Below are 72,089 nucleotides of genomic sequence, written 5' to 3'. Positions count from 1 at the left end.
ACCTAACCAAATGGACTTGTAAAATTAACCATCAGAAGCCAGGCAAGGTGGTACTCACCTGTGGTCCCAGCCCTTGGAAGCTGGTACAGGAGAATCGCCCAAGTCCAGAAGCTCAAGGCATTCTAACCCTCATAGTGAGACTTAGTCTCCAAAAGAAGGAAAGAAAAAAAAAAAAAAGAGAAGTCAAAAGAGGGGGAGGACAGGGAGAGGACAAAGAAGAGGAAGAGGAAGGAGAGGAAAACGGTTGAAAGACTAAACATAGACAAATTTAAAAGCTACTGCCTGTGGAAAAAAACAAAAGGAAACAAAATACCCTGCTTATTTTATGAATAATTGCTTTCTGAATATGACTAGTAGATGCTGTCCACTCAGTTATTAGACATGTTTTATATATGTTGTTATATGTAAATTTCAAATGTATCTCATTTTAGTCAATTGAGGACATAGTAGTGTAAATTTTTTTCAAGGTACACTAGGAGTTTAAGAAAGATACTCAAATAAAAATCGAATATGGATGTATAGCATGGAATAAGGTCGGCTAACTCCAGATTTTCACCTCTTCTTCTGCTCCTTCAACCAAACACACCATGAAATCCCCAGCCCTGCAACAGAATACCTCCAGCAGCCTAGCCTCTCTCCCTGCCCCCATCTCCAAAAATTCCAAGAGCTTCTTCTAAACTCCCTCTCAACTACTTGCTTTATGCCAACCCCATATCCACCAGGCACTCCCTGAAAACCCACAGGCCATTCCTGCCAGGAAGCAGTTAGACTAACTACAGATCTTCAACTCTTTCTCTAAATTCAATATCCAGGTCTCATCCCCAGGTCTTTAGTAAACCTGCTGTGGCCTCTCACCTTTTTCTGTCTCAATACTCAGGAGACTAACTAAGCAGACCCTGGAGGAACACCTTGTTTTTCTCCTTCTTCTTAAGTACCTAAACTGCCCCAAGCCTCTTTCCCATTCCTAAGTCTCAGGTCTCAATGCCCATACACACATTTGACCTGAAACGTCCAGTGTCCACACCCATGAAGATTCCATAAGATTGTTCTACAGGCTGCACACAGCCAGAAAATCTCCCAAGAATCAGAAAAAAAAATTCCAGGCACAAAATACCCACATAGCCAAGACAAAATCATATATAAACACTCAGATTTACAACCTTCCCAATCCCAGATGCTGAGAGGCAATTTGTGCATAAACACAAAATCAGTAACACAAGGACAATATTTATCCACTAGAGCCAGGCATCCTTACTTCTTCAGGAACTGAATATTTAATAGCTCAATTGAAAATAAAAGGCCTTTTCAAAACCTATAAAAAGGAGAGACCGGTCAATAAAAAGGAAATGAATAGATTTCATAAAGTAATATATGAAAACACACAGAGTGGAAAGAAATGAATAAAACTCAAGACTGCAGTGTGGATATAGAATCAATAAAGAATTTCAAACTGAATGAAATATAAAAAAGAAAAATTTAGAAACTGAAACAGGAACCACAGAGGCAAGCTTCTTCAACAAAATAGTAGATATGGAAGACAGAATTTCAGTCAATGAAGATACAATAGAAAAAAAATGGATACATTGGCCAAAGAAAATGTAAGTCTAAGAAACTTAATCCTTAAAAACGTCTATCGCCTCCACAAAGGTATTTTTTTATTAATTACACTTTATTCATTTTGTATCCCCCCATAAGCCCCACCCTCCTCCCCTGCCGATCCCACCCTCCCTCCCCTTTCTGCATGCATGCCACTCCCCAAGTCCACTGATAGGGGAGGTTCTCCTCTTCTTTCTGATATTAGTCTATCAGTTCTCATCAAAAGTGGCTGCATTGTCCTCTACTGTGGCCTGGTAAGGCTGCTCCCCCCTCAGGGGGAAGTGATCAACGAGCAGGCCAATCAGATTATGTCAGAGGCAGTCCCTCTTCCCATTACTATGGAACCCACTTGGACACTGAACTGCCATGGGCTACACCTGTGCAGGGGTTCCAGGTCATCTCCACAAATAGTCCTTGGTTGGAGTATGAGTCTCTGGGAAGTTCCCTGTGTTCAAATTATCTTGTTCTGTTGCTCTGCTTGTGGAGTTCCCGTCCCTTCCAGCTCTTACTATTTCCCACTTCTTACATAAAATTCCATTCACTCTGCCCATCAGTTGGCCATCAGGCTCAGCATCTGCTTTGACAGTCTATACTGCAGAAGCTTTCAGAGGCCCTCTGTGGCAGATTCCAAGGTTGTTTCCTGTTTTCTTCTGGCTTTCAGAGGCCCTCTGTAGCAGGTTCCGTGGTTGTTTCCTATTTTCATTTTCTTCTGATGTCCATCCTCTTTGCCTTTCAGGATGGGGATTGAACATTTTAGTTAGGGTCCTCTCTTTTGCTTAGTTTGTTTAGATGTACAGATTTTAGTAGGTTTATTCTATATTGTATGTTTATATGAGTGAGTATATACCGTGAGTGTCTTTTTGCATCTGGGACAACTCACTCAGGATGATCCTTTCCAGGTCCCACCATTTACCTGCAAATTTCATGATTTCCTTATTTTTCATTGCTGAGTAATACTCCATTGTATAGATGTACCACAGTTTCTACATCCATTCTTCCGTTGAGGGGCATCTGGGTTGTTTCCAGCTTCTGGCTATTACAAATAAAGCTGCTACAAACATGGTTGAGCAAATGTCCTTTTTGTGTACTTGCGCCTCTTTTAGGTATATGCCTAGGAGTGGTATGGCTGGATCTTGAGGAAGCGCTATTCCTAGTTGTCTGAGAAAGCGCCAGATTGATTCCCAGAGTGGTTGTACCAGTTTACATTCCCACCAGCAGTGGAGAAGGGTTCCCCTTTCTCCACAACCTCTCCAGCATGTGTTGTCCCTTGAGATTTTCATCTTGGCCATTCTGATGGGTGTAAGGTGAAATCTCAGGGTTGTTTTGATTTGCATTTCCCTAATGGCTAATGAGGTTGAGCATTTCTTTAAGTGCTTCTCTGCCATTCGATATTCCTCTACAGAGAATTCTCTCTTTAGCTCTGTTCCCCATTTTTTAAGTGGATTACTTGGTTTGTTGCTTTTCAGCTTGTTTAGTTTTTATATATATTGGATATGAGTCCTCTGTCAGATAAAGGGTTGGTGATGATTCTTTCCCAATCTGTAGGCAGTCGCTTTGTTTTGATGACGGTGTCCTTTGCTTTACAGAAGCTTTTCAATTTCATGAGGTCCCATTTATTGATTGTTGCTCTTAGAGCCTGTGCTGTTGGTGTTCTGTTCAGGAAGTTTTCTCCTGTACCAATGAGTTCTAGGGTATTCCCCACTTTTTTTTCTAGACGATTTAATGTGTCTGGTTTTATGTTGAGGTCTTTGATCCACTTGGACTTCACTTTTGTGCAGGGTGATAAGTATGGATCTATTTTCATTTTTCTACATGTAGACATCCAGTTGGACCAGCACCATTTGTTAAAGATGCTATCTTTGTTCCATTGTATGCTTTTGGCATCTTTGTCAAAAATCAGGTGTCCGTAACTGTGTGGGTTTATTTCTGGATCTTCTGTTCGATTCCATTGATCCACCATTCTGTATCTATGCCAGTACCATGCAGTTTTTATAACTGTTGCTCCATAGTACAGCTTGAGATCAGGGATGGTGATACCTCCAGAAGATATTTTATTGTAGAGGATTGTTTTAGCAATTCTCGGTTTCTTGTTATTCCATACGAAGTTGAGAATTTTTCTTTCCAGGTCTGTAAAGAATCGTGTTGGCAATTTGATGGGAATTGCATTAAATCTGTAGATTGCTTTTGGTAAGATGGCCATTTTTACTATGTTAATCCTGCCAAGCCATGAGCATGGGAGATCTTTCCATCTTCTCATATCTTCCTCTACTTCTTTCTTCAGAGACTTGAAATTTTTTTCATACAAGTCTTTGACTTGCTTGGTTAGGGTTACACCAAAGTACTTTATGTCATTTGTGGCTATTGTGAATGGTGTTGTTTCTCTAATTTCTGTCTCAGCCCTTTTGTCTTTTGTATACAGGAGTGCTACTGATTTTTTTGAGTTAATTTTGTATCCGGCCACTTTGCTGAAGGTGTTTATCAGCTGTAGGAGTTCCCTGGTAGAGTTTTTGGGGTCACTCATATATACTATCATATCATCTGCAAATAGTGATAATTTGACTTCTTCCTTTCCCATCTTTATCCCCTTGATCTCTTTCGACTGTCTTATTGCTCTAGCAAGGACTTCCAGCACTATGTTGAAGAGATATGGAGACAGTGGGCAGCCTTGTCTTGCCCCTGATTTCAGTGGGATTGCTTTAAGTTTCTCTCCGTTCAGTTTGATGTTGGCTATAGGCTTGCTGTATATCGCCTTTACTATGTTTAGATATGTGCCTTGTATCCCTGATCTCTCCAGTACTTTAAACATGAATGGATGTTGGATTTTGTCAAATGCTTTTTCAGCATCTAGGGAGATTATCATGTGGTTTTTTTCTTTCAGTTTGTTAATATGGTGGATCACATTGATGGATTTCCGTATATTGAACCACCCCTGCATACCTGGGATGAAGCCTACTTGGTCATAGTGGATAATATCTTTGATGTGTTCTTGGATTCGGTTTGCAAGTATTTTGTTAAGTATTTTTGCATCAATGTTCATAAGGGAGATTGGCCTGAAATTCTCTTTCTTTGTTGAGTCTTTGTGAGGTTTAGGTACCAAGGTGATTGTGGCTTCATAGAATGAGTTTGGTAATGTTCCTTCTGTTTCTATTTTGTGGAATAGTTTGAAGAGAATTGGAGTTAGCTCTTCTTTGAAGGTCTGGTAGAATTCTGCGCTGAAGCCATCTGGTCCTGGGCTTTTTTTGGATGGGAGACTTTTGATGACTGCTTCTATTTCTTTGGGGGATATAGGACTATTTAGTTGATTTACCTGGTCCTGATTCAGCTTTGGTGAGTCAAATCGATCAAGAAAATTGTCCATTTCATTTAGATTTTCAAATTTTGTGGCATATAGACTTTTGAAGTAAGTCCTAATGATTGTTTGGATTTCCTCAGTGTCTGTAGTTATGTCCCCCCTTTCATTTCTGATTTTGTTGATTTGGGTGGTGTCTCTCTGCCTTTTAGTTAGCTTGGCTAAGGGTTTGTCTATCTTGTTGATTTTCTCAAAGAACCAGCTCTTGGTTTCATTGATTCTTTGAATTGTTTTATTTGTTTCTAATTGATTGATTTCAGCCCTGAGTTTGATTATTTCGAGCCGTCTCCTCCTTTTTGGTGTGTCTGCTTCTTCTTTTTCTAGGGTTTTTAAGTGGGCCATTAAGTTGCTTGAATGAGCTGTCTCGAATTTCTTCTTGAAGGCACTTAGTGCTATGAACTTTCCTCTTAGCACTGCTTTCATTGTGTCCCACAAGTTTGGGTATGTTGTGTCTTCATTTTCATTGAGTTCTAGAAAGGCTTTAATTTCTTTCTTTATTTCTTCCCTGACCCAGCTGTCATTTAGTAACAAGTTGTTCAGTTTCCATGAGTGTGTAGGCTTTTTGCTATTTCTGTTGTTGTTGAAGTCCAGCTTTATTCCATGGTGATAAGACAGGATACAAGGGATTATTTCAGTCTTCTTGTATCTGTTGAGGCTTGCTTTGTGACCAACTATATGATCTATTTTGGAGAAGGTTCCATGTGGTTCTGAGAAGAAGCTAAATTCTTTGTGTTTGGGTGTAAAGTTCTGTAGATGTCTGTGAGGTCCATTTGATTCATGACCTCTGTCAGAGATATTGTTTCTTTGTTTAATTTCTGTTTTGTTGACCTGTCCTTTGTTGAGAGTGGGGTGTTGAAGTCTCCCACTATTAATGTGTGGGGATCTATATGTGGTTTAAATTTTATCAATGTTTCTTTTACAAATGTGGGTGCTCTTGTATTTGGGGCATAGATGTTCAGGATTGTGATGTCTTCCTGGTGGAATTTTCCCTTGATGAGTATGAAGTGTCCTTCCTCATCTCTTTTTATTAATTTTGGTTGAAAGTCTATTTTATCAGATATTAGAATGGCTACTCCTGCTTGTTTCTTGGGTCCATTTGCTTGGAAAGTCGTCTTCCAACCTTTTACCCTCAGGTAATGTCTATCTTTGTGTCTTAGGTGTGTTTCTTTTATGCAACAGATTGCTGGGTTTTGTTTACGTATCCATTCTGTTAATCTGTGTCTTTTTACTAGAGAGTTGAGTCCATTGATGTTGAGAGAGATTAATGACCAGTGGCTGTTAGAGCCTTTGATTTTAATGTTGGCTGTGTTCATAAGGTTGTGTGCTTGGTTGCTTTTTGTTTTGCTGTAGTAAGGTTAATTGTTTCCTGTGTTTTCTTGACAGAAGCTAATTTTCTTGGGTTGTATTTTCCCTTCCAGTATCTTCTGTAATGCTGGATTTGTGTGTAGGTATTGTTGAAATTTGTTTTTGTCATTGAATATCTTGTTTTCTCCGTCTATGAGGACTGAGAGTTTTGCAGGGTATAGTAGCCTGGGTTGACATCTGTGTTCTCTTAGGGTCTGCATGATATCTGTCCAGGCCCTTCTGGCTTTCATAGTTTCTGTTGAAAAGTCAGGTGTGATTCTAATGGGTTTGCTGTTATATGTTACTGGGCCTTTTTCCCTTGCAGCTTTTAGTATTTTTTCTTTGTTCTGTATACTTACTGTTTTGATTATTATGTGGCGGGAGGATTTTCTTTTCTGGTCAAATTTGTTGGGTGTTCTGTAGTCCTCATATATCCTTATTGGCTTCTCCTTTAACTTGGAGAAATTTTCTTCAATGATTTTGTTGAAAATATTTTCTGGGCCTTGGAGAAGGGAGTCTTCTTTTTCCTCTATTCCTATTATTCTTAGGTTTTGTCTTTTCATATTGTCTTGGATTTCTTGGATGGTCTGTGTCAAGAATTTTTTGGATTTAACATTTTCTTTGACAGATACATCGATTTCTTCCATTGTATCTTCTACACCTGAGATTCTTTCTTCCATTTCTTGTATTCTGTTGGTTATGCTTACCTCTGTAGTTCCTGTTTTCTTCCCTAAATTTTTCTTCTCCATTATTTCCTCCATATGTGTTTTCTTTAATTTTTCTAGTTCTATCTTCAGGTCTTGAGTTGTTTTGTTTACTTTCTTCACCTGTCTGATTGTATTTTCCTCTTTTTCTTTTAGCTCCTTCAACTCTGTTTCTTTTATTTCTTTCAGTGATTTAATTATTTCTTCTCTGAAGGCCACAAGCTGTTTGTCTGCATCTTCCTGTATTTCTTCAGGAATGGCCCTAATTTGCTTGTCTTTATCTTCCTCCATTTCTTTACAGATAGCCATGATCTGTTTGGTTTTATCTTCCTCTAATTCCTTACGTATTTTATTTGTTTCCTCTATTATTCTCTTCATCAACATAGATGTAAGGTCATCTTCTTGATTTTCTATTATGCTGCATTGTTCAGGGCTGTTCACCTCTGGATGGCTGGGTTCTGGAGATGCCATATTGCTCTGTCTTTTGTTGGTTGAGCCTTTACGCTGACCTCTACCCATTGGGCTGATTTAGGTGTTGGCTGTTAGTTTCTGTTGTGCTTTCTGGAGTCCTGAGGTAGGGAGTATCCCCTTGGCCGGAAGATGATTTTTCCTGAAGGAGTCCTTCTCTGCTTTTTGGTTATGGTCACTGTATGGCCAGTGTTTCTCCGGAGTTGCCACTGCTCACCTCAGGTTTATAGCCCTGAGTAGTAGCTGTGGTCTATGTTAGGCAGGGGTGATCTCCTCTTACCCATAAAATTTCTCAAGACAGCTGCCCCACTGCTGGGTTTCTTGCTATAAATTTAGTGTGCTGCTGCTCACTAAATTTCCATGTACAGTCCTCTTGAAGAGACTGCTGATTCCCTAGCTGTGGGGTTTTCTCCCAACAGGGAAACTCAGTCTGTTATCCTGGGGCGCACAGTTCTGTCTGAGAAAGTGGGAGGTGCACTCAGCAAGTCTCTGGGCCAAAGGCTGATTGCTCTGCTCTGGACCTGGAGAATGTGCACCTAGGTTGAGTTGGCGCCTGGGGGCACTGCTCTGGTCTGGAGGCTGGGTGCCTCACTCTGGACCAGAAGCTGTGTGTCTCTGTCTGGGATGGCGGCTGTAGGCACCGCTCTGGTCCAGAAGCTGTGGGTGCAGCCCCCCTGAAGGATCAGGGATTCCCACAGTTTTGACAGTCCAGCCAGGGACAACTGGCCGATCCCTGGCACAGTATCTGAGGGCTGCTGTAATGGCTCTTCGGCTCCTGCAAGTCCGAGGATGCAGCTGTGTGTCCCAGTGCCCCATGGGAACGCAACAATGGCAGCAGAGCACAGCGCTTCTGCCTGCACTAGAGTCTGTGTGAGTCCAGGAAGTGTTTTGGTGCTGGGTGTCCTAAGCGTTAGAGCTGCTGACCCCCTCCACTGGGGGTTTCCTCCTGCCAGAGACACGCAGTCTGGTGCCCTGGTGCCCTGGTGCCCACAGTTCTATCTGAGGCGGCGAATCACGCACGCACGCACGCAGGCAGGGCTCTGTGCAGGCGCCTTTGTCCCTCCAGGCTCTGGGTCCGGGCTGGCTCCTGGGGCACCCGCGGAACCCGAGTCTTTTCCAGGGGATGTCTGGGTAACCTGGGGTCGGTCCCAATTGTTTCCTGCTCCGTGGGGTTATCTCTCGACTGGGAAATCCAGTCTATGGTGTTGTGGGCCCACAGTTCAGTCTGGGACCGTGACCAGATCGCGCTGGCGGGTAGCTCTGGGCTGGCGACTAAGCGCCTGGCGGAACCGGGATCTCTTCTGCGGTTTAGCTGGGTGAGTTAAAGCTGACTGAATCCCCCACCGTGGGGTATCCTCTCACCTGAGAAACACAACCACTTGTGTTTTATGACCGCGAGTTCTGATTGCTGGTCACTGTGCCAATCCTGCTGTGCTGCTCCTCAGAATGAGAGTCCTCCTGGCGCTGCCATCTTGCCCTGCCCCACAAAGGTATTTTTAAGGTTTGTTTTCTTGTGCTTCCACTATGTGAGGATATTCAGGGCTTGCTTTACTAGGGTAGCTGGGCTGTGGTGGTGCCATATTGCTTTGGCAGTTGTTGATTGTGTTCTTGCTCTGGCATTTACGCATCTCAGTTTGTGGTGACTATGGGCCTATATTCCAATTTCTTGATTTAGTCTTTGTTGGGTGAGTGTTTTGTTCCTTAGTTACTGCTTCCTCTTTAGTCTTCTGGCCCAGGCTTTTGGTTGAGCAAGCACTCTCCACCCAAGTTGGGGTGGGAGTTCTAGTAGCCTGTGGCCTCTGATCCAGCAGAAACTTTCTGACTGAGTTGGAGGCTGGTACATGGCTTAGAGATTGGGAGAGACTGCTGGAGACAGAGCTCAAGGAAGGGGACATTGAAAGGGTGGAGCAGATCTATCAACAGGAGTTCTTTCTGGACTTCTGGTGACTTGTGTGGTCTCTGGTTCAGCAAGGAATGTCCTTGCAAGTTCGGGGCTGGCATATGCTGTTGAGAAGGGGAGAGAGAACTGAGCATAGGGCCCTGGGTTACCTGTTCTTCTGTAAGGCCTGGCCTGTGGCTGGGGGAGGAGGTAATTATTTGCCCAAGGAAACCTTGAGAGTAGGGGGCTCTGCAGTGAGCTTGCCTACCTGGTCTTCTGGCTGTCATGGTCTCTAAGCCATTGTTTAGGAAGTGCTTCAACAACCAGGGATTTTCACATATGGGAGAAAGATGGAACAAGTGATGTCATTGGAAAAAACTCTGTCCAGTTCATCACTAGTTACTAATTGTTGATGTTGTCCTGATTGTATCCTCTATTTCAATTAATTCCCTGGCTTTTGACAATGTGCACCTGCATACTCTCTGTGGGACAAACCAAGTAGAGAATATACTGAAGAAGAGGAAAATGAGTTGGTCTTTAATTCTGTATCAAGAATGGCCTGACTGAGGTGTTACCCTGTGTTTGGAAGTTTTTCATTTGGTCAGATAAAAACATCTGCACTGCACAATGAGGCTCTGTTGACAAAATATAAATCTATTTTAAAGAAGATATTAACTAAAATCACTTTGATTCACCTGTAACATGCACCACGGGGCCTTTTCAAGTGCAAAATAACCATCAGTGATGAGGGTGAAGCCTTCACAGCACACCAGTTTAGTGACATTCATGAATTTGTCCTCTTTTGATGTCAGGTTCAGAGCCGAAGGCTTAAAACTACTCATGCTCTCATCTTACTTTGAAGACTCCAATGAAACATAAAAGCAGCTGACAGGAGCTGCCACACTAACTCCAGAGTCTATATGAGCATAAAAATGTGCTATATAAGCAAAAAATTATGCTGCTAAGACGAGGAGACACGTTTCCTATGGGAATCCACTCCCTGGAAGTCTCTGGATGTTCCCTCTGGCCATCTACACCAAAAAGATGTACTCTGAAAATCCTGCTTTTTCAGATGAAGGATTGAATGAGCCTTTTGATTTTTCTCTATGATTCCTGGTACAGCACAACTAATTATTCAAGGAAATATATTTTTGATAGATTATTAAAAGCTTTATCAAGAATAGAGTAAAAGAAAAAGAAGTAATGAATCAGATTTAGTATCAGAAAGCATTATAAGAATAGAAAAAGATATAATGGGCTCCTTCTTAAGAAAAAAGAGCCTAAGCAAGTACAGCAGGCTTGAACATGCCTTCCTTTAGAGTCTTGTTTCTAAGGAAGATTATAAATCTTTAGCAAGACATATGGTAGGATGGTTGACCAAGGTGTATTTAGACTTTAATGTAGAAAAAGTCTTTGGCAGGTATTTGACTTGGCTTGGAGGGCTATTATAGCTCCTGACTTTCCCCTTCACTAGTCAGTGATAATGAAACCACAGTTTGAGGTTTTTGTTTTTTGTTTGCGTTGATCAGAAAGTTTCTAGGCTGAGATTTCTTGTGGGCACTGTTTTACGCTTGGCTACACTTTCGAGTTAAAACATAAATTTTGTATCCTTGGTAAAAGTTTGAATGTTCTGAAAAGCATGCCAACTTTAAGGTGCTTCCTTATGAAATCACTATAACATTGTTAGCCTGACTTCAGTAAAATTACAGCAGAGTCAAAGTGATCTCGGTGTCATCTCTGTCTGTCAACTCGCCTGAAACTGTGCCTTCCTGATATCCAAATACCCTGGTTCTCCCGAGGATTCAGGGAGCCTGACTGGGCTGGTCCACGGCAAGGAGGAAATACAGAATCTTGGAGAAACAGCGGAGACAAAATGAGTTTATTTTTCTCCTTTCACTCCTCCCTAATCCCTCCTTGTGTTGTTTCCTTATCTGTCTTGGCTTTAAAAAAAAAATTGGTCTTTTGTAATGTAGGCTGGAAATGAACTTTGTATGTAGCTGTTATGTTTGAACTTGTACTGTTCGTCTATCAGTTTCCTGAGTGCTTGCAGAACAGGTGTGCACCCCCGCCCACTTTATGATAGTTTGAAGGATTAACCAAAGGACTCCGGCATGCCGACTGAACACTACCAGCTGAGCTGTGTTGCTGACCATGTCTTATGTTCTGAGACTGTTTCACTGATGCTCTCTAGCATGTCCTCATCATATTGGCATGCATCCTTTGTTCTCCTCTGGAAGCAACTCCAGAGATCTATGAACAAAAACTTTCAACCATTGTAAATGGGAGTAGTTTTCTCTAGAGTAGAAGTTCTTTAGTTTTTTTGTTTGTTTGTTTTGTTTTATTTGCAAATAAGCCACTGTGCAATGCTTTAGTCATTTTTGCTTGTGTTTTCTATACACAGATGATACAGAGGACTATAAATATTAGAGACACTTGTACTCTGCTCCCCTACTCATTTCTTATTGTAATATAAAATGTTTTTTTGCAGTGCTCCACTAATAAACTCATGTTCTCTGCTTTCTTATACTAAATCACCTTGCTGTAATTTTCCCTGTGATTTTTTCCAAAAGGGTCTGTGTGATGCTAATGTTTCAGATATTTATAATAATGTACCATACTTCTCTCTTGCTCAAACCACTACCTTTACTGGAATCTTAACTCTAATCTCCTTATGCAGTGGATGAGTCTTAACACATGTGCTCTGCTTTCTTGTAAATAATTACCATGTCCTGTGAACTGTTTTTCTGTAAGGGGCTCTATAGTAACAGAGCGCTCTTCTGAAAGTACTACTGATTTGACTTCATTTTGTAGACATTTACATTACATATAAAAGTGATATCTAGTCTTCCATTTCAAGCAGCTTCAAAGATGTATGAGAGAAATCCTTTCCAAATGTAAAAAGGGATTCATTTTTTGCTACAGTTGAAATAAATTCATTTGGAGAGATAGATTACTTTGCGATATTTTAGTAGTGTGTGCGAGCACGCGCGTGCCTGTGTGGATGTTTGTTGCATGGAGTAGAGTGTGCTATGAACTTTTCATATACTCATATGCTTCTCCACTATTTCTTTCTCGTTCTGATTTTAACTATAACTCTAGCACAAATATCCTTATTAACTGTTACTAAAATAAACTCATATGGCCTGCTTCCTTAGTGTAAATTACCACTTCCCTTGATGAAATTTCCCATGCTGTGCATTGCTTTAAATAGATTTTGCAAGTGTAAAAGAAATTGCCATTCTCACCATGTTTTCTAAAAACCTGACTTAACATGGGAATATATGCTCTGCTCTTCTAATGCAAGAAACTCCAGCGATGTATGAAGAAATCTTTTAGCTATGGTAGACTGGATTTAATTTTCTCTATAGTTGAAGTTCATTGATTTTTAGAAAATCAGCCACTATGCCATGCTTAATCAGTTGTGCCCGTGTTTTCTATACATTCATGGCACTGTGTACTGTAAAGAATGAAGAAACATGTCCTCTGCTCCCTCATTTGTTTCTTGTTGTAATAAAAAAAAGTCCTTGTGCAGTGCTCTAATAATAAACTGATGTTTCCTGCTTTCTTATGCTAAATCCCCATTCCCCTTGCTATAAAATTCCCTGATCTGATTTTCTTTCAAATGTTTTTGCAGATGTGTATTACCTGTTCACTCTGTTTTCCAATAATCCACTCTTAATAGGAATGTATCAACTGCTCCTCTGAGGCAACCAAGTTCAGAGTTGTAGGGGACCACCCTTAATGAGCCCCTGTTAACAGCATTCAGTCTTCCTATGTAGAGCTACACTGGTTTATGCAAATATGTCGCTATGCAATGTCTTAGTCAGTTGTGCATGGGCTTTTTACACGTAGATGATACTGTGCACTATAACTTTTAAATTCTTATACTCTCCTCGCCTACTCATTTCTTGTTATCATAAAATTATCCTTGTGCAGTGCTGCAATAATAAACCCACGTTCCCCACTTTCTTACACTAAATCACTCCCCTTGCAGTATTTTCCCTGTAGTGAATTGCTTTCAAAAGTTTCTGCAGTCATAAAACTACTATTGCATTCACTATCTTCTTTCTTTCTTCGCTTCTTTCGTTATTTCTTTCTTTCCTTCTAACTTTTTAACTTTTCACTGATTCTTTGTGAATTTTACATCATGCACTCCAGTTCCCTGTTCTCCCCATCCTGCCATATATGCCCTTTGACCTTGCAATCTCCCTCAAGATAAAAGTAATTAATTATTTATTAATAAAAAATACATCTTGTAGAGGAAGCTTGAAGACTTCAAGATGTATCACTTAGTACACCCGTTTGCTCAACGTCTTTTCTTGCAAATGTTAACTGCAATGAGTCATTGGCCTGATTGAGGCCTCTGGCTTCTGCTACCCTATCAACACTTGATCCTCACCAAGGCTCCTATAGGATATCTTGTTGCCTTGTGTCAAGGAAGATCCGGCACCTTTGTTTTTGCAAGACTGGCCCCTTCATCTGGCTCCATCAGTTCATAGATGGGGTAGTTGTAGGGGCACAACAACTCAAAGCTCTGTTCTTTTCAGGAAGTTTTCCATGTGCCAGTACACTTAAGGCTAATCTTCACTTTCTCTTCTAATAAATTTAGTATGTCCAGTTTTATGTTGAGATCTTTGATCCACTTGAACTTGAGTTTTGCGCAAGGTGGTATAAATTTGGGTCCATTTCCATTCTTCTACATGCAGCCATCTAGGTAGATTTGATAAAGATGCTTTATTTTTTTTTTTTTTCATTGTATGGTTTTGGTTTCTTTGTCAAAAAAAGAATGTGTTGTTGTAGGCGGTATCTAAACTTTACTATTGTTTTAACTTCTGGTATCGCTGCTGTTAATCCTCAGCGGCTGTATAACCAAATCACCACACAGAGACTGGATTTTTAGTTAACCTAGAACACAATGCTGGGCAATATTTACTCCCTCCTAAACCTCCAAGCCCTCAGTTTCCTAACATTTAGATTTCCCACATTTTACTTGCTTTTTGTGAAATCTTAGGTCTGGTACATGCTTTAAGTCCTCCAAGCTCTCTCCTCATGCTCTGCAATCCTCGTGCTCTCCTCTCCTCGAGCTCCTCCTTCTTGCCCCTTCCTGTTCTCTAGCTCCTCCCCTCATTCCTGTCCTCTTGCTCCTCCCATTGCACAACATTGTATCTAGTTGCTTTATTTGTGTCCTGTTTACACAAGAGTTGAGACAGGATGCTTATAGTGAGTATCACAGTGCAATATCCAGATTGAAACCAGAGAGTTGGGGGTGGGGAAATCAGCATTTGAATTAACAAGGGTAAGGCATATACATTTTAAAAGAACATTATACCAACAATGTGTCCATTAGTGTGTGGGATTATTTCTGGTTCTTCAATTCAATTCCATTGAACTGTTTGATTTTATGCTAATATCATGTGATTATTTTAATCACAATTGCTTTGTTGTACTTGAACAACAAATTCTTTTATTGTATAGGACTGTTTTAATTATTCGTGGTTTTTCATTTTGCCATGTGAAGCTGAGAATTGTCTTTTCAAGGTCTATAAAGCACTGTGCTTACATTTTGATGGGAAATCCATTGAATCTGTAGATTGCCTTAGGTTAAAATGGCCATTTTCAGTATGAAAATTTTACCAATCTATGAGCATGGGATATCTTTCCATCTTCTGATATCTTCTTCAATTTCTTTCCTTAAAAACTTGAAGTTCTTGTCATCATACAGGTCTTTAACTTGTTGTGTCAGAGTTATACCAAAATACTTTATATGATTTGTGGGTATGTAAAATCTTCAAGGCTCTGAAGAAAGAGGGATGACATACAACCAGGATGTAAAGTAAATAATTTTTAAGAACGATGTGTTTGGAAGAAACAGAGAGGTCAATCTATTTAACTTAGTTTCTCAACACATTCTGGTAGCTAAAATAGGAGCAAGTAGAAGCTGTAGAGAGAGTTCTTGGGAGATGCTGTGGCAAGTGCAGAAAGGCAGGGGAGTTAAGCCATGCTCAGACCATACATACAGTGCAGTGATATGTAGGCACTGGTTGGATCACTCTGTGATAAATTGTCATGGCAGAGCAGTTGGAGTTTTAAAGGTTGGCTAATTGACACTGACCTTGAGAATAGTGTTTACATGATGGAATGTCAAAAGCACTACAGATCAGTACTTTCTCCTCTTTTCAGAACCAAATTTTGTATATTTACCCTCTCAAGTGTGGTGATACACATTTTAAAGTCTTCTTTATATCTGCATGAGAAACAGAGAGAGATCAAGATCCAGGAAGAAGAGAAAGCAAAATGGCCATATTCACTGAACTCACACAACATTTACACCATGAGCATTAGGGTTGACAACAATAAAGAAGGCAGAAAAGGCTATGTTCTCATCTCAATAATTAAAGAGTATTTCCTTATTTATTTTTGTGGAGGAACTTTGAGAAAAATAGAAATGAGAATAATTTTTATTCCTAAATTAGGCATAGCTCAACAGAGAACATCAATAGGTTGGTAGTTTATGAGCCAGAATATCACCAGAGAACATGAACTAAAGTGAGCAGTGATGGACAACTCCAAGAGAATAGATTAAAAATAGGCAAATGCATTCAAAATAGGAATTTCATATGGAGAATAGGGGCTCACATTGTTTTTCACACATTTTATAAATATCTGTGAAAAGAATAAGAAGTAGAGCCTGGCATGGTGGTGCACAGCTTTAATCTCAGCACTGGAGAATCAGAGGCAAGTGGATCTCTGTAAATTTGAGGCCAACCTGGTATATACAGTGAGTCCTGGTACAGACAATGCTGCACCGTGGAACCTGTATGGAAGAAAAAAAGAATAAGAGGTAGAAACTGAATAGGATTTAGTGTAAACAGACCTCAAAGAGTTTTTATCTTTCCGTAGAAGCCAAAATTGTCCTCTGGCTTGTTTGCAGCCTTGTTCTTGCTAAAGGCCAGAGACCCGAAAGTGTTTGGAGGCTGTGATCCATGATTTTGTTTCCAAAATGATTTTAGGGTTACCCTTTCAGAGTGGTGTTAGAGTATCAATAAAAGCCCATTAAAGAAAAGTTGATGATTAAGATGACAAAAACTGTGACCTTGGTGAGGACCTCAGGGTCAATCACTCAGGCAAAGGACACACATTTTTATAATCTTTATTTTTATTTTTTCTTCACAATTTATTCATTATATATCCTGACTGAAGCCCCCTCCCTCAATTCACCTAGTCCCACCCTTCCTCCCTCTTCCTCCCTTCCCCTTCCCCTAGTCCACTGAAAGGAGGAGGCCTCCACCATTGCCATCATCCCACAGATTATCATATTTCTTCAGGACTGCCTGAATCCTCTTCTTCTGTGGCCTGGCAAAGCTGCATCATGAGAGGCGCCAGTGATCAGAGAGCAGTCAACTGAGTTCATGATAGAGTCATCCCCTGATCCCCTCATTCAGAGATCCACATGGAGACTGAGCTGCCAATCAGCCAGTAGGGAGTCTAGGTACTCTCCATTCATGGTCCTCCATTGGTGCATCAGGCAAAGGACACTCTTACACTACAGTAAAGGGATAAATGGAATAATTTCTCCTATATACATGTAATGGTGCAGCCCACAATCAATCCTAGCATGCAAGAGGCAAGAGGCAAGCCAATCTCAATGAGTTCAAGGCAAGTCTGGTCTAAGTAGAGTGTGCCAGAAGAGTCAAGGCTACATAGTGAGATCTTGTCTCATTAACAAAAGAAGTCAAAATAATTTTTCCTATTCCTTGATACACTACCACAACTTTCCTAGAATTCTCCCACCCCAGCATGGTCTGTACAAGCTATGTTGAGGTTCAGCTGGGTAAGCCTTCCCTTCTGATGTCTGACATCCATGCTTTCTGAAACAGCATGACTGCTTTCCCCTTTTATCCTCCAAGGTCCTTCTTTTCCATGAGGTTGCTGAGATTTACACTTTGCCTGTACTGAGAATTTTTCTTTGCACCAGGATAGATTATCCTTGAACTTTAAGTCCATTTAAAAATTATTTTAATAATGACAATTAATACTCCAAGAATAGAATCCAATATGCACACAGCATCAAAGCCTTGGGATAACAATGCAGATACAGAGGGACAAAAAGAAATTCTGTGTTGGGGTTGTTCTTGTCAGGGAGTCATTAGGAACAGTCTTCCATGGTTTCTCACCAGCTTCTCCTAGATTGAGCCTCTATGCAGATAGTCAGGGTTCCAGTGATTTAGAAGATGAAGGGAAGAGCTGAGGAGAATCCTCTCACTCAATATTCCATTCATCACTTACATATTATCTTAGTGCTCCAGTGTCCACGGTACATTTCTCCCCCTAGCATTTCTGTCCTGAGTGGATGAGATGCCCATGTCATAAAAATGTCATCTCAGCCTAGGTCCTGAATCATACAGTCATCTGAGTCTGTTCTTCATGGTCAAAAGGAGGCCAGAGCAGAAACAGTCATTATTACAGACATCTGAAATGTCTAAATTCTATCCCATAAGTGTAGACTGATGTTTCCCATGAACTCCTTGTCTTCCACTTACTGTAGTAACCTGTAAGAATACTGAAGGCAGTACACCACATGCTAGTCAGAGCCCATTTCCCTCACATCCTCTTAGTCTCTTTGGGTACCTCTTTTTGATCCTTGACTGAGGAGCCATTCTGCAGTATATAGACACTTCCTGTGAGGTATGGATATATTAAAAGGTTCCACAAGATTCTTGATGGGCTTCAGAAACAAGCCATTGTCACAGATGAATGACATGACCCTCCTACTGATCCTGCCATTTCTATGTTCATCGATACATGGATATCTATCTGGTGATTTGAAGAAGAACCATTGCCCATATTTAGGTGGTATAGCCTAACTAAAGGAATTATGCCATAGAAAGTGAGCCCCAGGATTAAAAGCTTTTTGCTACTTCCAGTTTGTTCAATCTGCTTCATGCTTTTTTCTAAGAATGTGAGCACATAACATCTGTCCTGGCTGCCACTCCTCCCTAGCATGATGGACTCATTTGCCTCTGGAAGAGATAATGGTCAAATAAACCCTTTTCTTCTATAAGTTGTTGTAGTCATTGAATTTTATCACAGAAACAGAAAATTAATGAATACACCTGCATCCCTTCTAACTTACAGTCAGGCCTTCTGCTTCTTGTACCCGTACACAGCAAAGACCACAATTACCAGCAGCAGTTTGGGTCCAAAGAGCACAGCTACAAAGACTTTAGCAGAATCTGATGTCTTCAATTCTGAAATCAAGAAGTAGAAGGAACCATTAGAAAGGTCACATGGAGCTCATCATCACTGGTCTTTTCTTGGCTCATCTGTGGACCGCTAAGCACATCAAAGCTCTGAGGATTTTGACTGTGTTTTCTCTACCAGTTCAAAGAATAATTTTAAAGCAAAAGAAATGGTAATGAGGTTTCTATTTCTCCATTGGCCACTGCTCATGTCTCCAACATGTCCTTCTAAGGAAAAGTGTGTAAGAAATTGTGGTCAGTGTCTCATGGAACTGACTATTCTATGAGAGGTCCTGAGTTCAATTCCCAGCAACCATATTGTGGGTCACAATAATCCATAGTGAGATCTGGTGTCCTCTTTGGGCATGCAGGTTGCAGATAGAGCATTCACATATACAGTAAGTAAGTAAGTAAGTAAGTAAGTAAATAAATAAATAAATAAATAAATAAATAAATAAATAAATAAACCTTGGTTTTCAGAATCATATTTGTCAGGGATTATTATTCCCAATTTGCAGGGATAACTATACACTACGGAGGGGTCACAAGATTAGTGGGATCAAGAGATGCTCCTCACTACTGCAGTTTAGGATGATCCCTGAGACAGTGTTCTTCACAGAAAGGATCAGTCTCTCAATAGCTCAGCAATAGCTGTGAACAGTAAATACACATAAAACAGAAAAATTGTGAGTAAGAGAATGGACACTCTTCCTTCTTTAGAGAAAATTTACCCTAAAAAATTCTAGATTCTTGGTAATGAAGGGAGCCTTATGATAAAAAAGAATAAAATGCTCTTGAAGGGTCCTTAGGAATAAGCAGACACCCAACTTTATTCAGATGATTTGAGATAAGAATTCTGTTATCTCCTCCCATCTCTTCAGTTTAAAAGAATTATTAATGACCATCCTATCCTCCAGTTCTCTGAGTGCCTATGATGTCTTTTATTGGACCTACACTGAAACCACATGTCTTCCTGGGCTAAACCAGCTCTTTCACACCTGTGCTGGTATCTGCAGTACTGCAAAATGGCCTGCCTTTCTTCATCCACTTTAGAGAGTACTTCCTTGGAATTCTAATATGAAAGAATGGTCTGAAGAGTACTCTCAAATTGAAGAATTTAAAACTTAATTAATAGACTGGATGGAATTGAAGATCCCAACATGAAAGGTCAGAGGGCCTGGAGTATAACTGTTTACCTTAAACCAGCAGACATTAGTTATACACAGAAAAGTAATTATTTTTGCATCAAGCATTGAAATTGATTGCCTACGTTTTCAAGGGAACCAACAAAGACCAAAATAAACCAGGAGCAAAAGAATGAAAACAATGATATCTTTAGAATAGCAATAAATGCCCATGCACTAACACTTCACATCAAGAGAATAAAATCTCTATCTTAAGTCCTAGGAAGGCAATTTAACTCTAAGTCATGCCAAATAAATAGGTGGAATAATTATTCCCTTAATGAGATACTGTCCTTCTTCTTCCCAGAATTTTGTCCCAAGCTTTGTTCCTGCTAGCTGAGCTTCAGTTAAGTTCAGTTATATCTGAGGTCTGGCCATGAAAAAACAATTTTTATTTTTCTTTTTTCCCTATCCTTTTTTAGAGGCTGTGCTATGGTTTCTCTGAACTCTGTTTCCCACCATTTGTGTACAATATCTCTCTAGTGACTGATGGAATATAAGAGAAATAACAAGTTATCCATATCAACACTGAGACAAGAATATCATCATAGACCGCAGACTAAAAATGACAATAAAATCCTCTGAGAATTTTTATAGCTGAAGTTTGAAAACTCAGATGTAAAGGATAAAATTCTCTATAACAAAACACTTTCAACTATAAGTCCAATATCAGATGACTAATGTGTTTTTATAAACATTAAAGAAAATTAAATTCATCATTTTAACATATTGGGGTAGATTTCTTGATGTCCAAAAACTTTATCAAGAAAAGCTGATGGGGATTTAAAAATGAAATAAAACTTAATTTTGGTACACACAAAAGCCTATAAAAATTGTTTTGAAAAACTCAAAATACAGTCCTTTTAAGATCATTGTTGGGAAATATAGTTGTTCCTGACCTAAGTTGTTTTGTGTGCAGCTATGCAGAAGCAACTAACACAGGCCTAAATGCCTTCAAGATCACAAGCTCTGGTACTGGAGCTAAGAACAGACTTTTAGGGGGACACAATGGTACATAATCTTGTGATGTTTCTCATCAGAACTTTGTTCTACTTGGCCATATTTCACACAGCCAAGGAGGTGGAGTGGAGACCTCACCAGACATGATGCCAGTACCTTGCTCCCTCTGATGTGCACTGACCACCACAGTATGGGATTTCATGACTGCTGGCTGTCCATCATGCTCAACCTGGCATGTGAGTACCATGTCCTCTTCATGGGCAGATATGTTCACCAAGAGCCAGCTGGTCCTTGTGTAGGTTCCATCCTTGTTTACTGTGAGTGTAGAAGCCACATCTGTCTGATACATATTTCTGTTCTTTATCCAGGTCAACTGAAGGTTCAAAGGATAGAAGTTCTTCACTTGACAGGTGATATTTATCAGATTCAATAACACTGTTGGATGCTGGGTGACCTCCAGGGTGGGTGGAACTGAAAAAGCACAATCAGAAGCCTAGGCAGATTGAACTGAGGCACAGGGAAGAGTCTGGAGTACTGAGGACCCACACCCATTACAAATGCATCATGGGATAGGAGTGCTTGTTCCAGAGTAGAGGCAACACTAAGCATAGCGCTAAACCAGGAGCTTAGGCAGTGATGAGTGTGGATCCTAGTAAGTGAAATTAATAAGAAAAACTCCAGCGTACACTAGGACAGAAATAAATGCCTGAAAATGCTGTGCATGAGCAGTGGGGCTCATAATTAATACAGCTTTCATTTCTTATTTTAAAATAAATACAATTTCCTTCCTGTGCTGATCATAGTCTTTTATCTCTCCTGTGTGGTACAGATGAATACTTGCTGACAACTGTGGACAAACCATTCTAATCAGATAAGAGCTTGAGCTGTGATTTAAGGACACCTACCTCGGATGATGTCAGACAAGCTGACAGTCCCACAGAGATGGCTTCCTTGCAAGGTGACATGGGCCACCTCACAGATGATCTGAGAATGAATATCTCTGGGTCCCAGCACTAACTGGACTATGCTGGAGACATTGTAGAAGATGCCTTCTCCTTTGGGGTCCACAGTAGTTTCGAAGGGAGAGAGCTTATTTCCACTTTTGAACCACTTCAGTGTGATATTCGGAGGGGAGAATCCATAAGACTTGCATGTGAAGGTCACTGTCTGCTGAGGTAGAGCTCGGGCTGCAGGTCCTGAGACCACAGGAGGGGACGGCCTTGCTGTAAAGGAGCATGGAGACAAGGATGAGACTGTGATGGCCGCCATTGAGGACATAACATTGTGAAGAACGTTCCTAGATAATATCACCATCATCATGGTTTGCTTGGTGCTTGGGATCAATAGCAGAGCTTCAGCCATACTAAGGACCTGCTGTTCCCCCATGTCATCATACTGTGTCATAGCAACAGACAGTAAGAGCTCATCCTCCTCAATGTTGTTGTTCTTGTTCTTGTTGTTTTCTCCTGGTCCTCCATTGATCTGTGCCTGAACAGTTTAGCACAGATGTCCAGGAGAAAATAAGGAAGAGCCAGTGCAGTTAAAATTCTAGGCCTTGTCAAAAATGACAATTGTGAAAGTATTTTATATTTTATGTCATGTATTGCTGCTGGCCTGCTCATGAAACCTAGACAACCTACAGTAAATATTTCTAGATTGACATCTAATATAACTGAGAAAATAAAATACATCCCAGAAGTGGCACAAACCTAGTACCCTTCCTGATTCTATTTTCTTTCTTTCTTTGTACCTATATGCTATAATGTCTAAGCTGTGCCAAGTCCTGAATTTCAAACTGAGAGCCCAAGAGTCTGCATCTCCATATGTGGGCTTCAACTGGACTTAGTCTGATGTCAAACAGATTACCCTTCTGTGGATAAAGCCAGAGGTGGTTCATTTCCTAACTGTTAACCTAAAGGGACATAGAAGCAAGCCTCCTGAGCAGAAAAAAATACTCTCTGGTCCGTCATGCATGCATATGTATGGACTGTCGAGATGAATGCAGTTTGCCCTGTAGATGTCTCCTGTTGAGTTTCCCATAATTCACCTGTCTTATGAGCAAAGTATGAGAAATACTACACAGTACATGTGTAATTCCTTCTCAATTGGCCAACCTACCAGGAATGTAAACACGTGTTATGTGTAGTCAAGCTACCTAACCTCTAACAAACCCGATGTCCCTACAGGTTTGAGGGGGCCAGAACAAGCTGCCATTTATTAGGAATTTCCAGGCAGTCTTTCACTGTATAGATTCCAGTGACTGAAGCTTTGATAGGATTAAGATCAGAGTGCATGAAGGTGGAGAAGTTACACAGTCTAAAATGCAAAGTTTATCTAACATGCAACAACTGATTAATTTAAATCCTGATCTTTCTCTAATGTACATCAATGTCCCCGTTGTAGGACTTTGACCAGCTTGAGCATGACAAGTGTGGCTCTGGCAGGCCTTGCCCTTCTCCCCCACTCACTTTGCCTTGCTTACATTCCCAAACCTAGGCACTTTATCCTGCTGAAGCTGACTCCCACGGTCCAAGTATTGAAGTCCATCACTCAAAAACCCCCTTTAGCTCACCTAATTAACATGCCCAATTAAAACTGAACACCTCATCCTAGCACAGGCTTTCCCATTTGACCTTTATATACTGCCATTTACCACTGAGCCATTTCTTTCTCCTCTCTATATGAGGCGGTCCTTTGTTCTTTAGGGCAAATACCCTTCCTCTTCTTTCCTTTGTTCCATTCCCCTTCTTTTCAACCTTTATTCCCTGACTTTATGTCTTACTCTCTTCCCTGGGTCCTTTGTGATGAGAACTTAGACTGGTACTTGAGCTGATACTTTTCCTGCTACCCTTCCATAAATACTGGATCAAAACCTCACCCTAGAAAGATGAAAATGATGCTAGAATCCCATTTATCAAATCCTATTTATCACTGCCGTTGTTACAAGTTTTAGAATCACTTATTTTGTTTCACCATTTTGGTTCAGGAAAAGGTATACAAAGACAGTATGGTGTGTCTCTGGGTTGTTGCCACCACTAGCATGAAAATCCCACCTAAGGAGCAGAGTCTTCTATACCCTGACATGCTCTGCTTTCTTAGTGGCCACTATGTTGGCCAGTGGCTTTTACAGGACAATGGATTCCCAGGCATTTCCTCCAGAGGGGCTAAATATACAGAGCAGATGACCATGAGAAAGGAGCAGCACAGAGTTCTAAGTGAAAAAGAGAAATTTCTGTCCCCAGAAATAGTTTTAATGCAGACCTATGCCATATAGAAAAGATTTGCCCTGAGATTACAGTTGAACAAAGTTCTGCCTTAGTAAAACCTTTGTTTAAACCTTGGTTAAAACCTCAGTCTTCCCCATGAGAAGCATCCCTGGTACATTCCTTTGGCTTTAGAGAGTTGAGCACAGCAGTCTGGTCCCTGCTATTCTGCAGCATGAGGGTTTGTAATGCCTCAATTTCGTGTCCTAACAGCTCCATCAAGGGAATGATTACATATGTACTGTTGCCTCAAAGCTTGTATTTGATATTTCAGAAGCCAATAGTAGTATGTGAACAATTAAAGAAATGTAGATCTAGGATTTACTTTTGTTTTCCATGGAATTCCAAAAATAGCCAGGTAAAAAGACACCTACCTCACATTAACTTGATTGACTCCTAAAGCCTAGAGGAAAAGTGAAAATCCAAGGTCACATGGCCCCATAGAAACACAGCTCACATTGTTGAAATACTTTCTAGAAGTCAGCAGTTTCTCAAGTATGTTATATGACTTCATTCCTTCAGTATGGCCAGTTTACACACTGTGCTAGCAGGAAGACTGTATCATGAGGCCCATGCAAAAGGTCTTGTTCTGGGTACTTTTCATAGAGTAGCTGTGCTGGGATGCATGTTCAGGCATTTAAATTATTTCCTCTCTTCTGCAAACCACTGAAATTCTGATGTTCCTGATGACCCTGACATCACCAGCCAAGAATATGTGCATGGTTTCTCCTACATCAAGAATCACCTATGAGGGACCAAGGCTGTCATCATCACAAAATAGAAAACTGAGGACTCCATAAAGAGTTAGATTGTGCCCTTCCGTGGTTCCTGATGTTCTCAGGGTAATCATAGCACTCTGGAAAAGTAGGCACAGAAGCCTCCTTCTACAGAAGAAGAAACTAAGGGTCAGGTTCAATGAGTTATCCAAGGTTTAAAACCATGATATGCCACTGGTTTTTCTGCATACAGCTGTAGGTGATAATCAGAGGGCTCAGGTTTGTCCCCTGAAGGAACTATGACCATCATCATGACACAGATGCAGACACTGATGCTGAAAACAGACACCCTGTCTGCTCTTCCCAGCTGCTTCTCAGAGGCCAGTTCCTGTGCCCTCACTTTCTTTTCCCACAAGAAACCAACTGTCCCCACACTGGAGCCCTGCCACTCTACTTCTTCCCTAAGAATCTGACTTGAGGAATTCTGTGTCAGATGCCTGCTCCAGATAGCTCCAGACAGAAGAGGCCCCAGGCTCCTATAGACCCTGTATGGATGCAGGAGGCAGCTCTACTCAGTGTCTGCTGCTGAGAGAAAAAACTATGTAGGAAGAATAGCACATATGCTGTGTCAGTCTGTGAGGCATTGTGCTGTAGTCAACCCCTGCCTCTGCCTCATCTGTGTACAAGTCAGGTAACCTCTATGAACTTCAGGTTTCTCTTCTCAAAAAGGAAAAGGTGACTTCTCCCATATAACACATGCTTAGCAGAAAATAGCATAGCAGAGAGATGGCACATAGCACAGCATTATTTCATGCCCCTTCTTAAAAGTACAACCTTCATTAATGGTATCCTTAGGACAAATGATATGGAAAATAAAGCTAGCATTACTGAAAACTTATGGGTTTTATCATACTTGGGTCACTTTCTGGTTGCCTAAACATTGCATTACCTAGAACTTCAGTGTCCTTGTTTATGATATGGATGGATTCAGGATGAAGCCACTCTCCCTGTTTCTCTCTGTTGAGGGGTTGTGAGGAGACTGGCTACATCACATCTTTGTGGGAAAATAGTAACATCCTTATAATCTAATTCACCCTCAAAAGCAATAGGCATTCTCTAGAGAACATGTGCCTTATGGCCAAGATGAAAACCATAAGAGTTGATCCACTGTGGCACTATTTGTTTAGCCAAAAATTGAAACAAATGAAACATTCATGGCCTGACATCTGAAATGTGGTATCTCTGGTTGTTGGACTATTATGCTTTATTTCCACAGGGGAAGAATTCTAACCTAGAATCTGGGGTAAGAGTATGGTTGACGCTTGTGAAGATTTCTGACCGCTGCTTTATACAGAATCTGAGAGTGAGAAAAATCTCAAAACCTTGGAGCTGGAATAGGTTGGCTGAGTTCAAGAAATTCTGATTCAATGTCTCTTATTCATCAGGATTCTAAGTGAACATGGTGTCTCTTGCTTGGACAATCAGAAGTAGGCCTGGAATGAGATGTAGATTACAGACCACATCTCAGCACTAACTGGCTCTGTGATCATGGACAGGACACAGGCATACAGGGCTCACATCACTAACAAGATTGGGATTTATACTGTGAGTGACCTTCATGTTGAAAAATTCTCAAAATCAAGACCAAGTTAGAAGTTAGTCTTCTGTCAGGAAATTCAAAGTGAGCACCTGGCTACCTCAGCTGGGCACAGACAATCCTCATGGAATGACCTCTAGGAGGCAAGCTAACACTGGCCCAGACCTTTAGTGCCTAAGAGAGTTGGTCCCTGACACAACATGTTTTCTGACAGTACCAAGGGTAGCCTGGTGCCAACACTTAAACCAGGGCTAAGAGATTCCACAGAGAATGTAGACATACCCAGAATGTTCTCAGTGTGCTGTAACTGGACAGGAAATGAAGAAATCACACCCTTCATTAGCATCATCTTCTGCAATGATGTGCTTTTTCTCTTGGGAGGGTGGAGACACACATTTTGTGTAAAGAGCTCCTGCTTGACAGCTTTCTGCCATCTGTGTTGACATCTAGAGTACAACCTGGCATAACTAGGCCCCAGGTTGTTTGGGAAGAAAGAGAAGACTTCATCAGGTGAATAAGGACACTCTGGAGGCATTAGGACAGATGTGACCCCATCACTGGACCAGGAAGTCAGCTGTCAGGGTCTTTATCAGCCACTAGGCTAGGGCATATTGGGAAAGGTAAGCTCTGTGGGGCAGGAAGACAAGGGCATGGATTTATCAGAAGGGGAACCTCTAGCAAATAGCATGTCACCTCATCTCTTCAGGTTCCTTGGACCACAGTTGGGGAAAGTCATTCTATGAACATGAGGGCTTATCTCCAAACTTGTTTCTTACTTGTTCACAGAATTTTGGACACTGTTTTTACTTGTTGGAGAAATCAGGGATGAGGAGGACAATGTAGTACTTACCAAGCACATACAATGTGGTGCCTCCCCCAGACTGAATCTCTTTCCCAAGCTCTGATGTGTCCTTCTGGAACTTCACACAGTAGTAGGTGCCAGCATCAGCAGGGGTGACATTACTGATGCGGATGGAATAGTCCAAGTTGTTTCTCTTTGTTGCATCTGAAACATTTGTGACTCTGGGGAACCGCTCTCCTGTGTAACTATATATAAGGCACCGACTTTGTCCTGTACCCCTAAACCACTTCATGGGCCCTACAGGGATCAGGGAGGTCACAGTGCAGTTCAGAGTGGCTGACTCTCCAGCAAGGACAGAAACTGATTTCTCAGGCTGAATCACCTTCAGCTCCCGCATAGCTGCTCCTGCAGAAAACATCAGTTAATGCTCATCTTGATGGGAACCCACAGGTTTGTGATCAAATACTGTTCTCACAAATGCTCAGCATGCATTTGATCACAGTTTCCCTATCTTGTGACTCTTTTTATTGTTGTTGTTGTTGTTTTGTTTTGTTATTTTTTAATATTAGTTACAGTTCATTAACTTTGTATCCCTGCTGTATCCTGCTTCCTGATTCCCTCCCACTCCCACCCTTCCTCCCTCATCTCCTCCCTTCCCCCTTCCAAGTCCACTGATAGGGGAGGACCTCCTCCCCTTTCATCTGGCCCTCGTTTATCAGGTCTCTTTAGGACTGGCTGCAAAGTCCTCCTCTGTGGTCTAGGAGAGCTGCTGCTCCCTTGGGGTGGGAGGGAGGTCAAAGAGCCTGCCATTGAGTTCATGTCAGAAACAGTCCCTTTTCCCTATATTAGGGCACTCACTTAGATACTGACCTACCATGGATGACATCTGAGCAGAGGTTCTAGATTATACCCATACATGGACCTTGGTTGGAGAAACATTCTCATAAAAGACCCCTGTGCCCAGATATATTTGGTCCTTGTGGATTTCCTGTCCTCTCCAGGTCATAATAACTCTCTCTTCTTTCTTATATTCCCTGCACTCTGCCAACGTTATGGTTAATACAAGCATGTAACACAGATGAGAAAACTGAGTCACAGAAAGACAGGGAACTTGGCAGAATTTTGATTGAATCCCTAATTTTGTTTGGTATATATTCACTTATAACTAGATATTTAACATAAGATATAGAGCAAACATACTAAAATCTGAATAAGCTAAGCAATAAGGAGGACCCTGGGTAAGATGCTCAATCCTCATTCAGAAAGGCAAACTGGAGAGACATCAGAAGAGAGAGAAAACAGGAAACAGAAGAGGAGCATAACACAAAAGGCCTCTGAAAGACTCTACCCAGCAGGGTATCAAGGCAGATGTTGAGAATCATAGTCAAACTTTGGCAGAAACCTTATGATACCTTGTGAAAGAAGTGGGAGATAGAAATGCTTGGAGGGGAAAGGAGCTCCATAAAGAAAGCAACAGAACCAAAATATGTGGGTACTGGGTCTTTTGTGAGACTGATATTCCAGCCAAGGACCGTTATGGAGATAACCTAGAACCCCTACAAGATGTAGCCCATGGTAGCTCAGTGTTCAAGTGGGTTCCCTAGTAAAGAGAACAGGGGCTGTCTTTGACATGAACTCAATGGTTGGCTCTTTGATCACCTCCCCCTGGAGGGTGGGGGCAGCCTTCCTAGGCTACAGAGGAAGACAATGCAGGCACTCCTGATGAGACCTGATAGGCTAGGGTCACAGGGACAGGGAAGAGGAACTCCCCTATCAGTGGACTGGGGTAGAGTCCTGGGAGGAGAAGTAGGTGGGAGGATGGAATTGCAAGGGGAGGTGAGAGAGGGCTATAGAAAAAGAAAAACATGAAATAATTTAAATTAAAATAAGAAACTTAATAATAAAGTAGTTTGATACATTGCATTCTACAAAGGTAAAATGGTAAATATGGGGAGATATGAATGTCAATGGCATGTGCCCATGACTCACCTCATCCCTCACAGGGAACTAAATCAGTAAACATCTGTATTTTTAATTTTTTCATTAATTAATGTATTTATTTACTTTTCATCCCAGTAGAACCTCCATCTCACTCTTCTCTTTCCAGCCTCTCCATCTCCTCTAATGTCCCATCTGCATTTGCTCACCTCCCTATCTTCTCAGATAAGGGGAAACCTCCTATGGGTATCAGTCAGCCTAGGCATATCAAGGAGGATTGGATGCATCTTCTTCTATTGAGGTTAGACAAGACATCTCAGTGGGGAAGGCATTCATAGGAAGACAACAGAGTCAGAGACAGCCCTTACTCCTGCTGTTGGAGGTCCCACATGAGGACCAAGCTGTGTATCTGTTAGGTATGTATGTGAGGCCTAGATCTGTCCCATGACTTTTCTCTGGTTGTTGGTACAGTCTGTGCAAGCTCCTAAGGGTCCAGGATAGTTCACTTTGTAAGTTGTTATGTGCTGTACTTGACCTCTCTAGCTCTTTCATTTCTTCTCCCACATCTTCGATAAGATTTCCTGTACTCTCCCTAATGTTTTATCCAGCTGTAATTTGAGGGAAGTCACCATGGGAGAGAGAAAGAATGCATCAAGGGAGTGACTAGAACCTTTCCTGTCTGGGATGAGAGCACAGAAAACTGAAATAAGTATACTGACAACTGTGAAATTTTCTGTTCAGAGAGGATTTGAGATTCTCAGCTAAGTCTGTTTGCATGGATGTGGGCAATCATAGGTCCTGGGAACATCCAGTCATGACTGGCTTCAGGTTATTTATCCCAGCTAGAGACTTCACAGCTAGGAAGACACACCATCCTCCCCTCTGTCTTTCATCCCAAGACCCCAAGATACAATACCTATATATTATCTGAACCAGGGAAGTGTGTCTGACTTCATAGTGGTTTGGTTGTGGAAGGACAGTTTTTTGTATCCTCATCCCTGAGTCTGAAGTAATCACAGGACACTAGCACAGGAGTTGTAGCCTCACTGTATGACTTGCCCAGAAGAACACCAGCGACAGCTATATTCAAGCCTGTGCAGGGCCTCATAACCCAGGAGAACAGGGTATCACTATATATTAGAATAGAGCATGTTGCATGAGACTAAGAGTCAAGGCTGTTGTATCACTTTTGTCAAATGCTGTGTGGCCCTCCCTGTGGGATGGGTTAATACTAAGACTGAGAACTGGTGGACATGCAGTACCTGTCTCCACTTTGTCTCTAGGCCCTATCTTGGCATGCTGAAATGTCCATGCTCTGATCAAAGAATACAGTAGGTACACAGTGGTTCTTTTCGTGCTTCTGTCTGTACCGAGGGTGGCTCATGCCATTGGCTGATGTATGGACAGGAGCTTCGGCCCCATGCTCTCTCAGAGATTGCAATGCCAAAGGCACTTTACCACTACTGAGTTTAACCCTTTATATACTAAAAAAATATCATTCTACTAGTGCCACCACTCTCACTGTTGTGATGCCCACACATTGGGCTTCCTATCCCCTCTGCTGTGTATACTCACTGTGATCCTCACCTATGTGCACTCACGGAGCTCTGACATGACCATCTAATGAACTGTGGCAGAGTTTTAGTTTCAGCTAAAATATACAGACGGTCTTTACCACAGTGACAGACTGGAAACAAAACTAACACTGCAAAACAAACAACCTTCTAGAGAAAAGGTATTTATCATAAAGGCTTTTCACCGGTGTAGCAAAGATGACAAATCACCAGATGCGTGAATCTTGAAGCAGAACACTGAAAACCAGAAGATGACAAGGTAGCACGGTGCCTTTAAAGAACAATGTAATTCTACTGAAAATCTTGAAGTGCATCATAATGATTAAATTCCTGGAAAGGAATTTTAAAAAGTTATAAGAAGTCAATTATCCAAGAACATACATTGTAAAAGTGACATTCCTCAAGAGAGCACAGGGAAGGGGCTGAAGTGCCACAATGCTTGGGTGGTTTAGGCTTTGACATTTCTCATGACTTTCTCCCGTTAGACCTTATCATTTACTTAATCAATCTTTTAAAGTAGCACCAATATCTGTTGAAAAGATTTTTTTAACTTTTATTGATTACAATATATTTATTTTATAACCCCATAAGCCCCTCCCTTCTCCCCTTCCGGTCCCACCCTTCCCCCCTTTCTGCATGCATGCCGCTCCCCAAGTCTACTGATAGGGGAGGTCCTCCTCTCCTTCTTTCTGATCTTATTCTCTCAGTTCTCATCAGAAGTGGCTTCATTGTCAGGGTTCTAGGTTATCTCCATGGATAGTCCTTGGTTGAAGTATGAGTCTCTGGGAAGTTCCCTGTGTTCAAATTTTCTGGTTCTGTTGCTCTCCTTGTGGAGTTCCTGTCCTCTCCAGCTCTTACTATTTCCCACTTCTTACATAAAATTCCATTCACTCTGCCCATCAGTTGGCCATCAGGCTCAGCATCTGCTTTGATAATCTGCAGGGCAGAGGCTTTCAGAGGCCCTCTGTGGCAGGTTCCGAGGTTGTTTCCTGTTTTCTTCTTGTGGCTTTCAGAGGCCCTCTGTAGCAGGTTCCGAGGTTGTTTCCTGTTTTCTTTTTCCTTCTGATGTCCATCCTCTTTGCCTTTCAGGATGGGGACTGAGAATTTTTAGTTAGGGTCCTCTCTTTTGCTTAGTTTCTTTAGATGTACAGATTTTAGTGGGTTTATTCTATGTTGTATGTTTATATGAGTGAGTATATACCTTATATACCGTGTGTGTCTTTTTGCCTCTGGGACAACTCACTCAGGATGATCCTTTCCAGGTCCCACCATTTACCTGCAAATTTCATGATTTCCTTATTTTTCATTGCTGAGTAATACTCCATTGTATAGATGTACCACAGTTTCTGCATCCATTCTTCAGTTGAGGGGCATCTTGGTTGTTTCCAGCTTCTGGCTATTACAAATAAAGCTGCTACAAACATAGTTGAGCAAATGTCATTTTTGTGTACTTGAGCCTCTTTTGGGTATATACCTAGGAGTGGTATGGCTGGATCTTGAGGAAGCGCTATTCCTAGTTGTCTGAGAAAGCGCCAAATTGATTTCCAGAGTAATTGTACAAGTTTACATTCCCACCAGTAGTAGAGAAGGGTTCCCCTTTCTCCACAACCTCTCCAGCATGTGTTGTCCTGAGCTTTTCATCTTGGCCATTCTGATGGGTGTAAGGTGAAATCTCAGGGTCCTTTTGATTTGCATTTCCCTAATCGCTAATGAGGTTGAGCATTTAAGTGCTTCTCTGCCATTTGATATTCCTCTACAGAGAATTCTCTCTTTAGCTCTGTTTCCATTTTTTAGGTGGATTACTTGGTTTGCTGTTTTCAGCTTGTTTAGTTCTTTATATATATTGGATAAGAATCCTCTGTCAGATAAAGGGTTGGTGAAGATTCTTTCCCAATCTGTAGGCAGTCACTTTGTTTTGATGACAGTGCCCTTTGCTTTACAGAAGCTGTTCAGTTTCATGAGGTCCCATTTATTGATTGTTGCTCTTAGAGCCTGTGCTTTTAACATGTAAGTTTTTAATGTATTTGAGACGCAAAGCATAATTTTTTTTTTTGCTAAACACCTTCTCAGTACTGAAACAAAAATTTTAAATTCTACTGATAGAGGTATCAAAGCAGAGGCTGAGACTCTTAGCCAAACTTTGGGCAGAATGCATAGAATTTTGTGAAATAAGGCAGGGATAGAAAGACATAGAGGGGACATGATCTCCAAAAGGAGAAATATAGAGCCAAAATATCTGAGCCCTGGGGTGCCTGAAGAGAATGAAACCCCCACAAAGGACCTAAAACCCCAGCTCAGATGTAACCTATAAACTCGGTCTCCAAGTGGATTCCTTATTAGAGGAATGCTCCCCATTAGGGGAGCAGGGGTTTCCCTGGCATGACCTCAGTGAGAGGCTCTCTGATCACTTTCTCCTGAGGGGTACAGGGGTACAGTCTTGCCAGGTCACAGAGAAAGACAATTCAACCAGTCCTGAGAAGACCTTATTGCTTAGGGTCAGAGGGAAATGGAAGAAGACCTCTCCTATCAGTGGTCTATGGGAGGGGCATAGGGAGAATAAAGGAGGGAGGGAGGGATTGGGAAGAGATGAGGGACTGGACCAAAGCCAGGATACAAATTGAATAAATTGTAATAAATTATAATAATAGAAAAGAAAAATGAAAACCAGGGATGAATTGTTTATATTCTACATATCAAAGCATAAACCCATAATGTGACTGTAAATGGTAGAGAATCTTTAAAGAGTTAAGGTCAATTGGGGATATTTGGGAGGATCTTAGTCCAATGTGACTCTTTTTCTTTCAGGAAATGGAAAAAAATCCACAGACATAGGCTGAGGTGAGAACATGTGTGAAGACAGAAGGAGACATTGCAATTTAAAGGAGAAGCATCTTGGAAGAAATCTGCTCAATGGACACCTTGACTCTTGTCTCCAGCCTTCATGGCAACCCTAGCAACAGCCTCTTAAAGAAGCAGCACGAAATGAGAAGACTGAGATCATATAAGAAAGCAAATAGAAGTCAGAGGATAAAATAAGGAACCTAACTTAGAAGAAATGGTGGCTGAGCACTGCAGGACACACTTCACCCAGAGTCATGCCACTGGCCTGCATGTCAGCTTCTATGTCTCAGGAAGTGAGCAGAGATTCCTGAGCTCAGAGCCAAGTGGTCCTACTAGCTGAATTGGAATTTATTCGGTGGCTCTGAATAACTCAAGGGATAGAGTGATTTAATTAGGATTCTGCTGAAAATATTTTCTTCAGCTTAAATATTAGACACTAACATTTATTAAGCATCATCTCATAGAATGCTTCTATTCCACTGTTAAAACTTATGGAAATGCAGAGCAATGATCAGAGCTCTGGCTCTAAGACCTGATACAATATTCTGACCTTCTCTCCTGGGACGGCTCAGGTGGCCAACTGGAGTCCTTTAGTTTCTAAGGCAGGGGTCGCCCAGAAGCAGGAAGATGATGCTATTCCTGGGACATGCTCACCTGTAAGTCCCAGTAGCAGAGTCAGCAGCAGGACACTGTGAGGAGAGTCTGACCAGGAGTCCATGGGAAGCATGATCAGGGTCAAGGAGCCTGCTCTGCCAGTGTCTTTACTCAGGAGATCTCAGCTTCTGATCTACAGAGGAAAGAGGTCCTGTGCATAATCGACTTGTCAGTGTTGTGGGGAAACAGGAACCACACCAGTTATTTTGAAATCGATACCCACTGTGGTATGTAGCTGCAAGCAATGATTTGTTTTTTATAATTTATGTTTAAAAGAAAAGCTTATGGTTATCTTGAAATTATTCCTCAGATATTCTTTACTGATAACCTGGAATATGTAGTTCAAGTGACACTTAGCAGTCTTTCTATTTACACAAGCACAGTAAAATGTGTTAGAATTAGTATTAATTGTCAACCTGGCACAGATGAAGCACGCCACTAGAGATAACTGTGAAAGACTTCTGGGGTTTAGAATGTCTCTGAGCCTATCTGTGAGGAATTGTCTTTAGTTAGCTGAACTGGGAAAACTCATCTTATTTTTGGGCAGAACAAGATCCTGAGCAGAGGATCTTGAACTGTAAATAGACAGGGTCACCTGAGTACTAGCAGGCATTCACTACTTCATTGCTCTCAACTGCTGTCTATGGATATAACATGATTCCCTGTGACAGATTACTAATCACCATTGGGTTACTTTTAACTGAAACTTAAAATCTATAGTAGTATGTGGGGCTGGATTCTAGTCAGCAAATTAAATGACATAGAAAATTTCAAGGTCATTTAGATGTGAATTAAGTGGCAATGTTGTCCCCTGGGATCCTCCAGAAGGTAGAAGTTTACCCATGAAATTGCCAATTGAAATATTTGTTTTCCATTTCCATAAAATAATAAAGAATTATACTTTTTAAAATTGAGTTATAAAAGCCATCTTTCCTATTTGTAAATACTCCTCAATTTTACTAATATTGTTTTTTTTTTTTTTTAATAAGGTGTTTTTGATTGCTAAATCTTGGTAGGCTCATCTAGTGCCATGCTTTGTCAAAAGTATTGTCAGTAGATGTTGCCTGAGTGGAAGGTAGTTAACATAACAGAAGACAATGAGACAGAAAAAATGAGAATCCAGGGTCCAGCATAAGCTTTGAGCCATGTGCAAACAGTCTCACTCTGACCTGTTGAAGTATAGCTAATTTGCAGACACATAACTAAGTGGTGCATTCTTACTATTGAATGCTACTGGAATGTTAGTTTTGTGAACTGGTAACTAAGAAGCACACAGAAGTATTGATATTGTGAAATGCCAGACCTAGACTTCTGCCTTATATATTTTTAATAATTTATTTTATTTTGATTTCATGTACATTGCTGTTTTTACATTTCAGATTTTTTTCCTTCACATCCTAAGGGTGTTCCCTCCCTCTCCTCCCTCTCCTGCTAGTTCTCCCTTTCTCTGCTTCCCCATCCCACTCCCCCTTTCCCAACAGAAAAAGGGGAGCTTCCCTATATCATCTCTCCCAGTACATCAATACTGAGAATATCCTCATCCCTTGAGGCCTGGCAAGGCAGTCTTCCAGGAGGAAGTGATCCAAAACAGGCAATAGAGTTAGAGGAGGAGTGCTTGATTTTGATTTACAGTCAATCAAATAGTTGTATTGTAGTTTTGGTGTTTCCATGATGAACCCAAAGATGTTTAATGTTAATAATTTTAGGAAAAAATGGCTGTTATCCCCATCCTGAAAGGCAAAGAGAATGGACATCAGAAGAAGAAGAAAACAGGAAACAACCTAGAAACCTGTCACAAAGGGCCTCTGAAAGCCTCTGCCCTGCAGACTATCAAACACATGCTGAGCCTGATGGCCAACTGTTGGGCAGAGTGCATAGAATCTTATGTAAGAAGTGGGAAATAGTAAGAGCTGGAGAGGACGGGAACCCCACAAGGAGAGCAACAGAACCAGAAAATTTGAACACAAGGAACTTCCCAGAGACTCATACTTCAACCAAGGAGTACTCATGGAGATAACCTAGAACCCCTGCACAGATGTAGCCCATGGCAGTTCAGTGTCCAAGTGGGTTACATAGTAATGGGAAGAGGGACTGCCTCTGACATAATCTGATTGGCCTGCTCTTTGATCACCTCCCGCTGAGGGGAGAGTAGTCTTACCAGGCCACAGAAGATGACAATGCAGCCACTCCTGATGAGATTTGATACACTAAGATCAGAAGGAAGGAGAGGGGGACCTCCCCTATCAGTCTACTTGGGAAGGGGCATGCATGAAGAAGGGAGAGGGAGGGTGGGATAAGGAGGGGAGGAGGGAGGAGCTTATGGGGGGATCCAAAGTGATTAAAGTGTAAATAATAAAAAATAAAATAAAGAAAACAAAAAAATGGCTGTTATTATCACTGTGATCATTTAATTCACCTGTAACACCCACCACTAGGCCTTTCAAGTACAATAATAACCATAAGTGCCGAGGGTGCAGCCTTCTTCACAGCACACCAGTCTGATAACATTTGTGAATGTGTCTTCTTATGAACTGTCAGGTTTAGAGCTGATGACTAAAAAATACTCCTGCTCTCATCTTACTTTGAAGAAGCTAATAGGACATAAAAACAGCTGACAGCAGGAAACAAAGAATAGAGGAGAAACAGTGGAGACAAAATGACTTTATTTTTTTCCTTCCACTCCTCCCTAATTCCTCCTTGTGTTGCTGTTTTCTTATCTGTCTTGGCTTTACGAAATGGGTTTTTGTAATGTAGGCTGGAAATGAACTTTGTGTAGCTGTGATCTTGAACTTCTACTGCTCCTCTATCAACTTGCTGAGTGCTGGCAAGACAGGTGTGCTCCCCTGCCCACTGTATGATAATTTGAGGATTAAGGAAAGGACTCTGGCATGCCAACTGAGTGATGTTTCTGACCATGTTTTATGTTCTGAGACTGTTTCACATAAGCTATCTAGCATGTCCACATCACATTGGTATACAACCTCTGTTCTTCTAATGGAAGCAACTCCAGAGATCTATGAACAAAACTTTCAACCGTTGTAAATGGGAGTACTATTCTCTAGAGTAGAAGTTTATTAGTTTTTTTGTTTTTGTTTTGGTTTTGGTTTGGTTTTTTGCAAATAAACCACTGTGCAAAGCTTTAGTCACTTTTGCTTGTGTTTTCTATACATAGATGATACTTTGGACTATAAATATTAGAGACACTTGTACTCTGCTCCCCTACTTATTTCTTATTGTAATATAAAAATGTTACTGTCCAGTGCTCGAATAAGAAACTCATGTTCATATGAATCCCTGTACTCTGCGGAAGGTTTGGTCATGAGTCTTTGTATCTGCTTTGAAAACATTGCTAGTTAGAGTCTTTCAGATGTGCTCAGTAGACTCCTGTCATACATTCAATGCACATCCCATCTGTCTTTCTAAATGAGGATTGATCAAAGGATAGGAGCTCCACAAGGACCAAATATATCCTGGCACAGGGTCTTTTCTGAGACTGACATTCAACCAAGGACCATGTATGGATATAACCTAGAACCTCTGCTCAGATGTAGCCTATGGTAGCTCAGTAACCAATTGGTTTCCCATAGTGAGGGGAACAAGGACTATTTCTAACAGGAACTCAATGACTGGCTCTTTGACCTCCCCAGCCCCCAAGAGAGGAGCAGACCTGTTAGGCCACAGAGGAGGGCTTTGCAGCCAGTCCTGAAGATACCTGATAAAACAGGATCGGACGAATGGGGAGGAGGCCCCCTATCAGTGGACTTGGAAGGGACACGGAGGAGATGAGGGAGGGAGGGTGGGATTGGGAGGGAATGAGGGATGGGGATACGGCTGGGATACAGAGTTTATAAAATGTAACTGATAAGAAAAAATAAAATAAAAAAAAGAAAGAAAAAAAAGAAACTCATGTTCTCTGTTTTCTTATACTAAATAACTATTCCCTGAGAATATTTCCAAGAGGGTCTCTGTGATGCTAATGTTTTAGATATTTATAATGTTCTTGCATACTTCTCTCTTGTTCAAACCACAACCATTCCACTAATTTTTTTTAATTTTTTAATAAAAGTATTTTAAAATAAATGTTACAGTTTATTAACTTTGTATCCCAACTGTATCCCACTCCCTCATTTCTTGCCAATTCCATCCTCCCTCCCTCATCTCCTTCCTGCCCACTGATAGGGGAGGACCTCCTCCCCTTTCATCTGACCCTGGTTTATCAGGTCTCTTCAGGACTGGCTGCAAAGCCCTCCTCTCTGACCTAGCAGGCTGCTCCTCCCTTGGGGGGGGTCAAAGAGCCTGCCATTGAGTTCATGTCAGAAATAGGCCCTGTTCCCCTTACTAAGGTAACCACTTGGATACTGAGCTACCATGGGCTACATCCAAGCAGAGGTGCTAGGTTACATCCATACATGGGCCTTGGTTGGAGAAACATTGTCATAAAAGACTCCTGTGCCCAGATATATTTGGTCCTTGTGGAGCTCCTGTACTCTCCATGTCATATTACCCCGCCCCCCTTTTTTCTTATGAGTCCCTGCAATCTGCCGAAGGTTTGGTTATGATTCTTAGTATCTTCTTTGATACACTGCTAGGTAGAGTCTTTCAGAGGCCCACTGGGGTAGGCTCCTGTCCTGTTACTTGTTTTCTACTACATCCAATGTCCATCCCATTTGTCTTTCTAAGTGAGGATTGATCATCTTACCTGAGTCCTCTTTCTTGTTTTTCTTCTTTAGGTGTATAGATTTCAGTATGTTTATCCTATCTTATAGGTCTCTATAAGTGAGTATATACCATGTGTGTCTTTCTGCTTTTGGGATACCTCACTCAGGATGATCTTTTCTAGGTCCCACCGTGTGCCTGCAAATTTCATATTTGGCACTTTCTCAGACAATTAGGAATAGTGCTTCCTCAAGATCCAGCTATACCACTCCTAGGCATATATCAATAAGATGCTCAAGTACAAAATGATGCTCAACAGTGTTTGTAACAGCTTTATTCATAATAGCCAGAACCTGGAAACAACCCAGGTTGTTAATTCTAGTGTCCTTATGCAGTGGTGAATCTTAACTCCATGAGCACTCTGCTTTCTTGTAACTATTTACCATGTCCTGTGACCTGCTCCTCTGTCAGGGGCTCTATTATAACAGATTGGGCGGTGCTCTTCTGGAAGTACTACTGACTTGACTCCATTTTGCAGAAGCTTACATTACATATAAAAGTGACATCTAGTCTTCCAATTCAACCAGCATCAGACATGCATGAGAGAAAACCTTTGTAAATGTAAAGGGGGATTATGTTTTTGCTATGATTGAAGAACATTCATTTGGACAGATCACTTTGCAATATTTTAGTAGTGTGGGGGTGTATGGCATGGAGTTCAGTGTGCTATGAACATTTCAGATACTCATATGCTTCTTCACTATTCCTTTCTAGTTCTGATTTTAACCATAACTCTAGTACAAATATCCTTATGAAGTGCTATTAAAGTAAACTCATATGGCCTGCTTCCTTAGTGTAAATTACCATTCCCCTTGATGAAAATTCCCCTGTTATATGTTGCTTTGAACTCACTTTGCAACTGAAAAGGAAATTGCCATTCTCCCCATGTTTTCTAAAAATGCAACTTACATGGGAATATATGCTCTGCTCTTCCAATGCAAGAAACTCCAGCGATGTATGAAGAAATCTTTTAGCTGTTGTAGATGGGATTTAGTTTTCTCTATATTGAAGTTCATTGTTTATTTGAAAATAAGCCACTCTGCCATGCTTAATCAGTTGTGCCTGTGTTTTCTATACATTCATGTCACTGTGTGCTGTAAATATTAAAGAAACATGTACTCTGCTCCCCATCTGTTTTGTGTAGTAATAAAAAATGTCTTTGTGCACTGTTCCAATAATAAACTTATGTTTCCTGCTTTCTTATACTAAATTCCTACTCCCCTTGCTGTAAAATTCCCTAAGCTGAATTGCTTTCAAACATTTTTCCAGATGTATATTACCTTGTTCACTCTTTTTTCAATAATCTTCTATCAATAGGAATGTATCAGCTGCTCCTCAGATACAACAAGTTCAGAGGTGTAGGAGCCCACCCTTAATGAACCTTATTAACAGCATTCAGTCTTCTTATGTAGATCTACACTGGTTTATAGATATGTCACTGTGCCATGTCTTAGTCAGTTGTGCATGTATTTTATGCACATAGATGGAACTGTGCACTATAGCTGATAAAGATTCTCATATTCTCTCTCCTACTCATTTCTTATTGTAATAAAAAAATCCTTGTGCAGTGCTCCAATAATAAAATCATGTTTCCTACTTCCTTACACCGAATCACTCCCCTTGCAATATTTTCCTGTAGTGAATTGCTTTCAAAAATTTCTGCAGTTGTAGAATTACTATTGTATGCACTATCTTCTTTCTTTCTTTCTTTCTTTCTTTCTTTCTTTCTTTCTTTCTTTCTTTCTTTCTTTCTTTCTTTTTGTTTAACTTTTCACTGATTTTCTATGAATTTTATATCATGTACCCAGTTCCCCATCTCCCCATCCCTACAATACTGCCCTTTGCCCTTGCAAACTCCCTCAAAAATAATAGTAATTAATTAATTATTAATAACAATGCATCTTGCTGCGAAAGCTTCAAGATGTCAAGAAGTAAAACCCAGTATAGCCTTTTGCTCAACACTTTTTCTTGCAAATGTTAATTGCAATGAGTTATTGCCCTTATTGAGACTTCTGGCTTCTGCTACCCTATCAACACTTGATCCTCACCAAGGCTCCTATAGGATGTCTTGTTGCCTTGTGACAGAAAAGATCCTGCAGTTTTGGTTTTGCAAGACTGGCCCCTTCATCTGGCTCCATCAGTTCAAAAATGGGGTAGTTGTAGGGGAACAAGAACTCAAAGCTCTGTTCTGTTCAGGAAATTTTGATGTGCCAGTGATTTAAGGCTAACCGTCACTTTCTCTTCTGTTAAATTTAGTGTATGCAGCTTTATGTGGATCTTTGATCCACTTGGACTTGAATTTTGTGCAAGGTGATATAACTATGGGTCCATTTCCCTTCTTCTACATGCAACCATGTAGATAGACCAGCACCATTTGTTAAACATTTTTTACCATTGTATGGTTTTAGTTTCTTTGTCAAAAACCAAGTGTCCATTGGTGTGTGGATTATTTCTGGTTCTTTAATTCAATTCCATTGATTAAACTGTATGATTTTATGTAATATCATTTGTTTATTTTAACCACTATTGCTTTGTTGAACTTGAACAACAAATTTGTTCATTGTATTGGACTGTTTTAGATATTATTGATTTTTCATTTTTCCATATGAAGTTGAGAATTGTCTTTTCAAGGTCTATAAAGAATTGTGTTGACACTGAAATGCAATGGGAAATGCATTGAATCAGTAGATGGCCATTTTTACTATGATAATTCTACCAATCCATGAGTATGGTACATCTTTCCTTCTTTGAATATCTTCTTCAATTTCTATCTATGGAAACTTGAAGTTCTTGTCGTAAAGGTCTTTAACTTGCTGAGTGAGAGTTACACCAAAACACTTTATATTATTTGTGGCAATGTAAAAACTTTGAGTCTCTGAAGAAAGAGGGATGACATACAACCAGGATGTAAAGTAAATAATTTTATTTTATTTTATTTTTTATTTTTTTTTTAGTAAATTTGTTTACTTACTTTTTTTTCTGTTTTTTTTTTCTTTTTAGTTACATTTTGTTAACTCTGTGTCCCAGCTGTATCCCGCTCCCTCATTCCCTCCCCAACCCCACACTCCCTCCCTGATCTCCTCCCTGCCCCTTTCCAAGTCCACTGATAGGGGAGGACCTCCTCCCCTTTCATCTGACCCTGTTTTATCAGGTATCTTCAGGGCTGGCTGCAAAGTCCTCCTCTGTGGCCTAACAGACTGCTCCTCCCCCGGGAGGGGGGGTCAAACAGCCTGCCCTTGAAATCCTGTTAGAAATAGTCCGTGTTCCCCTTACTTTGGAAAACTACTTGGTTACTGAGCTACCATGGGCCACATCCGAGCAGAAGTTCTAGGTTATATCCATAGATGGTCCTTGGTTGAGTGTCAGTCTCAGAAAAGACCCTGTGCCCAGATATGTTTGGTCCTTGTAGAGCTCCTATCCTTTCCACATCATACTAACTTCCCTTCTTTCATATGATTCCCTGCACTCTGCCGAGGGTTTGGTTATGAGTCTTAGTGTCTGCTTTGAAACACTGCTAGGTAGAGTCTTTCAGATGCCTTTTGTGGTAGACTCCTGTCATAAGTTCAATGCACATCCCATTTGTCTTTCTAAATGAGGATTAATCACCTTCGCCTGTGTCCACTTTCTTGATTATCTTCTTTAGGTGTGTAGATTTAATTATGTTTATCATATCTTGTAGGTCTATATAAGCGAGTATATACCAAGTTTGTCTTTCTCCTTCTGGGATACTTCACTCAGAATGATCTTTTCTAGATCCCACCACTTGCCTGCAAATTTCATGATTTCCTCCTTTTTGATTGCTGAGTAGTATTCCATTGTGTAAAAATACCACAATTTCTGTATCCATTCCTCCGTTGATGGACATCTGGGTTGTTTCCAAGTTCTGGCTATTACAAATAAAGCTGCTACGAACATGGTTGAACAAATGTCCTTGTTGTGTACTTGAGCAAATTTTGGGTATATAGCTAGGAGTGGTATAGCTGGGTCTTGAGGTAGCCCTACTCCTAGTTGTCTGAGAAAGCGCCAGATTGACTTCCAGAGTGGTTGAACCAGTTTACATTCCCACCAGCAATGGAGGAGGGTTCCCTTTTCTCCACAACCTCTCCAGCATGTGCTATCACTTGAGTTTTTCATCTTGGCCATTCTGATGGGTGTAAGGTGAAATCTCAGGGTCGTTTTGATTTGCATTTCCCTAATGGCTAATGAGGTTGAGCATTTCTTTAAGTGTTTCTCTGCCATTCGATGTTCCTCTTTCGAGAACTCTCTGTTTAGCTCTGTTCCCCATTTTTTAAGTGGATTACTTGGTTTGTTGCTTTTCTGCTTCTTTAGTTCTTTATATATACTGGATATTAGCCCTCTGTCAGATAAAGGGTTGGTGAAGATTCTTTCCCAATCTGTAGGCTGTCTATTTGTTTTGATGACAGTGTCTTTTGCTTTACAGAAGCTTTTCAGTTTCATGAGGTCCCATTTATTGATTGTTGCTCTTAGAGCCTGTGCTGTTGGTGTTCTGTTCAGGAAGTTGTCTCCTGTGCCAATGAGGTCTAGGCTGTTTCCCACTTTTTTTTCCAACTGATTTAGAGTATCTGGTTTTATGTTGAGGTCCTTGATCCACTTGGACTTTAGTTTTGTGCAGGTGATAAATATGGATCTATTTTCATTTTTCTGCATGTAGACATCCAGTTCGTCCAGCACCATTTGTTGAAGATGCTGTCTTTTTTCCATTGAATGGATTTGGCTTCTTTGTCAAATATTGAGTATTCATAGGTGTGTGGGTTTATTTCTGAGTCTTCTATGCGATTCCATTGATCCTCCTTTCTGTTTCTATGCCAATACCATGCAGTTTTTATTACTGTTGCCCTGTAGTACAGCTTGAGATCGGGAATGGAGATACCTCCAGATGATCTGTTGTTGTACAGGATCGTTTTGGAGATTCTGGGTGTTTTGTTTCTCCATATGAAGCTGAGAACCTTTTTTTCAAGGTCTGTAAAGAATTGAGTTGGTATTTTGATGGGAATTGCATTGAATCTGTAGATTGCTTTTGGCAGGATGGCCATTTTCACAATGTTAATCCTACCAATCCATGAGCACGGGAGATCTTTCCGTCTTCTGAGATCTTCTTCAATTTCTTTCTTCAAAGACTTGAAGTTTTTCTCAAACAGGTCTTTCACTTGCTTGGTTAGAGTCACACCAAGGTACTTTATGTTATTAGTGGCTATTGTGAAGGGTGTTGTTTCCCTAATTTCTTTCTCAGCCTTTTTGTCTTTGGTATACAAGAGGGCTTCTGATTTTTTTGAGTTGATTTTGTATCCTGCCACTTTGCTGAAGGTGTTAATCAGCTGAAGAAGTTCTCTGGTTGAATCTTTGGGGTCGCTCATGTATACTATCATATCATCTGCAAATAGTGACACTTTGACCTCTTCCTTTCCGATTTGTATCCCCTTGATCTCCTTTAGTTGTCTTATTGCTCTGGCTAGGACTTCAAGTACAATGTTAAAGAGATATGGAGAGAGTGGGCAGCCTTGTCTTGTCCCTGATTTCAGTGGGATTGATTTAAGTTTCTCTCCATTGAGTTTGATGTTGGCTATAGGCTTGCTGTATATTGCCTTTACTATCTTTAGGTATGTGCCTTGTATCCCTGATCTCTCCAAGACTTTAAGCATAAATGGGTGTTGGACTTTCTCAAATGCTTTTTCAGCATCTAAGGAGATGATCATGTGGTTTTTCTCCTTCATTTTGTTTATGTGGTGGATTACATTGATGGATTTCCATATGTTGAACCACCCTTGCATTCCTGGGATGAAGCCTACTTGGTCATGGTGGATGATATCTTTGATGTGTTCTTGGATTCGGTTTGCAAGTATTTTATTGAGTATTTTTGCATCAATGTTCATAAGAGAGATAGGTCTGAAGTTCTCTTTTTTTGTTGGATCTTTGTGTGGTTTAGGTATCAAAGTGACTATGGCTTCATAGAATGAGTTTGGTAGTGTTCCTTCTATTTCTATTTTGTGGAATAGTTTGAGGAGAATTGGTGTTAGTACTTCTTTGAAGGTCTCCTAGAATTCTGCGCTGAAGCCATCTGGTCCAGGGCTTTTTTTGGAGGGGAGACTGTTAATGACTGCTTCAATTTCCTTGGGAGATATAGGGCTATTCAGTCTTTCTACCTGATCTTGACTTAATTTTGGTAGATGGAATCTGTCAAGAAAGTTATCCATTTCATTTAGATTTTCAAATTTTGTGCCATATAGGCTTTTGTAGTATGACCTAATAATCGTTTGGATTTCCTCAGTGTCTGTAGTTATGTCCCCATTTTCCTTTCTGATTTTGCTGATTTGTATGGTTTCTCTCTGCTTTTTAGTTAGTTTGGCTAAGGGTTTGTCTATCTTGTTGATTTTCTCAAAGAACCAGCTTTTTGTTTCATTGATTCTTTGGATAATTTTATTTGTTTCTAATTGATTGATTTCTGCCCTTACTTTGAGTATTTCCAGCCTTCTGCTCCTCTTGGGTGTATCTGCTTCTTTTTTTTCTAGGTTTTTCAGTTGGGCCATTAAGTTGTTTGTATGTGATGTTACGGATTTCTTCTTGTAGGCACTTAGTGCTATAAATTTTCCTCTGAGCACTGCTTTCAATGTGTCCCATAAATTTGGGTATGTTGTGCCTTCATTTTCATTGAATTCTAGAAAGTCTTTAATTTCTTTCTTTATTTCTTCCTTGACCCAGCTGTCATTGAGTAGTAAGTTGTTCAGTTTCCATGTGCGTGTTGGCTTTTTGTTGTTTCTGTTGTTGTTGATGTCCAGCTTTAGTCCATGGTGGTCAGATAGTATACAAGGGATTATTTCAATCCTTTTGTATCTGTTGAGGCTTGCTTTGTGACCAACTATATGGTCTATTTTGGAGAAGGTTCCATGTGGTGCTGAAAAGAAGTTGTACTCTTTTGAGTTTGGGTGAAAAGATCTGTAGACGTCTATTAGGTCCATTTGATTTAGGGATTCTGTGAGTGCTTTTATTTCCCTATTTGGTGTCTGTCTGGTTGATCTGTCCCTTGATGAGAGTGGGGTGTTGAAGTCTCCCACTATTAAGGTATTAGGATCAATGTATGATTTAAGCTTTAATATTGTTTCATTTACGAATGTAGGTGCTCTTGTATTTGGGGCATAGATATTCAAAATTGTGATGTCCTCTTGTTGGATTTTTCCTTTGATGAGAATATAGTGGCCCTCCTTATCTTTTTTGATTAACTTGGGTTGAAAGTCTATTTTATTAGATATTAGGATGGCTACTCCAGCTTGTTTTCTGGAACCATTTGCTTGAAAAACATATTTCCAGCCCTTTACTCTGAGGTAGTGTTTATCTTTGTTGCATAGGTGTGTTTCTTGGATGCAACAGAATGTTGGGTCCTGTTTCTGTAACCATTCTGTTAGCCTGTGTCTTTTTATTGGTGAGTTGCGTCCATTAATATTGATAGATAATATTGACCAATGCATGTTAGTTCCTTTTGTAATGGAGTCGATGATTTAACCTTGTTTCATTGCTTGTTTTCTTTTCATTTTTGTTGGGATATTATCTGTATGCCCTGTTTTCTTGGGTGAATTTGTTTTCGTTGGATTGGAGTTTTCCTTCTAGTATCTTCCGTAGGGTTGGTTTGCTGTATAGATATTGCGTAAATTTAGTTTTGTCATGGAATATTTTGTTTTCTCCATCTATGTTAATTGAAAGCTTTGCAGGGTATAGTAGTCTCGGTTGACATTTGTGATCTCTTAGAGTCTCCATGATGCTTGCCCAGGCCCTTCTGGCTTTCATAGTTTCTAATGAGAAGTCGGGTGTGATTCTGACAGGTCTACCTTCATATGTTACCTGGCCTTTTTCCCTTGCTGCTTTTAATATCTTTTCTTTGTTCTGTAGATTTAGTGTTTTGACTATGATGTGACGTGATGTGTTTCTTTTCTGGTCTAGTCTATTTGGTGTTCTGTAGGCCTCTTGTATATTTATGGACATCTCTTTCTTTAAGTTGGGAAAATTTTCTTCTATGATTTTCTTGAAAATATTTTCTGGACCTTGGAGCCTGGAGTCTTCTTTTTCATCAATTCCTATTATTCTTAGATTTTGTCTTTTCATAGCATCCTTGATTTCTTGGATATTTTGTGATTGGAATTTTTCTGATTTTACTTTTTCTTTGAGAGAAGTATCAATTTCTGCAAGTGTGTCTTCAGCTCCAGAGATTCTCTCTTCCATCTCTTGTTTTCTGTTGGTGATGCTTACTTTTGTGATTCCTGATCTTTTCTCAAAGTTCTCCAGCTCAAGAGTTTTCTCATTTTGTGTTTTCTTTATTGATTCTAATTCTGTTTTCATGCCTTGCACCATTTCTTTTATGTGTTTGAATTTGGATTCCTGTCTCTCTACGATGGACTCTATTTCTTTGTTCATTTCCTTTTTGTATGCCACTAATTTTTTCTCTACTTGTGCCTCTATTTGTTTGGCTATGTTTGCCTGTGTTTCTTTAAGGGTTTTGTCTATTTCTTCTTTCTTTACCTCCAATTGACTGGCCAACTCTTTGAAAGATTTGTTCATTTCCTCCTTATGAGCCTCAAATAATTGAGCAAGCATGGCTTTAAGGTAATTTTCCTGTGCTTCTGATGAATTGGAGTATCCATCGATTTTGGGGTTTGCTGGTGAAGTCATGATGTCCTGATTTATGTTGGAAGTGTTCTTTCGCCTACCCCTGGCCATTGGCTTATCTGAGACCTTCCCTGTTTGTTTTTGGATTCTGCCGATCAGACTGGTACTGTCTCTCTCTGGAGTCTGGAGAATTCTTCAGGAAGTTGAGAGAGGTCCCGTGTCCTTAGCGTGTGCTGAGGACTAGCTGTACCTGTGGGAGGAAAGTACGCAGGTGCAAACAGAGGCAAATGCAAGCGTGCGTGCGTGTGTATATGTGTGTGTGTGTGTGTAAGTGGGCGTGGGCGTTTGTCTCAAGGGACAGAGTGATGGCTAATGTTGAACCCTTGAGTGTGTGGGAGGGGCTCTGCAATGTATATGTCGCAGGCGCTAGTGATGATCGCAGTGCGATTTCTGGCATTAACTGCCTTAACTCCTCAATTAGACCCACAGAGCAGGAACTTCAATGTTCCAAGTGCCCCTCTGTTTCCCAAAGTGGGTATATGGGTGGGAGGGGTTTCGATGCCTGGCTTCTGTTTTAGCAGGACCCAGGATCAGTGGAGCTGCAGATTCTCAACGTTCATTCACTTACAGGCAGGTCACTTGGCAGAAAACGGGGTATCTGGGCTCTCTGCTCTCTGGTTTGGCCCTGCTTCTTTGATGTGCTCCGCCAGCTCCGTGCTGCTGTCACTGCCAGATTATGAGGTCTTGCTGCAGCTGGAGATTTCAGGGTGGTCACGTCAGTGGGAATCGGGGTAACCAGCCTTTCTGTTCTCTGGTTTGGCCCTGGTTAGTCTTAAACTGGAGGGCTGATGTGCCCCGCCAGCTCAGTGCTGCTCCGCCGCCAGGTTAGAAAGTCCCGCTGTAACTGGAGACTGGGTTGCTAGTCCAGATGCTTTCTGGGAAGTCCTGGGGTCTCTTCACTGTGCTCTCCAAGCTTCGAAGGCCCAGCGCCTGGTGTGTCTAGCTTGTATGGCATTTCTGTCTGGTTTTGGTGAGTATATAACGTATTCTCTGTCACTGTGGGATTGGGCGGGCCGTACCGTCAGTGATCGCAATCCTGCGGAGCTAGTATGGTGTCTAGCAGACTCGGGCCCTGGGAGGATGGTGCAGCCGCTGCGTGAATCTGGGGCTCCAAGACACAGTACTGCTGGCCTTTGCCGATAAAGGGCTTGGGGCTCCGCCTCAGTGGCTGCAGGCCCCAGGCAGTTAGGTCTGCGCTGAGAAAGGGGAGTCCACTGTGCCGAGGAGGAGGGAGGTCTGGGGGAGGGGAGTGCCGAGAGATCAAAGGATCGTTTCTCACCTTCCCCAAACAAGTCCCTGGGTGACCCGCAACCAAGGTTTTCACCTCCTGCGATGTTCCCTGTTGTTTAGAAAGTCTCTCCGTTGTTTCCCTGGCTTCAGAAGTTCTTCCACTCATCAACTCAGAACTTTATCTCTTCCACAGCTCGGAAACTGTGTGTGCTAGTCGCCATCTTGGCTCCGCCCTTAGTAAACAATTTTAAAGAAAGATATATTTGGAAGAAGCAAACAGGTCAATCTATTTAACTTAGTTTCTTAACACATTCTGGCAGCTGAAATGGGAGCTAGTAGAAACTGTAGAGAGATGTTGGAAGATGTTGTGGCAAGTACAGACGGGCAAAGGAATTAAGTCATGCTCAGAACACAGAAATAGTGCATTGTTGTGTAGGCACAGGTTGGACCACTCTGTGATAAAATGTCATGGCTGGGCATTCAGAGTTTTAAAGGTTGGCTAATTGAAACTGACCTTGAGAATAGTGTTTACATGATAGAATGTTGAATGCATTATAGATCAGTACTTTCTCCTCTTTTCAGAACCAAATTTTGTATATTTACCCTCTCACAAGCAGTGACACCCATTTATTTATTTTTTTATTTTTTATTAATTACAGTTTATTCACTATGTATCCCCCCATAAGTCCCTCACTCCTCCCCTCCCAGCCTCACCCTCCCTCCCCCCTACTTCTCGCTTGCCCCTCCCAAGTCTACTGATAGGGGAGGTCCTCCTCTCCTTCCTTCTGATCTTAGTCTATCAGATCCCATCAGGAATGGCTGCATTGTCATCTTCTGTGGCCTGATAGGGCTGCTCTCCCCTCAGAGGGAGGTGATCAAAGAACAGGCATGCAAGAGTGTTTCAACATATGGAAATCCATCAATGTAATCCACCATATAAACAAACTGAAAGAGAAAAACCACATGATCATCTCCTTAGATGGCAAAAAGGCATTTGACAAAATCCAACATCCATTCATGTTTAAAGTATTGGAGAGATCAGGGATACAAGGCACATATCTAAACATAGTAAAAGCAATATAGAGCAAACCTACAGCCAACACCAAACTGAACACTGAGAAACTTAAAGCAATTCCACTGAAATCAGGGACAAGACAAGGCTGCCCACTCTCTCCATATCTCTTCAACATAGTACATGAAGTCCTCGCTAGAGCAATAAGGCAGTTGAAGGAGATCAAGGGGATACAAATTGGAAAGGAAGAAGTCAAATTATCACTATTTGCAGATGATATGAGCTTAAACATGAGTGACCCCAAAAATTCTACCAGGAAACTCCTACAGCTGATAAACACCTTCAAAAAAGTGGCCTGATACAAAATTAACTCCAAAAAATCAGTAGCACTCCTGTATACAAAAGACAAAAGGGCTGAGAAAGAAATTAGAGAAACAACACCATTCACAATAGCCACAAATGACATAAAGTACCTTGGTGTAACCCTAACCAAGCAAGGCAAAGACTTGTATGAAAAAAAAATTTCAAGTCTCTGAAGAAAGAATTAGAGGAAGATATGAGAAGATGGAAAGATCTCCCATGCTCATGGCTTGGCAGGATTAACATAGTAAAAATGGCCATCTTACCAAAAGCAATCTACAGATTTAATGCAATTCCAATCAAATTGCCAACACGATTCTTTACAGACCTGGAAAGAAAAATTCTCAACTTCGTATGGAATAACAAGAAACCGAGAATTGCTAAAACAATCCTCTACAATAAAAGATCTTCTGGAGGTATCTCCATCCCTGATCTCAAGCTGTACTATAGAGCAACAGTTATAAAAACTGCATGGTACTGGCATAGAAACAGAATGGTAGATCAATGGAATCGAACAGAAGACCCAGAAATAAACCCACACACTTACGGACACCTGATTTTTTACAAAGAAGCCAAAACCATTCAATGGAAAAAAAAACAGCATCTTCAACAAATGGTGCTGGTCCAACTGGATGTCTACATGTAGAAAAATGAAAATAGATCCATACTTATCACCCTGCACAAAACTGAAGTCCAAGTGGATCAAAGACCTCAACATAAAACCAGACACATTAAATCGGCTAGAAAAAAAAGTGGGGAATACCCTAGAACTCATTGGTACAGGAGAAAACTTCCTGAACAGAACACCAACAGCACAGGCTCTAAGAGCAACAATCAATAAATGGGACCTCATGAAATTGAAAAGCTTCTGTAAAGCAAAGGACACCGTTATCAAAACAAAGTTACTGCCTACAGATTGGGAAAGAATCATCACCAACCCTTTATCTGACAGAGGACTCTTATCCAATATATATAAAGAAATAAATAAGCTGAAAAGCAGCAAACCAAGTAATCCACTTAAAAAATGGATTACTAAAGAGAGAATTCTCTGTAGAGGAATATCGAATAGCAGAGAAGCACTTAAAGCAATGCTCAACCTCATTAGCCATTAGGGAAATGCAAATCAAAACAACCTTGAGATTTCACCTTACACCCATCAGAATGGCCAAGATGAAAATCTCAAGGGACAACACATGCTGGAGAGGTTGTGGAGAAAGGGGAACCCTTCTCCACTGCTGGTGGGAATGTAAACTGGTACAACCACTCTGGAAATCAATCTGGCGCTTTCTCAGACAACTAGGAATAGTGCTTCCTCAAGATCCAGCCATACCACTCCTAGGCATTGGTGCTCATGCATACCATACCATCTTCACTGTGTACATCTTTAGATATAGGGACATATTTGCACATATATTTTTTTAAATATCATACATTTTACCTTTCTTCTTAATTATTATTTCCCCTGTTCTCTACAAATGATAGACCAAGTTCCCCATGTGGATGACATTTTCAAGAGAAGCTGCTTACATACACTGGATGATCGGTATAGTTTCATGGAGCTGGGAACAATTCATGCAGCTATTTCTAGCTGTAGATACAGACACGGGCCTGAACATAATTATAGCATGCTAAATTAGCATTTTATTGAATTGAAAACTATCTGGGATCAGAAGTTCAAAAGACTGAATATTTCTTCTGGGTCATTGTTCAGGTCCTGAGGGTTGATTGGTTGCACTGGTCTCAGGTTAGACAGAGCCTGGTCATGATGATGGTGTGTGATGGAACAATGTTGCTCATCTTATGGTGGTGAGAAACAGAGTGGCAAGAATGGATGTAGGCTACATGCTGCCCTCATAGCATGCCTCCCCCATTTCCCATGACCTTCCACCCTGTTAGACCTTATCTTCTAAATAATCAGTCTTTCAAAGTAGCACCATTATCTATTAAAAAGATTTTAACACATAAATTTTTAATATATTTGAGACTCAAAGCATAATATTTTACTAAACACTTTCCCTGTACTGAAACAAAATTTTAAGACTCTACTGATTGAGGTATCAAAGCAGAGGCTGAGACTGTTAGCCAAACTTTAGGCAGAATGCATAAAATTTTATGAAAGAATCCAGGGATAGAAAGACCTGGACGGGACAGGAGCTTCAAAAGGGGACAAACAGAGCCAAAAATCTGAGAACTGGGAGCCCTAAAGAGAATGATACCCCAACCTAGGACCTAAAACCCCAACACAGATGTAGCCTATAGACTCAGTCTCTAAATGGATTCTCTAATAAGAGGAGCTTAGACTATCTCTGGCATGAACTCAGTGACAGGCTCTCTCATCACCTCCTCCTGAGGGATGCCAGGCCACAAAGTAAGACAATGCAAACAGTCCTGATGAGACCTGATGGTCAGAGGGAAAGGGAGGAGGACCTCCCCTATCAGTGAAGTAGGGGAGGGACATAGGGAAAGAAGAGGAGGGAAGATGGGATTGGGAAGAGATGAGGGAGGGAGCAACAGCCAGGATACAAATTGAATAAACTGTTATAAATTATAATGATAATAATAAAAGAAAACATAATACCAGGAATGTGTGGAGATATGTTATTGATGAATCATTTATATTCTACATATCAAAGCCATTACCCCATAATGTGACTGTACATGGTAAAGTGTCTTTAAAGAGTTAAGGTCAATTGGGGCTATTTGGGTGGATCTTAGTCCTGTGTGACTCTTTTTAGTTCAAGAAGTGGAGAAAATCCACAGAGACAGGCTGAGGTAAGATCACGCAGGAAGACAGAGTGAGACTGCAATTTAAAGGAGAAGCATCTTGGGAGAAATCTGCTCAATGGACACCTTCACTCTGGTCTCCAGACTTCATGGCAACCCTAGCAGCAGCCTCTAAAAAAGGAGCATGAAACAAGAATACTGAGATCATGTAATAAAGGTAACAGAAGTCAGATGATAAGGAACCTAACTTAGAAGAAATGGTGGCTGAGCACTGCCAGACACAGTTCACCTAGAGTCATGCCACTGGCCTGCATATCAGCTTCTATGTCTCAGGTAGTGAGCAGAGATTCCTGAGCTCATAGCTCATAGTTCTACCAGCTGCATTGGAAGTGATTTTGTGGCTTTGATGGTCCCAAGTGATAGAGTGATTTAATTAGGATTCTGCTGAAAATATTTTCTTCAGCTTAAATATTAGAAACTAACATTTTTAAGCATTATCTCATAGGATGCTTCTATGCCACTGTTAAAACTTATGGACATGCAGAGCAATGCTCAGAGCTCTGGCTCTAAGACCTGAGACAATATTCTGACCTTCTTTCCTGGTACAGCTCAGGTGGCCAACTGGAGTCCTTTAGTTTCTAAGGCAGGGCGTGCCCAGATGCAAAAAGATGATGCTATTCCTGGGACATGCTCACCTGTAAGTCCCAGCAGCAGGGTCAGCAGCAGGACACTGTGAGGAGAGTGTGGCCAGGAGCCCATGGGAAGCATGGCCAGGGTCAAGGAGCCTGCTCTGCCAGTGTGTGTGCTCAGGAGATCTCAGCTTCTGATCTGCAGAGAAAAGAGGTCCTGTGCATAATGGACATGCCAGTGTTGTGGAGAAACAGGAACCATAATGGTTATTTTGAAATCGATACCCAGTGTGGTATGTAGCTGCAAGCAAAGATTTCTTCTTCATAATTTATGATTAAAAGAATAATTTATGTTTATCTTGAAAATATCCCTTAGATATTCTTACTGATATCCTGGTACATGTAGTCCAAGTGACACTTAAGAGCCTTTTTATTTACACAAACACAGTAAAATATGTTAGAATTAAAATTAATTGTTAGCTTGGAACAGAGAAGCAGGCCACCAGGAATATCTGTGAGAGATTGTTGGGGTTTAGAATGTCTCTGAGCATATCTGTGAGGGATTGTCTTTAGTTAGTTGAACTGGGAAAACTCATCTTATTTCAGGGCAGAACAATGTCCTGAGAAGAGGATTTTGAACTGTAAAATAGACAGGGTCACCTGAGTGCTAGCATGCATGCACTATTTCATTGCTCTCAGATGTTGTCTATGGATGTAATGTGACTCCCTGCTTCAAGATATTTCAACCTTGAAGTTGTTGCAACAAACTTTAATTTGGAGTTGTGAGCCCAATAAGCCTTTGATCATTTATGATGCTTTTGCCAGGGTATTCAATCATGTTATCTTCACTTCTTTGGAAGATCCAGTGGGAACACTTTAGTTAAGTATATGTTTAATGAAACATAAGGGTGTTTATCATTATACTGACAAGGAAATAGAAAAGACTGCTTCTTGAAATAGGGAGAACATAGAAACAATGATGGCAGTGTCTGTTCTAGATAGAGAGAAGATATTCCATTTCTTGCTGTGTGCAGCTAGGAACTAGGGGTGGAGGATAAGTGCCCTCACCAACGTCAGATGTGTGCCTAGGAAAAAGGGAAAGAGAGCTAAACCTTCAAGACCCAATTTTATCCACTCTCATTTAGCCTGAAGAAGACTTTACTGTGTTATTTCTGTTGGTATGAAAGCTAATCTTGAGTATGAACTGAACATCAAAAACAAGAACCACAGTTGAGCAATTTGCTGCTTCATTCTGGCTCAAGGGCACATCGGTGGGGCATTTTTTTCCATTGTTAAATAAGGAGGATCTAGTTCACTGTGAACAATGCTGCCCTGGGCAGGTGAATCAGGGCTGAATAAGAAAGGACCACAAGCCAGGGATGGAAGTACACACCCACAGTTTCAGCACTCAGAAACAGAGACAGGTGATTCTCTCTGAGCAACAGGACAGCCAGGACTACATACCTATCAAAAGATTATGAAAGACCCTGTCAATGGATAATGAAATTTCTACTTACATTCAATTGATTTGAATATTATTATTTTCATCACTTGTTGACTTAGCCCCATGATGTTTGCATTTCTATGTCATAAGTCATGCCAACAGAGTGTTAAAGGAAGTATGAAGCCAATGAGTACTTTGAGATATCACTTTGCCCTTATTGGTTGGAAGGGCACAGATGCCTAGAAAAGTCTGAAGAGGCTACAGTGAAATTCTTCTAGCTGAGTATGACAGTGTTGTGCTAGAAGTAAATGAAAGTATCAGAAATGTAGAAATGCAGAATTTAAAAAACTTGTTTGAGTCACATTAGGAACTGGCCATGAGCTTTTGTTCAATGTCATAATATTATACACTATACATAGTCAGAATTGAAATTTATTTGGCCATCCTGCCAAAAGCCATCTACAGACTCAATGCCTTGTATCTTAAGTCATCATCACTATTTTTCCTAGTGGTATACATTGATGCCAATGCCTTCCAAATTTGACCTTTTCCCAGCCCATGTCTCAAGACTAGAGCTTCACAGAAAACCTTCTAATTAAGATTTTCAATTAACTCTTGGTAAGTCAGTTAAAAAGTAATTTTTTTCAAAGAAAACTCTACAATCCCATGCAAAGTTGTTCATATTGAACTTTTTTTTTTTTTACACAATTTGTTAACCCAATTAATGTGCCTGAAAATCTTCAAAACATTCACAAATTTTCCATCTGTTTCTTTACAGGATTTTTAAAAATTATTTTTATTTTTATTAATTACAGTTCATTCACTTTGTGCCCCCTCTGTACTTCCCTCTCTCCTCCCCTCCCAATCTCACCCTCTCCCTCTTCCCCACCATGTCACTCTCCCTGTCTACTATCTGATAAGGGAGGTCCTCCTCCCCTTTCCTCTGATCCTAGTCTATCAGGTCTCATCAGGAGTGGCTGCATTGTCTTCTTCTATGGCAGGTGGTTCTATGGAATCGGATAGGAGATCTAGAAATAAACCCACACACTTATGGACACCTGATTTTGACAAAGATGCCAAAACCATACAATGGAAAAAAGACAGCATCTTCAACAAATGGTGCTGCTCTAACTGGATGTCTACATGTAGAAAAAAATGCAAATAGACCCATAATTATCACCCTGTGATAGTCCAAGTGGATCAAAGACCTCGACATAAAACAAGACACGCTAAACCTGTTAGAAAAAAAAGTGGGGAACAGCCTAGAACTCATTGGCACAGGAGACAACTTCCTGAACAGAACACCAACAGCACAATCTCTAAGAGCAACAATCAATAAATGGGACCTCATGAAACTGAAAAGCTTCTGTAAAGCACAGGATTTTTTTTTTTAATTGGAAAAGCCAGGCACATTATTGAGTGCTACCAGAGAAACAATTCCTGTCAGATCTTTTTTTTTTTTTTTTTTTTTCTTCACAAGAGAACTCAGCTTGGGAAGAAGCCATAGGGGCTGAACCCTCTGCTTCCCCTTTGTTTGTGCAAACAGTCAACTGATTTAGATCTTGAAGAAGAGCTCCCACCACTCCGATGGGATGCACTGACCATCTACATCAGAACTAAAAGACAACAGCCATCTTCACCTCTGTGTGTTACAGCACAGTTTGAGTTCTGGTGCAGCATTTTTGCAAAATAACTGCCTTGTTGAGATACTTTAGTTTTCTTTATGTTTCTTTGTTCCTTACATAAATTACTCACTGTTTTTTTTCCCTCAAACATTTATACAAAGGAAAGGGAAGAGTTCTCTTTTTAAATTTTTAATTCAATTAATTTATTTTAATTCATTACAATTTATTCACTGTGGAGAGCCGCTTGGGCATGCCCGGGAAAAAACACCATTACAAGATGGCACCGACATCTGGCTCTGGCCCTGGAAGACAAGTAATATTATGCATGCGCAAGGGCAAAAGCGCGCCAAGTCTTGGCCCCGCCCAAGGCGTTTTGTGAGGTAATGAGTAAGCAGCCAATCATAGACCACACGCCGCCTCAAGGAGTATATAAGCAGTGCCATTCCTGGGCTCAGGGTCTTCCTCTCTCATCGCTTGACTGCAATAAAGCTTGCTGCAGAAGAATCCTGTTGTCCGTGTGTGTGCGTTCTTGCTGGCGAGAACCACGCGGGTTGCAACAATTCACTTTGAGATTTCTTTAATAAATAAAAGGACTCACTGGATTTTGGAGGTTGGATATGCCAGCCAGTAGGACCTGGCTATAGAGCCAGGAAAAATTCCCTACTCAGGGAGATCTGGTAGGAAACCTTTCTTTGTTCAATTGTGGCTTAGTAAATCACTATTACAACCAGGCCCACCATACCACAGAGTGGAATTGGTTTACTGAAATTCCACCTATTTAAGATAAACTCATTCACATATAACAAAAATAAAAATCTTTAGAAAAATATTCAGGTTATTTTCAAAAATATCTAAAACACTGTGACTTAACCAAATGGACTTGTAAATTTAACCATCAGAAGCCAGCCAGGGGGGTAATCACTGTGGTCCCAACTTTTGGAAGCAGATACAGGAGAATCGCCTGAGTCCAGAAGCTCAAGGTATTCTAACCCTCATAGTGAGACCTAGTCTCCAAAAGAAGGAAGAAAAAAAAAAAAAGAGAAGTAGAAAGAGGAGGAGAACAGGGAGAGGACAAAGAATAGGAAGAGAAAAGAGGAAGGGGAGGCAAAATGTTGAAAGACTAACCATAGCAAATTTGACAGCTACTGCCTATGAGGAAAACAAAAAGCAAACCAAACCAAACACCCTGCCTATTTTATGAATAATTGCTTTCTGAGTATGACTAGTAGGATGCTGTCCACTCAGTTACTAGACATGTTTTATATATGTTGTTATTTACAGACTGCAAATGTATCTCATTTTAGTCAGTTGAAGACATAGTAGTGTAGAATTTTTTCAAGGTACACTGGGAGTTTAAAAAAGATACTCAAATTTTTTGGTTTTGTTAGAGCAACAGAACCAAAAAAATCTGAGCACAGGGGTCTTTCCTGAGACTGATACTCCAACCAAGGACTATGCATGGAGATAACCTAAGACCCCTGCACAGATGTAGCCCATGGAAGTTCATTATCCAAGTGGGTTCCATTGTAATAGGAACAGGGACTGTCTCTGACATGAACTGATTGGCCAGCTCTTTAATTACCCTCCCCACTGAGGGGGAAGCAGCATTACCAGGCCACAGAAGAAGACACTGCAGCCACTCCAATGAGACCTAATTGACTAGGATCAGAAGGAAGGAAAAGAAGACCTCCCCTATCAGTGGACTTGGGGAGGGGCATGCATGCAGAGGGTGGAGAAAGGGAGGGATTGGGACTGGAGGAGGGAGGGAACTACAGGGGGGATACAAAGTGAATAAAGTGTAATTAATAAAGAAAAAATGATACTCAAAGAAAAATCGAATATGGATTTATAGCAGGGAATAAGGTTTGCTAACTCCAGATTTTCGCCTCTCCTTCTGCTCCTCCATACAAACACACCATCTCATCCCCAACCCTGCAACAGAACACCTCCAGCAGCCTTGCCTCTCTCCCTGCCCCCATCTCCAGTGGATCCCACAGATCTTCTTCTAACCTCCCTGTCATCTACTTGCCAACCCCCACCTCCACCAGGCACTCTGTGGAAACCCACGAGCCTTTATTGCCAGGAAGCAGTTAAGCTAACTACAGATCTTCAATTTTCCCTCCAAGTCCAATATCCAGGTCTCATCCATAGGTGTATAATAAAGCTGCTGTGGCCTCTCCCCTTTCTTTGTCTCAATACTCAGGAGACTAACTAAGCAGACTGTGGAGGAGCACCTTGTTTTTCTCCCTCTCATGAAGCTCCTAAAACTCCACAAGCCTCTTTCCTATTCCTAAGTCTCAGGTCTCAATAGCCAGACACATATTTGACCTGAAGCTCTTCTCAGTACCCACACCCAGAAGGATACCTGAAGATTGTTCTACAGGATGCACACAGCCAGAGCACTCTCCTAACAATCAGAGAGAAAACAAAATTCCAGGCACAAAACACCCACACAGCTAAGACAAAATCAGATATAAGCCCCCAGATTCACAATCTTCCCAATCCCAGATGTCTAGAGGTCAGCATAAACACACAATCAGTAACAGTCAGGACAACATTTATCCACTAGCACCAGGTATCCTTATTTCTTTAAGAACTGAATATTCAGTAATAGCTTAATAGCAAATAAGAGGGCCTTTCAAAGCCTATAAACATGAGAGACCTGTCCATAAAGAGGAAATGAATAGATCTCATAAAGAAATATATGAAAACACAAAGAGTGGAAGGAAGTGAATAAAACTCTTCAAGACAAGAGTGTGGATATAGAATCAATAAAGGATTCCAAACTGAATGAAATATGAAAATGAAAGACACAAGCTTCTCCAACAGAATAGTAGATATGAAAGAGAGAATCTCAGTCATTAAAGATAGAATAGAAAAAAAATGGATACATTGGCCAAAGAAAATGTAATTCTAAGAAACTTCATCCTTAAAAACTTGTATCACCTTCACAAAGTTATCTTTAAGGTCTTTTTCTTGTGCTTTAGAAATGTGAGGATAGCCAGGGCTTGCTGTATTAGGGTAGCTGAGCTGTAGTGGTGCCATATAGTCCTGGCTGTTGATGACTGTGTTCTTGCCCTGGCATTTAGGCATCCGGGTTTGTGGTGACTATGGGACAATTTCTTGGTTTAGTCTTTGTTGAGTGAGTGTTTTGTTCCTTATTTTCTGCTTCCTCTTTATTCTTCTGGCCCAGGAGGCTTTTGGTTGAGCAAGCACTCTCCACCCAAGTTGGGATGGGAATTCTGGTGGCCTGTGTGTTCTCTGATCGAACAGGAAGTTTCAGCCTGTGTTGGAGGCTGATAAATGGTTAAGAGAGTGGGAGGGACTGCTGGAGACAGAGCTCAGGAAAGGAGACATTGAAAAGTTGGAGCAGATTTATCAGCAGGAGGTCTTCCTGGAGTTCTGGTGGCTTGTGTGGTCTCTGGTTCAGCAGGGAATGTACTCCCAAGTTGGGGCCTGGTATATGGCGTTGAGAAGGGGAGGGAGACCTGAGAATAGGGCCCTGGGCTACCTGTTCTTCTGTAAGACCTGGCCTGTGGTAGGGGGAGGGGGTGACTCTTTGCCCAAGGAAACTTAGAAAGTAGGGGATCTACAGTTAGCTTGCCTACCTGATCTTCTGGCAAGCCTGGCCTTTATTCCATTCTTGAGAAAGCACTTCAGCATCCAAGCATTTTAACTTATGGGAGAAAGATGGAACAAATGATGTCATTTGAGCAAACTCTGTCCAGTTCATCACAGTTCCTAACTACTGATGTTGTCCAGATTGTATCCTCCATTTCAGTTAATTCCCTGGCTTTTGACAATGTGCACTTGCATATTCTCTGTGGGTAAAAGCAAGTAGAGAGTATACTGAAGAAGAAAATAAATGGCCTGACTGAGGTGACTGCCCTGTGTTTGGAAGTCTTTAAGTTGCTCAGATAAAAACATCTGCACTGCATAATGAGGCTCTGTTGACAAAATATAAGTATATTTATCTAAAAACTATTTGCTTTTGATTTACAGTCAATCAAATAGTTGTATTGTAGTTTTGGTGTTTCCATGATGAACCCAGAGATACTTTAATGTTAATAAGTTTAGTAAAAAATGGCTGTTATTATCACTGCGATTATTTAATGCACCTGGAACATGTACCCCGGGGCCTTTTCTAGTACAAAATAACCATCAGTGAAGAGGGTGCAGCCTTCTTCAGAGCACACCAGTCTGGTGACATTTATAAATTTGGCCTCCTTTGATGTCAGGTTCAGAGCTGATGGCTTAGAAATACTCTTGCTCTCATCTTACTTTGAAGACTCAAATAGAACCTAAAAGCAGCTGATAGGAGGAAACACAGAATAGAGGAGAAACAGTGGAGACAAAATGAGTTTATATTTCTCCTTCCACTCCTCCTTAATCCCTCCTTGTGTTGCTGTTTTCTTATCTGTGTTGGCTTTAAGAAATGGGTCTTTTGTAATGTAGGCTGGAATTGAACTTTGTATGTAGCTGTGATCTTAAACTTCTAATGTTCCTCTATCAACTTTCTGAGTGCTGGCAGGACAGGTGTGCATCTACTGCCAACTTTATGATGATTCGAGGATTAACCAAAGGACTCGGGCATGCCTACTGAACACTCTACCAACTGAGCTGTGTTGCTGAACATGTTTTATGTTCTGAGACTGTTTCACATATGCTATCTTGCATGTCCACATCACATCGGTATACAACCTCTGTTCTTCTAATGGAAGCAACTCCAGAGATATGTGAACAAAACTTTCAACCATTGTAAATGGGAGTATTTTCTCTAGAATAGAAGTTCATTAGTTTTTGTTTTGTTTTGTTTGCAAATAAACTACTGTGCAAGGCTTTAGTCATATTTGCTTGTGTTTTCTATACATAGATGATAATCTGGACAATAAATATTAAAGATTCTTGTACTCTGCTCCCCTACTTATTTCTTATTGTAAAATAAAATATTCTTGTAAAGTGCTCCAATAAGAAATTCATGTCCCCCATTTTATTATACTAAATCACTACTCCCCTTGTGGTAATTTTTCCTGAGACTTTTTCCAAAAGGGTCTCTGTGATGCTAATATATCAGATATTTATAATGTTCTTGTATACTTCTCTCTTGTGCAAACCACAACCATTACACTAATCTTTTTTAAAAATTTTAATAAAAGTATTTTAAATAAAAGTTACAGATTATTAACTTTGTATCCCAGCTGTATCCAGCTAACTCATTCCCTCCCAATTCCACCCTCCTTCCCTCATCTCCTCCCTGCCCCTTTCTAAGTCCACTGATAGGGGAGGACCTCCGCCCCTTCCATCTGACCATGTTTATCACGCATCTTCAGGACTGGCTGCAAAGTCCTCTTCTGTCTAGCAGGGCTGCTCCTCCCTTGGAGGATGGGAGGTCAAAGAGCCCACCATTGAGTTCATGTCAGAAATAGTCCCTGTTCCCCTTACTAGGGTACCTGCTTGGATACTGAGCTACCACAGGTTACATCTGAGCAGAGGTTCTAGGTTATATCCATACATGGGCCTTGGCTGGAGAAACAGTCTCAGAAAAGACCCCGTGGTCCGGATATATTTGGTCCTTGTGGAGCTCCTGTCCATCCAGGTCATATTAACTCCCCCTTCTTTCATATGTTTCCCTGCACTCTGCCGAAGATTTGGTTATGAGTCTTAATATCTGGTTTGATAAAGTGCTAGGTAGAGTCTTTCAGAGGCCCTCTGCTGTAGGCTCCTATCATGTTACTTTTTTTCTCTTACATCCAATGTCCATCCCATTTGTCTTTCTAAGTAAGGATTGATCATCTTACCCTGAGTCCTCTTTCTTGTTTATCTTCTTTAGGTGTATAGATTTCAGTATGTTTATCCTTTCTAATAGGTCTATATACCATGTGTGTCTTTCTGCTTTTGGGATACCTCACTAAGAATGATCCTTTCTAGGTCCCACCATTTGCCTGTAAATTTCATGTTTGGTGCTTTTTCAGACAATTAGGAATAGCGCTTCCTCAAGATCCAGCTATACCACTCCTAGGCTTATATCCAAAAGATGCTCAAGTACACATCAAGGATATTTGCTCAACCACGTTTATAGCAGCTTTATTCGTAATAGCCAGAACTTGGAAACAACCCAGATGTCTCTCAGTTGAGGAATGGATACAGAAATTGTGGTACTTTTACACAATGGAATATTACTCAGCAATCAAAAACAAGGAAATAATGAAATTTACACTAATCTTAATTCTAGTGTCCTTATGCAGTGGTGAATCTTAACTCCGTGAGCTCTGCTTTCTTGTAACTAATTACTATGTCCTGTGAACTGCTCCTTGTAAGGGGCTCTATTATAACAGAGTGGGTGGTGCTCTTCTGGAAGTACTACTGATTTGACTCCACTTTGCAGAAACTTACATTACAGATAAAAGTGACATCTAGTCTTCCAATTCAAGCAGCTTCAGAGATGCATGAGAGAAAACCTTTCTAAATGTAAAAAGAGATTGTGTTTTTGCTATGATTGAAGAACATTCATTTGGACAGATCACTTTGAATATCTTAGTAGTGTGTGTGCATGTGTGTGTGTGTGGCATGGAGTTGAGTGTGCTATGAATATTTCAGATACTCATATGCTTCTCCACCATTCATTTATAGTTCTAATTTTTTTGGTATTTATTTTATTTCCCTTTTTTAAATTTATTTATTTTCTATATTAATCACAGGTTATTTACTTTGTATCCCAGCCATAGCCCTCTCCCTCCTTCCCTCCCAATCCCACCCACCCTCCATCCCTCATTTTCTTCCTGCCCTTTCCAAGTCCACTAATAGGGGAGGACCTCCTCCCCTTCCATCTGACCCTAGCTTATCAAGTCTGTTCAGGCCAGGCTACAATGTCCTCTTCTGTGGCCTAGCAAGGCTGCTCCTCCCTTGGGGGGCAAGGGGTCGAAGAGCTCACTGTTGAGTTCATATCATAAATAGTCCCTGTTTCCCTTATTGCAGAACACCATTTGGACACTGAGCTACCATGGGATATGTCTGAGCAGGGGTTCTATGTTATATCCATACATGGTCCTTGGTTGGAGAAACAGTCTCATGAAATACCCCTGTGCCCTGATATATTTGGTCCTTGTGGTGCTCCTGTACTCTCCAGGTCTTGCTAACTCCCCCTTCTTTCATATGAGTCCCTGTAATCTGTCAAAGGTTTGGCTGAGTCTTAATATCTGCTTTGATACACTGCTAGGTAGAAATAGTTTTAAGGCAGGCCTGTGCAATAAAGGAAAGATTTGCCCTGTGATTGCAGTTGAACAGAACTCTGCCTTGGTTAAAACCTCAGTCTTCTTCCTGAGAAGCATCCCTGGCACATTCCTTTGGCTTTAGAGAATAGAGCACAGCAGGCTGGGCCCTGCTATTCTGAAGCATGAGGGTTTGTAATGCCTCAACTTGGTGTCCTAACAGTTCTATCAAGGGAATGATTACATATGTACTGTTGCCTAAAAGTTTGTATTTGATATTTCAGAAGTCAATACCCATATGTGAATAATTAAAGAAATGTTGATCTAGGATTTACTTTTGTTTATCATGGAATTTCAAAAATAGCTAGGTGAAGAGCCACCTACCTCACCTTACCTTGATTGGTACCTAAACCCTAGAGGGAACCTGAAAATCCAATGTCACATGGCCCCTTAGTAACGCAGCTCACAATGGTGAAATACTCTCTTGAAGTCAGCAGTTTCTCTAAGTATGTCATGTCACATTGTTATTTCATGCTCATCCTTAAAAGTACTTCCTTCTTCAATGGTATCCTTAGAGCAAATGGTATGGAAATTAAAGCTAGTATGACTGAAAACTTACGGGTTTTATGTGACTTGACACACTGGTGCTGTTTGCGGTTGCCTAACACTGCATTACCTAGAACTTCAAGTTTCCTTGTTCATGATATGGATGGATTCAAGAAAAATCCGGTCTGTTTCTCTCTGTTGAGGGGTTGTGAGAAGACATGCTGTATCACATATGTGGGGAAAACAGTAACATCTTTATAATCTAATTCACCCTCAAAAGCAGCAGGCCTTCTCCAGAGAACATGTGCCTTATGGCCAAGATGATAACCATGAGAGTTGATCCACTGTGGCACTGTGTATGTAGCCAATTATTGAAACAAATGAAACCTTCATGGCCTGAGATCTGAAATAAGGTATCTCTACCTGCTGGACTATTATGCTTGTTTCCACAGGGGAAGAGTTCTCACATAGAATATGGGGTAAAGGTACAGTTGACACTTGTGTAGATTTCTTATCACTTCTGTATAAAGACTCTGAGAGTGAGGAAAATCTCAAAACCTTGGAGCTGGTGATGAATGAAAATGTTGGCTGAGTTCAAGAAATTCTGACTCAAAATCTCTTATTCAACAGGCTTCTAAGTGAACATGGTGTCTCTTGCTTGGATAATCAGAAGCAGGCCTGGAATGAGACATGGATTATAGCCAAGAACAAAGGATAGGAGCTCCACAAGGACCAAATATATCTGGACACACGGTCTTTTCTGAGACTGACATTCAACCAAGGACCATGTATGGATATAACCTAGAACCTCTGCTCAGATGTAGCCTGTGGTAGCTCAGTAACCAATTGGTTTCCCATAGTGAGGGGAACAAGGACTATTTCTAACAGGAACTCAATGACTGGCTCTTTGACCTCCCCATCCCCCAAGGGAGGAGCAGTCCTGTTAGGCCTCAAAAGAGAGCTTTGCAGCCAGTCCTGAAGATACCTGATAAAACAGGATTGGACGAATGGGGAGGAGCCTCCCCACATCAGTGGACTTGGAAGGGGTATGGAGGAGATGAGGGAGGGAGGGTGGGATTGGGAGGGAATGAGGGATGGGGATACGGCTGGGATACAGAGTTAATAAAATGTAACTGATTAGAAAAAAATAAAATAAAATAAAGAAAGAAAAAAAATGAAACTCATGTTCTCTTATACTAAATCACTATTCCCCTTGCTGTATTTTTCCCTGAGAATATTTCCAAAAGGGTCTGTGTGAGGCTAATGTTTTAGATATTTATAATGTTCTTGCATACTTCTCTCTTGTTCAAACCACAACCATTGCACTAATTTTTTTTAATTTTTTAATAAAAGTATTTTAAAATAAATGTTACAGTTTATTAACTTTGTATCGCAGCTGGATTCCGCTCCCTCATTTCTTGCCAATTCGACCCTCCCTCCCTCATCTCCTTCCTGCCCCTTTCTAAGCCCACTGATAGGGGAGGACCTCCTCCTCTTTCATCTGACCCTGGTTTATCAGGTCTCTTCAGGACTGGCTGCAAAGCCCTCCTCTCTGGCCTAGCAGGCTGCTCCTCCCTTGGGGGGGGGGTCAAAGAGCCTGCCATTGAGTTCATGTCAGGAATAGGCCCTGTTCCCCTTACCAAGGTAACCACTTGTATACTGAGCTAACATGGGCTACATCCAAGCAGAGGTGCTAGGTTACATCCATACATGGGCCTTGGTTGGAGAAACATTGTCATAAAAGACCCCTGTACCCAGATATATTTGGTCCTTGTGGAGCTCCTGTCCTCTCCAGGTCATATTACCCCACCCCCTTTTTTCTTATGAGTCCCTGAAATCTGCCGAAGGTTTGGTTATGATTCTTAGTATCTTCTTTGATACACTGCTAAGTAGAGTCTTTCAGAGGCCCACTGGTGTATGCTCCTGTCCTGTTACTTGTTTTCTACTACATCCAATGTCCATCCCATTTGTCTTTCTAAGTGAGGATTGCTCATCTTACCCGAGTCCTCTTTCTTGTTTTTCTTCTTTAGGTGTATAGATTTCAGTATGTTTATCCTATCTTATAGGTCTATATAAGTGAGTTTATACCATGTGTGTCTTTCTGCTTTTGGGATACCTCACTCAGAATGATGTTTTCTAGGTCCCACCATTTGCCTGCAAATTTCTTGATTTCCTTGTTTTTGATTGCTGAGTAGTATTCCATTGTGTAAAAGTACCACAATTTCTGTGTCCAATCCTCAACTGAGGGACATCTGGGTTATTTCCAGGTTCTGACTATTATGAATAAAGCTGTTATATACATGGTTGAGCAAATGCCCTTGTTGTGTACTTGAGCATCTTTTGGATATATGCCTAGAAATGGTATAGCTGGATCTTGAGGAATCACTATTACTATTTGACTGACAAAGCACCAGATTGATTTCCAAAGTGATTGTACAAGTTTGCATTCCCATCAGCAATGTAGGAGGGTTCTCCTTTCTCCACATCCTCTCCAGCATGTGTTTTCACTTGAGTTTTTGATCTCAGTCATTCTGATGGGTGTAAGGTGAAATTTCAGGGTCGTTTTGATTTGTGTCTCCCTTATGGCTAAGGATGTTGAGCATTGCTTTAAGTGTTTCTCTGCCATTCGATATTCCTTTACAGAGAGTTCTCTGTTTAACTCCGTGCCCCATTTTTTAATTAGATTACTTGATTTGTTGCTATTTAACTTCTGGAGTTCTTTATATATACTGGATATTAACCCTCTGTCAGATGTAGGGTTGGTGAAAATCCTTTTCCAGTCTGTAGGCTGTCGTTTTGTTTGACGACAGTGTCTTTTGCTTTACAAAAGCTTTTAAGTTCCATGAGGTCCCATTTATTGATTGTTGCTCTTAGAGCCTGTGCTGTTGGTGTTCTGTTCAGGAAGTTGTCTCCTGTGCCAATGAGTTCTAGGCTGTTCCCTATTTTTCTTCTAACCAATTTAAAGTATCTGGTTTTATGTTGAGGTCTTTGATCCACTTGGACTTTAGTTTTGTACAGGGTGATAAATATGGATCTATTTTCATTTTTCTGCATGTAGACAGCCAGTTAGACCAGCACCATTTGTTGAAGATGCTGTCTTTTTTCTATTGAATAATTTTGGCTTCTTTGTTAAAAATCAAGTATTCATAGGTGTGTGGGTTTATTTCTAGGTCTTCTATTCTGTTCCATTGATCCTCCTTTCTTTTTCTATGCCAATACCATGCAGTTTTCATTACTATTGCTCTGTATTACTGCTTGAGATCAGGGATGGAGATACCTCCAGATGATCTGTTGTTGTGTAGGATTGTTTTGGAGATTCTGAGTTTTTTGTTTCTCCATATGAAGCTGAGAATCTTTCTTTCAAGGTCTGTAAAGAACTGAGGTGGTATTTTGATGGAAATTGTGTTGAATCTAGATTGCTTTTGACAGGATGGCCATTTTCACAATGTTAATCCTACCAATCCATGAGCATGGGATATCTTTCCATCTTCTGCTATCTTCTTCAATTTCTTTCTTCAGAGACTTAAAGTTTTTTTCAAACAGGTCTTTCACTTGGTTGGTTAGAGTCACCCCAAGGTATTTTATATTATTAGTGGCTATTGTGAAAGGTGTTGTTTCCCTAATTTCTTTCTCAGCCATTTTGTCTTTAGTATACAGGAGGGCTTCTGATTTTTTTTTTTTTTTTTGAGTTTTGTATCCTACCACTTTGCTTTAGGTTTTTATCAGCTGAAGGAGTTCTCTTGTTGAATTTTTGGGGTTGCTCATGTAGACTATCATATCATGTGTGAATAGTGACACTTTGACCTTTTCATTTCCAATTTGTATCCCCCTTGATCTCCTTTAGTTGTCTTATTGCTTTAGCTAGGACTTCAACTATTATGTTGAATAGATATGGAGAAAGTGGTCAGCCTTGTCTTGTCCCTGATTTCAGTGGGATTGATTTAATTTTAACCATAACTCTATTACAATATCCTTATTAACTGCTACTAAAATAAATTTGTATGGTCTGCTTCCTTAATGTAAATTACCACTTCCCTTTATGAAATTTCCCCTGTTGTGCATTGCTTTAAATGCATTCTGCAACTGAAAAGGAAGTTACCATTCTCACCATGTTTTCAAAAAATCCAACTTACATGGGAATATATCCTCTGCTCTTCCATTGTAAGAACTCCAGCGATGTATGAAGAAACCTTTTAGGTGTTTCGAAGGGATTATTTGTCTCTATAGTTGAAGTTCATTGTTTATTTGCAAATAAGCCACTATGCCATGCTTAATCAGTTGTGCCTGTTTTCTATACATTCATGGCATTGTGTGCTGTAAATATTAAAGAAACATGTACTCTGCTCCCCATCTGCTTTGTGTAGTAATAAAAAATTTCTTTGTGCAGTGCTCCAATAATAAACTTACATTTCCTGCTTTCTTATACTAAATTCCCGCTCCCCTTGCTGTAAAATTCCCTGAGCTGAATTGCTCTGAAACATTTTTGCAGATGTATATTACCTTGTTCACTCTTTTCTTCAATAATCTACTATCAATAAGAATGTATAAGCTGTTCCTCCAATACAAGCAAGTTCAGAGGTGTAGGAGCCCATCCTTTTTTTAATTTAATTTATTTTTTATTATTAGTTACATTGTATTAACTCTGTATCCCAGCTGTATCCTGCTTCCTTATTTCCTCCCAATCCCACCCTCCCTCACTCCGCTCCTCCCTGCCCCTTTCCAAGTTCACTGATAGGGGAGGACCTCCTCCCCTTTCATCTGACCTTGCTTTATCTGGTATCTTCAGGACTGGCTGCAAAGTCCTCCTCTGTGGCCTAGCAGGACTGCTCCACCCTTGGGGGGTGGGGAGGTCAAAGAGCCTGCCATTGAGTTCCTGTCAGAAATAGTCTTGTTCCCCTTACTATGGGAGTAGTAGGGAATCATGTGAAAGTAGGGGAGTTAGTATGACATGGAAAAGATAGGAGCTCCAGAAGGACCAAATATGGATATTTGGTCAGGGGGTCTTTTGGTCAGGCACAGGGGTCTTTTTTGAGTCTGACACACCACCAAGGACCATGTGTGGATGTAACCTAGAACCTCTGCTTGGATGTAGCCCATGGTAGCTCAGTAACCAATTGGTTTCCCACAGTTAGAGGAGCACACCCTTAATGAACCTTGTTAACAGCATTCAGTCTTCCTATGTAGATCTACACGGGTTTATGCAAATATGTCACTGTGCCATGCCTTAGCCATTTGTGCATGTATTTCATGCACATAGATGGAACTGTGCACTATAGCTGTTAGAGATTCTCATACTCTCCTCCCCTACACATTTGTTGTAATAAAAAAAATCCGTGTGCAGTGCTCTAATAATAAACTCCTGTTCCTTACTTCCTTACACTGAATCACTCCACTTGCTGTATTTTCCCTATAGTGAATTGCTTTCAAATTTTTCTGCAGTTGTAAAATTACTATTGTATTCACATTTTCTTTCTTTCTTCTTTCTTTCTGTTTAACTTTTCACTGATTCTTTGTGAATTTTACATCATGCACCCCAGTTCTACATCTCCCCATCCCTCCAACCCTGCCCTTTACCCTTGCAAACTCCCTCAAAAATAATAGTAATTAATTAATTATTAATAAAAAATGCATCTTGCTGAGGAAGCTTCAAGATGTCAAGATGTAAAACCCAGTATACCCTTTTGCTCAACATTTTTTCCTTGCAAATGTTAATTGCAATGAGTCATTGGCCTGATTGAGTCCCCTGGCTTCTGCTACCCTATCATCATTTGATCCTCACCAAGGCTCCTATAGGATATTTTGTTGCCTTGTGTCAGGGAAGATCCGGCAGCTTTGGTTTTGCAAGACTGGCCCCTTCATCTGGCTCCATCAGTTCATATATAAAGGAGTTGAAGGGTCACAACAACTCAAAGCTCTGTTCTGTTCAGGAAATTTTCCATGTGCGAGTGGTTTAAGGCTAAAGCTCAGTTTCTCTTCTAATAAATTTAGTGTGTGTAGTTTTATGTTGAGATCTTTGATGCACTTGGACTTGAGTTTTGTGCAAGGTGATATAAATATGGGTCCTTTTCCATTCTTCTACATGCAGCCATCTAGATAGAACAGCACCATTTGTTAAAGATACTTTATTTTTTTCCATTGCATATGTTTGGTTTCTTTGTCAAACCCAAGTGTCCATTGGTGTGTGGGATTGTTTCTGATTCTTCAATTCAATTCCATTGATTAAACTGTATGATTTTTATGTAATATCATGTTTATTTTAACTACTGTTGCTTTGTTGTACTTCAACTACAAATTCTTTTATTGTACAGTACTGTTTTACATGTTCTTGGTTTTTTTTTTCCATATGAAGTTAAGAATTGTCCTTTCAAGGTCTATAAAGAATTGTATTGACGTTTTGATGGGAAATGCATTGAATCTATAGATGGCCATTTTTACTATGATAATTCTACCAATCCATGAGCAGAGGACATCTTTCCATCTTTAAATATCTTCTTCAATTTCTTTATATAGAAACTTGAAGTTCTTGTAATAAAGGTCTATAACTTGCTGGGTCAGAGTTACACCAAGATACTTTATATCATTTGTGGCTATGTAAAAACTTAAAGTCTCTGAAGAAAAAGAAATGAGATACAACCAGAATGTATGACTTTTTTTTTTTATTAATTACACTTTATTCACTTTGTATACCCCATTAACCTCCTCCCCTCCCAATCTCACCCTCCCTTCCCCTTCTTCACACATTTCCCTCCCCAAGTCCATTGATAAGGGAGGTCCTCTTCTCCTTCCTTCTGATCTTAGTCTAACATATCCCATCAGGAGTGGCTGCATTGGCATATTCTCAGGCCTGGTAAGGCTGTTCCCCACTAAGCAGGAGGTGATCAAAGAGCAGGCCAATCAGATTATGTCAGAGGCAAACCTTCTTCCCATTACTATGTAACCCACTTGGACACTAAACTGCCATGGGCTACATCTGTGCAGGGCTTCTAGGATATCTCCATGAATAGTCCTTGGTTGGAGTATGAGTCTCTGGGAAGTTCCCTGTGTTCAAATTTTCTGGATCTGTTGCTCTCCTTGTGGAGAGCTCTTACTATTTCCCACTTCTTACATAAGATTCCATATACTCTGCCTAGGAGTTGGCCATAAGTCTCAGCGTCTGCTTTGATAGTCTGCAGGGCAGAGGCTTTCAGAGGGCCTCTGTGGCAGGTTCTTAGGTTGTTTTCTGTTTTCTTCTTCTTCTGATGTCCATCCTCTTTGCCTTTCAGGATGGGTATTGAGCGTTTTAGTTAGGGTCCCCTCTCTTGAGTAGTTTCTTTAGATGTAAAGATTTTAGTAGGTTTATCATATTTTGTATGGCTATATGAGTGAGTATATACCATGTGTGTCTTTCTGCTTCTGGGACAGCTCACTCAGGATGATCTTTTCCAGTTCCCACCATTTACCTGAAAATTTCATGATTTCCTTATTTTTCATTGCAGAGTAATACTCCATTGTGTAGATGTACCACAATTTCGGCTTCCATTCTTCAGTTGAGGGGCATCTGGGCTGATTCCAACTTCTGGATATTACAAGTAATGCTGCTACAAACATGGTTGAGCAAATGTCCTTATTGTATACTTGAGCTCCTTTGGATATATGCCTAGGAGTGGTATGGCTGAATCTTTAGGAAGCGCTATTCCTAGTTGTCTGAGAAAGCGCCAGATTGCTTTCCAGAGTGGTTGTACAAGTTTGCATTCCCACCAGCAGTGGAGGAGGGTTCCCCTTTCTCCACAACCTCTCCAGCATGTGTTGTCAATTGAGTTTTTCATCTTGGCCAT

At 40.7% G+C, this 72,089-nt stretch overlaps 2 protein-coding genes across 4 annotated transcripts in view; both read right to left on the bottom strand.

Moving 5' to 3' along the window:
- LOC129673488 (signal-regulatory protein beta-1-like) overlaps positions 1-113 on the bottom strand; it is a 25,092-nt gene extending 24,979 nt beyond the window's left edge. For both annotated transcript variants that reach the window (XM_055603301.1, XM_055603302.1), the window contains exon 1: positions 59-113. The gene's annotated coding sequence lies outside the window, so the exon portion shown is untranslated. The remainder of the gene's footprint in view (positions 1-58) is intronic.
- Positions 114-18,475: 18,362 nt separating this feature from the next.
- On the bottom strand, positions 18,476-34,181 carry LOC129673517 (signal-regulatory protein beta-1-like). 2 transcript variants are annotated; one of them, XM_055603345.1, is made up of 5 exons: positions 34,109-34,181; positions 27,150-27,506; positions 21,629-21,946; positions 20,862-21,194; positions 18,476-18,588 (listed from the first exon to the last, which is right to left on the bottom strand). In XM_055603345.1, the coding sequence occupies exons 1-5, from the start codon at positions 34,179-34,181 to the stop codon at positions 18,476-18,478; spliced, it is 1,194 nt and encodes a 397-aa protein (XP_055459320.1). The 2 variants fall into 2 exon arrangements, with proteins under 2 accessions (XP_055459320.1, XP_055459321.1); XM_055603346.1 differs by having other exon boundaries at positions 20,880-21,194.
- Between the last annotated feature and the right edge of the window lie 37,908 nt (positions 34,182-72,089).

This window comes from Psammomys obesus, unplaced genomic scaffold (genome assembly GCF_907164565.1).
Source record: "Psammomys obesus unplaced genomic scaffold, mPsaObe1.curated_primary_1811, whole genome shotgun sequence".
Lineage (NCBI taxonomy): Eukaryota > Metazoa > Chordata > Mammalia > Rodentia > Muridae > Psammomys > Psammomys obesus.
This window is presented reverse-complemented; position numbering and strand designations above follow the sequence as displayed.

Coding starts and splice junctions, on each gene's coding strand:
- LOC129673517 (XM_055603345.1), bottom strand. CDS start 34,181: ATGCTTCCCATGGACTCCTGGTCAGACTCTCCTCACAGTGTCCTGCTG. Junction 27,507..34,108: donor TCTGCTACTGGGACTTACAG/GTGAGCATGTCC, acceptor TGTTTTCTGCAG/GAGCAGCTATGCGGGAGCTG. Junction 18,589..20,861: donor AGGTACTGGCATCATGTCTG/GTGAGGTCTCCA, acceptor TCTTGATTTCAG/AATTGAAGACATCAGATTCT.